General features: G+C 34.4%; 1 pseudogene; it reads right to left on the minus strand.

The window, feature by feature from the left end:
• Positions 1 to 27296: 27296 nt before the first annotated feature.
• LOC116751126 lies at positions 27297 to 52874 on the minus strand (annotated as a pseudogene).
• Positions 52875 to 72089: the final 19215 nt, after the last annotated feature.

Below are 72089 nucleotides of genomic sequence, written 5' to 3' on the forward strand. Positions count from 1 at the left end.
TAAAGAAGGTAGGTATATTCAAGCATATTTAGTGAGGATTAGATAACATTAAGTTAAATAATCAAACAAACAAAAAATCCTGGCAGCTATGGATAGACTGACTTTGTTTTGTAGAAGAAATACTGCAATCTCAAAGCTAAAAAAAGTGTGATTTTTGTTCCTTTCTTTCTTTTGCTTGCCATTGACTTGACTTAATACGCATTTATCTTAGAAATTCGGTTATTTAAATTGTTTTTTCACTTCACTATGGTTCAAAAGGAATTATGGTTTTATTAATATAATAAATAATTTTGAAATCTAAAAATTACATAAGGAGTATACCAAAGAATTTGAAATATAATGCTGTTTGATCTTTTATTTCATAATTTTTCTCTGGTCTTGTTTTTTTTCCCCATAAATTTGGAACCATATAATGTTTATATGCACTTAATACGCTTGTATCTCTGTATTTCCCACTTTACTGTGGTCATGGAACAATAAATTTGGATCCAAGTTGTCAGCTCTTATGACTATTTAATGTTGCATTTTATAGACATATCAATTTAAATAAGTAAAGTTTACTGCTCAATTAACATGAAACTTTATACACCTTGTCAAGAGATGAGATATGCATTTTAGTTTCTTTAATTTTTTGAAGGTTACTGGTATAGTTTATTTTACAAATGATATATTTTGCTAACATACCCTTTTATTACATTGCTTTTTTAACGTTAGAGGCATATCTTTTTTTTTCAATAAAATAAGTTAATAAGAATGATCATTTGGTAATTTGACTCAGTTTAAGAATTCCAGTATCAACTTCTCCATTTTTCTTCATGTATTTTTGCTTATAGTTTGATTTAGAAAATTACTGACAGAAAGTTCTACTTTATGAAGTTCTGTGAGTAAAGAGAAAGATTTGTCTATAAAGACCTACATGGTTTTAAATTTTGGACTTGCTCTATTAAGTACTATTAGAAATTAGACACAATGTATTAATTTTTTAGAACCATCTCATTTACCAATAAAAAAGAACCTACTTTAATTTCATGGAGACTACTAGATAAATAGCAGGTGGAAAATAAAAATTCAGACTAGAATATAGTAAGTAATAATATTTCATTAAAATATGTATTTTCATATACACAGCAGTTAGCAGGTTAATAAAAATAGAGAAGTTGACAAACATTTAGAAACAATCAAGTTATGAGGGTATTTAACTAAATAAATTAGTCAAAGTAGAGCATGTGGTTACTTTTGTTTAGAAACATTATGCAGAGTTAATGCCTTTCCATTTCTAATACATATAATTAAGTTGCAAGTCTATTTATTATCAAAAGAAGTCCTCTTGCCCTAGCTGTGGTGCTGGATGTGTTGTCTCTGCTATCTCTACTGCTGTATTTACAGACAATATATTGACACATACACCAAGGCCAGATCTTAAAGCAGGCAATAGGACTTTAGTAAGTCTAGGTGAGAGCACTTGGATTTTATCATTATAAGAAATGGATTTCTTTTACTGGCTTAGAAAAAAACTGCACTGATTGTAGTCCAGATCTTGGAGACACTAAACAGGCAAAAAACAGCAGAAAGGATAGATGCCAAAAGAAAAAGTAGGTATTTTAACAACATCTGCCTAGATTCTTCTGGCCATTCATTTACATGTTACAGTTAAGGCAGCTGACAACATGTGAGTGTCCATCAGGTTTCAGAGAGCCAAGAAAGATTTGGTTGCTGATTTAAGGCAAAACATCCCCCTGTGGCTTGACATTTATTTCTGGGCTCTAAAGGCCATTTTATAATATTCAAACAGCTAAATTACAGAAATTAGGGCATTATATTTAAACTCTAAAAGACTTTGCTCAAATTTCAGGCTATGAAAGGGCGACACATTAAAGAAATCAAACAAATATGATGGAAATGAGGAGACAGGCTCTGCCACTAACTATTTGAATATAAACTTGAAAAATCCACTAATATTCTCTGTGCCTTAGTTTCTGTAACTAAAAGATGAAACTGTGAAACCAGACAACTTATAATGCCCCTTCCAGTACCAGTATATATTCCTGTATGATTTATTTGTATTTCCACTGGAATTATTATTCCTATTGGTTTAGATGACTTGTTGAAAATAGAAACAATTAATTTTTTGAATTAACATTTCTCAGCTATCCTCCATTTTTTTTTTTTTTTTTTTTTTTTGTGATACGCGGGCCTCTCACTGTTGTGGCCTCTCCCGTTGCGGAGCACAGGCTCCAGACGCACAGGCTCAGCGGCCATGGCTCACGGGCCCAGCCGCTCCGCGGCATCTTCCTGGACCGGGTCACAAACCTGTGTCCCCTGCATCGGCAGCTGTACTCTCAACCACTGCGCCGCCAGGGGAGTCCTATCCTCCATTTTTATGACTGTCAAAATAAAGTTTCTCTAAGCTTTGAACAAGACTATATTTTTAACCAAAATATAGTTTTTCTATTTGTGTAACATATATAAATCTTGGTATATTGTAAATGCATAATGTAATCAAAGAGGTATACAAAATAAAGCAGTCATGAATATAATTATTATTAAAACAATTTAATTTTTACCTGGGAGGGATGAAGCTGTACTTTGTTGAACGTTTTACTGTTCACTATTTGATCTATCCTCTGAACTATCTTTTGAAGACAGAGATGGTGTTGATACCTACATTGTACCTGCAATGCACTTATTAGATTTTATACTCATTTTTTTAGCCAATTATATTGTGTGTTTCTTCTTTCTCCCAAAATGTTTGTAAAGATTTGTAAAATAGCTGAATTTTTATACAGCTTTCTAGCTTAATTTCTTGGCTATTTCATCAGCTAATGAATAGTGATGTTATATTGAGAGATCCAATTTAGTAAATAATAGAGGATTCAAGGTGTAAATCAAAGCAACCAAAGCTCAAGAAAGCATTTGTGTATAGGTAGGAGGTTTAAATTATATTTAGATTATTTTTCCAAATGTTGTTTTTCTACACATCTATTTTAGTTTTTTCTTTTTTCAATATATCACACTAGCATTGAACAGTTTCATAAATTCCTAAATTGCTGCCTTTACCGAGTGGAAACCTCAGGAAATTAAAATGTCAGTTTCACTATAGTTACTAAGCAAAAGTTTTCTGGGGCTTCCCTGGTGGCGCAATGGTTGAGAGTCCGCCTGCTGATGCAGGGAACACGGGTTCGTGCCCCGGTCCGGGAAGATCCCACATGCCGTGGAGCAGTTGGGCCCGTGAGCCATGGCCGCTGAGCCTGCGCATCCGGAGCCTGTGCTCCGCAGCGGGAGAGGCCACAACAGTGAGAGGCCCGCGTACCGAAAAAAAAAAAAAAAAGTTTTCTGAATTATCCAGGAGACACTGGCAATAGCACTAATGGAAGTTAAAGAGGTTAACTAGCATTTTTGCTCACAGGCCCTTTCCATACCACAGTGAAGAGGAAGTTGGAAAAAAAAGCAAATACTTTGTGTAATTAGCATCCAGTTAGTCTGCTTTTCCTAGAGGCTTGACCTCTCTATAGAATTATAGCTTAGGTTTCCTTTTGTTCAGACTCTATGACTGTCATATACATATATATGTATATATATATATTTAAATTAATATATATATTTAATTATATATTTTTTAAAAATTTAAACTAATATAACAAATTGTGTTTGAAAAATCCCTGTTGAGCTTTTTGGGAAAAATATAGTTAAAAAACAGAGGGATGGTTTGTACAGCCAAAGTAGTACTCTGAATTCACCTATTGATAATCATTTTTGTTGCAAATACATTACAATGATGGATAGTGTGTAAAATAAAAGCTTCAAAATCAGGCTCATAAAAAAGATGAATATCTACAACTAAAAAAAAAAAAAGAATAGTAGAAAAAATAGTGAGCACACTTAAGCTATTGTCTAAAGGGGCTCTAGTCCCATATGCAATGGTGGTCAGAAATTTGGCATCTACAGCGTAACAGGTGCTAAAACACACTCCATATGTAGATGAGAAACTGGATCCAGCCTCACAGGTTGAATTTGAGAGAGAACCAGAAAGGTAGAGAGAGACAGAAAGAGAGAGGGAGAGAGAGAAGAGAAAAGAAAAGAGAATGCAAAGGAGATAGAAATCTAAAATAATAAGAAAAGAAAAATCTAAAAATAAGACAGAAACCTAATTATAAAAAGGTAACAAATGTTATAATTAAAATATAAATTCACAACAGGAAATAATAATGCTACTTAAAAAGGATATTAAGAATACTGAAGATGTTCACAGAGACAAAATTAAGATATTTGTCCTAAAAATGTATAAACAAATTATTAAACAAAAATATATACAGATATTATGTCAGCACTAAGTAAACACATTTTGAAAAAGTAGAAATCTTGTATAAAATTTAAGTTATGCATACTCTTAAGGATTTGAGAAACAATAGACTACACACAAAGCACATTAGTGAGTCACAATACAATCTGAAGAATTTCATCACAAATGAAGCAGAGAAAAAGTCCTTGTTCCACTATTATGTAGGTAGTCACAAGAGAACTATGAATTCTCTGTACTAATGAAAACAAGCTAGAAAATTAATGGAACTATTATTTAAGCATATAAGAGAGCTCATGCCACAAAGAAGACCAATGAACTAACAACCAATTTGATGAATATCTCTTGTGAACAAAGAGGCCCATGGCCTCTTTTATCTTTGGTGGAGCAATAGGAGGAAGAAGGAAAGAGAAGAAAGCAGACAAGAGTTTTAATGACTCTTTTAAAGGCAAAGTGCGGAAAAGCCTAAGAGTATAAATTCTCTAGAGTAACAGATGTAAAGACAGACTTTAACAATCAGACAGTTCTTTCCACCAGTCTTTACTAAGTGCTCGTAGAAAGGATGGAGACAAAGAGAGACCTGAGAGTATTAGGACAAGGTAGGAAAACCGATATAACCACTATAGACACTTCAGGCTTTAACTGGATTTAAGGCAGCAGCCCTCTACAATTGGGGAAATAGCAGGAGAGGTGACATAGACTGCTAAATTACAGTCTTGGGACCCACTGAGAAAAAGTCTCTCTGAATCTTATAGGGAGTATTAAACACTGCATATATGTATTTGGAAGGGGGACAGGAGAACTGAGAAAGAGAGAGATCTCTTCTGGTTTGCAACTGCCCAGGACTATGAGGCTTAACACAGAGGAATCTCATTGAGATCTGCCTTCCTGCAAAATAGAAGCTTATGGCTCTGAACTCAAATAATTTGAATATGCAGTGAACTGAATCTAACAAAGGCAAGAAGATTAAAATAATAATACCAGCTATTCCAACACAGACTTGATTGTTTCAAAAATGTTGATTGTTGATTGTTTCAAAAATTCCAACACAGACTTGATTGTTTCTCTTGACAGAAGAGAAAGCCTGCAGTTTTCTGTATATAAATATTACTTACACAAATTTCTAATGATAGTTGACCAAAATGCCTGACATAGTAGTGAAAACAAAATTACAAAGCATAAAAGAAGCAAAACAATATGGTATGTTATCAAGAAAGGAAAAAGTCAATAAACAGGATAGAGAGATAACATAGATTTTGGAATTATCATATATGTACTTAAATTAACTAAGATAAATACATTAAGGAATCTAACAAAAAAGGGGAACAGCATTCCTGACATGACAGAGATGAAAGTGAAATAAAATAAATAAATAAAAGAATAATGGAAATGCTTCAAATCAAAAGTGTTATATAACAAAATTTTTTGGTTTATCCAGAGAAAAAATTCAATGGATTTGAATACAAGTCAAAAATACAAATACAGTTGAAATTACGTTACAGAAAAATAGAACTAAAAAAGAAGAAAGAAATGATAATCTGAAATTTATAGGAAAATATCATATAGTCTATCATACCTATCATTGAAATTCCAGAAAAAAATATGAGAAATAATGAATTAGGCATTAAAAATATATGAGGGATGATCATTTAGAATATTTTAAATTGATTAAAGACATCAACCCAAATATTCATAGGTCTCAGCACATGTCAAGCAGAATATATCCAGAGACATTGTAGTCAAGCTGCACAAAAATATAATATTTTAAAAGTCATCAGATGGGGAAAAGGAAATATAAAAAGAAGGGAAACAGAATGAAATCTCACTGCATCAAATAAACAATGGAATTCAGTAAACAATGATACAACATATTAAAAATAATGAGAGAAAAAGTACTGTTAATCTAGAATTGTAAAATCAGTAAAAATGTTCTTCATAAATAAAGTCAAAATAAATACATTTTTTAGGCAGGCAAGAGCTGGACGAATTTTTCTTGAACATACCTCCAGCATAAGAAATGAAAGAGTACAGGTCTTAAGCCTCCTTAGGTAGATTTATTCCTAGGTATTTTACTTTTATTGTTGCGATAGTAAATGTGATTGTTTCCTTAATTTCTCTTCTGATCTTTTGTTGTTAGTGTATAGAAATGCAACAGGTTTTTGTGTATTAATTTTGTATCCTGAAACTTTACTAAATACATTGATGAGCTCTAGTAGTTTTCTGGTAGCATCTTTCAGATTTTCTATGTATAGTATCATGTCATCTGCAAACAGTGACAGTTTTACTTCTTTTCTAATTTGGGTCACTTTTATTTCTTTTTCTCCTCTGATTGCTGTGGCTAGGACTTCCAAAACTATGTGGAATAAAAGTGGCAAGAGCAGACATTCCTGTCTTCTTCCTGATCTCAGAGGAAATGCTTTCAGCTTTTCACCATCAAGTATGATGTTAACTGTGGGTTTGTCATATATGGCCTTTATTAAATATGTCTCTATGCTCACTTTCTGGAGAGTTTTTATCATAAATGAATGTTGAATTTTATCAAAAGCTTTTTCTGTATCTATTGAGATAATCATATAGTTTTTATTCTTCAATTTGTTAATGTGATGTATCATGTTGATTGAACTACAGGACACTGATAAAAGAAATCAAAGATGACACAAACAGATGGAAAGATATACCATGTTCTTGAGCTGGAACAAGTAATATTCTTAAAATGACTGTACTACCCAAGGCAATCTACAGAGTCAATGCAAGCCCTATCAAACTATCAATGGCATTTTTAACAAAACAAGAGCAAAAAAATTTTTAATTTGTATGGAAACATAAAAGACCTCTAATAGCCAAAGCAATCTTGAAAAGGAAAAACAGACCTGGGGGAATCAGTCTCCCTGGCTTCAAACTATACTACAAAGCTACAGTAATCAAAACAGTATGGTACTGGCACAAAAACAGAAATATTGATCAATGGAACAAGATAGAAAGCCCAGAAATAAACCCATGCACCTATGTTCAATTAATCTATGACAAAGGAGGCAAGAATATACAATGGATAAAAGACTGTCTCTTGAATAAGTGGTGCTGGGATAGCTGGATAAGCTACATGTAAAAGATTGAATTTAGAACTTTCTCTAACACCACACACAAAATTGAACTCAAAATGGATTAAAGTCCTAAATGTGAGACTGGATACCATAAAACTGTTACAGGAAAACAGGCAGAACACTCTTTGATGTAAATCACAGCGATATCTTTTTGGATTTGTCTCCTAAAGTAATGTAAATAAAAACAAAATAGACAAATGGGACCTAATTAAATGTAAAAGCTTTTGCACAGCAAAGGAAACCATAAACAAAATGAAAAGAAAACTTACAGAATGGGAGAAAATCTTTGCAAATGATGCAACCAACAGGGGATTAATCTCCAAGGTATACAAACAACTCATACAGCTCAATATGAAAATAACAAAAAAACAATAAAAAAATGGGCAGAAGATCTAAATAGACATTTCTCCAAAGAAGACATACAGATGGCCAAAAGGCACATGAAATGATGTTCAACATTGCTAATTATTAGAGAAATACAAATCAAAACTACAATGAGACATCACCTAATACTGGTCAGAATGGCCATCATCAAAAAGTCTACAAATAATAAATGCTGGAGAGGGTGTGAAGGAAAAGGAACCTTCCTACACTGTTGGTAGGAATGTAAATTAGCTCAGCCACTATGGAGAGCAGTATGGAGGTTCCTTAAAAAAAATGAAAAATAGAACTACCATATGATCCTGTAATCACACTTCTGAACATATATCTGTAGAAAACCATAATTTGAAAAGATACACGCACACCAATGTTCATTACAGCACTATTTACAATAGCCAAGACATGGAAGCAACCTAAATGTCCATCAACAGATGAATGGATAAAGATGTGGTATATTTATACAAACATTACTGTTAATATAGTATATAATAGTATAATATATTACTCAGCCATAAAAAAAAATGAAATAATGTAATTTGCAGCAACGTGGATGGATCTAGAGATTATCATACTAAGAGAAGTAAGCCAGACAAAGAAAGAAAAATATCCTATGATATCATTTATATGTGGAATCAAAAAAAAAATTTTACAAATGAACTTATATGCAAAACAGAAATAGACCCACAGACGTAGAAAACAAACTTTTGGTTTCCAAAGGGGAAAGGGTCTGGGGGAGAGATAAATTAGGAGTTTGAGATTAACAGATATACACTACTATTTATAAAATAAATAACCAACAAGGACCAACTGTGTAACACAGGGAACTATACTCAATATTTTTAAATAACTTATAAGGGAAAAGGATCTGAAAAAATACATATATATATATATATATATATGGGAAAAGGATCTGAAAAAATACATACATATATATATATATGGGAAAAGGATCTGAAAAAATACACACACACACATATATATATATATATATATATATATATATATATATATATGTATAACTGAATTACTTTGCTGTACACCTGAAACTAACACAACATTGTAAATCAACTGTACTTAAATTTTAAAAAAAAAGGAATGAGAGAAAGAAAAATGTTTTTTTTTCTTTCTTTTTTTAAGTCAAAGAAAAACAGGCTTCTACAAAAAGAATGATATAAAGTAGGTATGATCATGATGCAGATTAACAATAAAACATGTTTTTTCTTATCAAGGAAAGGTTTAGAAAAAGCCTCCAAATGCATGATGTTTAACTGAACATCATTTCATTAGACCTGTATGGCCCTAGGCGAACTTCGCTTGACCAATGAGAAATTCTGTGCCCTGAACATAGAGTCATCACAACAAGCAACCATAACAACATCAATCATTTGGGTTATGATTTTCACTCAGACACATCTGGGTTTAATCCATGCTCCAGCACTTGCTTTGTGAACAAGTAAATTGTAATGACTGTACAAGAAGTTTTATACTCCCCATCTGTATAATAGGAGCCATCATAAATCCTTACAAGAATGTTGCAAGAATGAGAAATGAATAAACAAAATCATCAAGCACAGTGCTTGACATCTTAGACCCTCTCAATGCTTCTTTTCAAAAATTCAAATTTTTGTTCCATGGGCAGGATAAGACAACATGGCATGATTCATTTTAGAGTGGAAAGTGAAGAACGGAGCAAAATGAAGGAAGAGAAGAGAAAGCAAGAACATCATCTGCATGACAGAGAATGGATATGCTGACAATCCCACTGGCAGTCTTGCTTGTGTTCAGAAGTTAAGTGAGAGAACCAGCCAAATGAATATCAATGATATCAATGGTTATTTGGCAAGGACATATGGTAAAATTATAGCAATCAAAATAAATAACCTAGATGTAGCAACACAAATAATGAAAACTCAAAAGAAGATAATTTAGCTAACAAGTTATCTATAGTATGAGAAAGTTGAAATGTTTTATATCAATATTACACAGATAATATAAATTTTTATTTTTTATGATGAAATATTTAAAATATATTAAAAATTACAGTGAAAACAACAAAGACCAGAGTATCCACCACTCAGCACAATCAAAATAAATGATATTGTCATAATTACATTAATTTTTTAAAAGAATTAATACAGTACATTTATATTTGAAGGCCTACCTCTCTCCCCACTTTATTTTCCACATTCTTGATCATTTTCTCTCTCCAGAGGGAACCACTACACTAAACTTGATATACATTATTACACTGTGTTTTCAGCACATTTAGTATAATACTGAAGGGGTTCAGGACACTACCCTAAAATATGGCACCTTGGTATACTGAATATTTTAATCAGGAGTATGAGAAGACAGCAGAAGCAAGAAAGTCACTCTGACCTTCTGCCCTTTTCTTCTGAAACAGGTCATAAAACCATCATGCGAGCCCTCACAATATCCAGAAGAAAGGAGCAACCTTATCTCCAAAGACACAGGGACATGAGTAGAATTCGAACAAACAGACCTTGCTAAGATTCCCCCAGCTTAATACATTTACCTCACATTTCTACACAACTGCCCACTCTTCATCAAACCTAGCATAAAAATACTCAGGTCTCACTGTTTCTTTGGGTCTTCATTTCCCTATGAAGTCTTCCATGTCACATACAATTAAGATTAAATACATTTTCAGACCCAGCCAGGCACCCTAAGAGGATCAGGAAAACTTCTTTTTCCTACTATATTATCTATAAACAATATATAAACAATGTTATTATTCTGTATTTTAATTCTTTATATACTTTAAAGGACATGTTGAAACTGCTGTTTAAGAATAATACATCTCGTGATTTACCACTTTTGGTACATTTCACTCTGGTTCATGAAACTTAACTACATTACATATTCCACAATCTTAAAAAAAAAGGAGTTTTAAAAATACTTTCCAATATCTGGGATTTGTATTACATGTAGATATCAAATGAGTGACTAAAAAAGTATGCAGAGGCAGATAAAAGTTATTGAAAGTATGCCAATTTTAAGGATCTTATCTTATTGGTTAAGAGTTAGAATATTTTTTTGAAGATAGACTGAAACATTAAACATGTGTATTTTGGTATAGACAGTGACCACATAAAAATTCAGTATAGATGATAAAATGGAATACTAAAATGTATCAATTTACCCCTTTTTCAGAAAAACAAGTTGGAAAGAAAGAAAGGGAAAAGAAAGAGCAGACTAAATAAACATATGAAAAATGAAAAGTGGAAATTTAAACTCAAGCATACTAATAATTGCACTAAATATAAATGGAAAAAGCACTCCTAATAAAACACAGATATTTTCAACCATATTTTTTTCCATTCATCCATTTTTATATTTATTTTTTTTAATTTTATTTTATTTTATTTTTATACAGCAAGTTCTTATTAGTTATCCATTTTATACATATTAGTGTATAAATGTCAATCCCAATCTCCCAATTCATCACACCACCCCCCCCCCGCCACTCCCAGTTAGTGTCCATACGTTTGTTCTCTACATCTGTGTTTCTATCTCTGCCCTGCAAACCAGTTCATCTGTACCATTTTTCTAGGTTCCACATACATGCGTTAATATATATTTGTTTTTCTCTTTCTGACTTACATCACTCTGTATGACAGTCTCTAGATCCATCCACATCTCTACAAATGACCTAATTTTGTTCCTAAATGTATATATGTGCCACATCTTCTTTATCCATTCATCTGTCTATGGGTATTTAGGTTGCTTCCATGACCTGGCTATTGTAAATAGTGCTGCAATGAATACTGGGGCGCATGCGTCTTTTTGAATTATGGTTTCTCTGGATATATGCCCAGTAGTGGGATTGCTGGGTCATATGGTAATTCTTTTTTTAGGTTTCTAAGGAACCTCCATACTGTTCTCCAGAGTGGTTGTATCAATTTATATTCCCACCAGAGGTGCACGAGGGATCCCTTTTCTCCACACCCTCTCCGGCATTTGTTTGTACATTTTCTGATGATGCCCATTCTAACTGGTGTGAGGTGATACCTCATTGAAGTTTTGATTTGCATTTCTCTAATATTAAGTGATGTTGAGCAGCTTTTCATGTGCTTCTTGGCCATCAGTATGTCTTCTTCGGAGAAATGTCTATTTAGGTTTTCTCTCCGTTTTTTGATTAGGTTGTTTGTTGTTTTAATATTGAGTTGCATGAGCTGTTTATATATTTTGGAGATTAATCCTTTGTCTGTTGATTCATTTGCAAATATTTTCTCCCATTCGGAGGATTGTTTTTCCTCTTGTTTATGGTTTCCTTTGCTGTGCAAAAGCTTTTAAGTTTAATTAGGTCCTATTTGTTTATTTTAGTTCTTAATTCCATTACTCTACGAGGTGGATCAAAAAAGATCTTGCTGTGATTTATGTCAAAGAGTGTTCTTCCTAAGTTTTCCTCTAAGAGTTTTATAGTGTCCAGTCTTACATTTAGGTCTCTAATCCATTTTGAGTTTAGTTTTGTGTATGGTGTTAGGGAGTATTCTAATTTCATTCTTTTACATGTAGCTGTCCAGTTTTCCCAGCACCACTCATTGAAGAGACTGTCTTTTCTCCATTGTATATCCTTGCCTCCTTTGTCTTATTAGTTGACCATAGGTGCGTGTGTTAATCTCTGGGCTTTCTATTCTGTTCCATTGATCTATATTTCTGTTTTTGTGCCAGTACCATATTGTCTTGATTACTATAGTATATAGTAATATATTTGTAGGATAGTAGTAACTATTTGTAGTAACTATTTGTAGTATAGTCTGAAGACAGGGAGTCTGATTCTTCCAGCTTCATTTTTTATCCCTCAAGACCACTTTGGCTATTCAGGGTCTTTTGTGTCTCCATACAAATTTTAAGATTTTTTGTTCTAGTTCTGTAAAAATTGCCATTGGTAATTTGTTAGGGATTGCATTGAATCTGTACATTGCTTTGGGTAGTACAGTCATTTTCACAATGTTGATTCTTCCAATCCAAGAACATGGTATATCTCTCCAGCTGTTTGTATCATCTTTAATTTCTTTCATCAGTTTCTTATAGTTTTCTGCATACAGGTCTTTTGTCTCCCTAGGTAGGTTTATTCCTAGGTATTTTATTCTTTTTGTAGCAATGGTAAATGGGAGTGTTTCTTTAATTTCTCTTTCAGATTTTTCTTCTTTGTGTATAGGAATGCAAGAGATTTTTGTGCATTAATCTGGTATCCTGCAACTTTACCAAATTCAATGATTAGCTCTAGGAGTTTTCTGGTGGCACCTTTAGGCTTCTCTATGTATAGTATCATGTCATCTGCAAACAGTGACAGTTTTACTTCTTTTCCAATTTGGATTCTTTTTATTTCTTTTTCTTCTCTGATTGCCATGGCTAGGACTTCCAAAACTATGTTGAATAATAGTGGTGAGAGTGGACATCCCTGTTTTTTTCCTGATCTTAGAGGAAATGGTTTCAGTTTTTCACCATTGAGAATGATGTTTGCTGTGGATTTGTCGTATATGGCCTTTATTATGTTGAGGTAGGTTCCCCTCTATGCCCACTTTCTGGAGAGTTTTAACATAAATGGGTGTTGAATTTTGTCAAAAGATTTTTCTGCATTTATTGAGATGATCGTATGGTTTTAACTTTTCAGTTTGTTAATATAGTGTATCACATTGATTGATTTGCATATATTGAAGAATCCTTGCATCCCCAGAATAAATCCCACTTGTTCATGGTGTATGATCCTTCAATGTGTTATTTGATTCAGTTTGCTATTATTTTGTTGAGGATTTTTCCATCTATATTCATCAGTGATATCGGTCTATAATTTTCTTTTTTTGTAGTATCTTTGTCTGGTTTTCGTATCTGGGTGATCTGGGCCTCATAGAATGAGTTTGAGAGTGTTCCTTCCTCTGCAGTTTTTTGGAAGAGTTTGATAAGAATGGGTGTTAGGTCTTCTCTAAATGTTTGATAGAATTCACCTGTGAAGCCATCTGGTCCTGGACGTCTGTTTGTTGGAAGATTTTTAATCACATTTTCAGTTTCATTACTTGTGATTGGTCTGTTCACATTTTCTATTTCTTCCTGGTTCAGCCTTGGAAACTTATACCTTTCTAAGGATTTGTCCATTTCTTCCAGGTTGTCCATTTTATTGGCATAGAGTTGCTTGTAGTACTCTCGTAGGATGCTTTGTATTTCTGTGGTGTCTGTTGTAACTTTTCCTTTTTCATTTCTAATTTCATTGATTTTAGTCCTCTCCCTCTTTTTCATGAGGAGTCTGGCTAATGGCTTACCAGTTTTGTTTATCTTCTCAAAGAACCAGCTTTTAGTTTTATTGATCTTTGCTATTGTTTTCTTTGTTTCTATTTCATTTAGTTCTGCTCTGATCTTTATCATTTCTTTCCTTCTAATATCTTTGGGTTTTGTTTGTTGTTCTTTCTCTAGTTCCTTTAGGTGTAAGGTTAGATTGTTTATTTGAGATGTTTGTTGTTTCTTTTTTTTTTTTTGCAGTACACGGGCCTCTCACTGTTGTGGCCTCTCCTGTTGTGGAGCACAGGCTCCAGATGCGCAGGCTCAGTGGCCATGGCTCATGGGCCCAGCTGCTCCACGGCATGTGGGATCTTCCCAGACCGGGGCACAAACCCATGTGGCCTGCATCAGCAGGCAGACCCTCAACCACTGCACCACCAGGGAAGCCCAGAGATGTTTGTTGTTTCTTGAGATAGGTTGTATTGCCATAAAGTTCCCTCTTAGAACTGCTTTTGCTGCGTCCCATAGATTTTGAATCGTCATGTTTTCATTGTCATTTGTCTCTAGGTATTTTTGATTTCCTCTTTGTTTTCTTTAGTGATCTCTTGGTTATTTAGTAATGTATTGTTTAGCCTACATGTGTTTGTGTTTTTTATGTTTTTTTTCCTGTAATTGATTTCTAATCTCATAGCGTTGTGGTCAGAAAAGATGCTTGATATTATTTCAATATTCTTAAATGTACTGAGGCTTGATTTGTGACCCAAGATGTGATCTATCCTGGAGAATGTTCCATGTGCATTTGAGAAGAAAGTGTAACCTGCTATTTTTGGATGGAATATCTTATAAATATCAACTAAATCTATTGAGTCATTTAAAGCTTGTGCTTCCTTATTAATTTTCTGTTTGGATGATCTGTCCATTGGTGTGAGTGAGTTGTTAAAGTCCCCCACTATTATTGTGTTACTGTCGATTTAGTTTTATAGCTGTTAGCAGTTGCCTTATGTATTGAGGTGCTCCTATGTTGGGTGCATATATATTTATAATTGTTATATCTTCTTCTTGGATTGATCCCTTGATCATTATGTAGTGTCCTTCCTTGTCTCTTTTAACATTCTTTATTTTAAAGTCTATTTTATCTGATATGAGAATTATTACTCCAGCTTTCTTTTGATTTCCATTTGCATGGAATATCTTTTTCCATCCCCTCACTTTCAGTCTGTATGTGTCCCTAGGTCTGAAGTGGTTCTCTTGTAGACAGCATATATATGGGTCTTGTTGTGCATGCATTCAGCGAGACAGTGTCGTTTGGTTGGAACAATTAATCCTTTTACATTTAAGGTAATTATCAATATGTATGTTCCTAATACCATTTTCTTAATTGTTATGGGTTTGTTTTTGTAGGTCCTTTTCTTCTCTTGTGTTTCCCACTTAGAGAAGTTCCTTTAGCATTTGTTGTAGAGCTGGTTTGGTGATGCTGAATTCTCTTAGCTTTTGCTTGTCTGTAAAGCTTTTGATTTCTGCATCGAATCTGAATGAGATCCTTGCCAGGTAGAGTAATCTTGACTGTAGTTTCTTCCCTTTCATCACTTTAAATATATCATGCCACTCCCTTCTGGCTTTTAGAGTTTCTGCTGAGAAATCAGCTGTTAACCTTTTGGGAGTTCCCTTGCATGTAATTTTTCATTTTTCCCTTGTTGCTTTCAATAGTTTTATTTTGTCTTTAAGTTTTGTCACTTTGATTACTGTGTGTCTCAGCATGTTTCTCCTAGGGCTTATTCTGCTTGGGACTCTCTGCACTTCCTGGTCGTGGGTGGCTATTTTGTTTCCCATGTTAAGGAAGTTTTCTACTATAACCTCTTCAAATATATTCTCAGGTCCTTTTTCTCTCTCTTCTCCTTCTGGGACCCCTATAATGTGAATGTTGTTGCATTTAATGTTGTCCCAGAGGTCTCTTAGGCTGTCTTCATTTCTTTTCATTCTTTTTTCTTTATTCTGTTCTGTGGTAGTGAATTCCACCATTCTGTCTTCCAGGTCACTTATCCGGTCTTCTGTCTCAGTTATTCTGCTATTGATTCCTTCTAGTGTAGTTTTCATTTCAGTTATTGTATTGTTTATCTCTGTTTGTTTGTTCTTTAATTCTTCTAGGTGTTTGTTCTTTAATTCTTCTAGGTCTTTGTTAGACATTTCTTGCATTTTCTTGATCTTTGCCTCCTTTCTTTTTCTGAGGTCCTGGATCATCTTCACTATCATTATTCTGAATTCTTTTCCTAGATGGTTGCCTATGTCCACTTCATTTAGTTGTTCTTCTGTGGTTTTATCTTGCTCCTTCTTCTGGTACCTAGTCCTCTGTCTTTTCATCTTGTCTTTCTGTGAATGTGGTTTTTGCTCTACAGACTGTAGGATTGTAGTTCTTCTTGCTTCTGATGTCTGCCCCCTGGTGGATCTCAATCATATTTTTAAATATAGACTTCAGGACAAGGAATTTATCCAGAGACAAATATGGACATTTCTTAATGATAAAAGAGTCAATTCATGAAGAACTTCTAGCAATCTTAAATATGTAGCCATCTAATAACAAAGCAGGTAATTAACTAAAGCAAATAATGTGGGGAAATAGGGAGAGAGAGAGACATATCTAAAATTATAGTTGAAGATATTAACCCTCTTCTCTATAATTGAAAGAACAAGTAGGTAAAAAAAGGAAGGATCTGGAAGATTTAAATACTACTATAAATAATTGACCTAATGGAACTTTATAGACTATTACATCAATCACAACACAATATACATTCTCCTCAACATCAAGATGGACCAGTGTGGGTTAACTCCAAGCCTCAGTAAATTTCAAAGGATCCAAACAGGCAGAGTATATTTTCTGACCATATTCCAATCAGAATTATATTTGAAATCATTAACCATAAAATTTCTAGAGAATTTCACTAATATTTCAAAATTAAACAACAATTCTACATACTGCATGAGTTAAGAAGGCATCAAGGAGATGAAGAAATGTCATCACCAAAGCCTGAGAAAGAGCAAACAGTAGATAAAAAAGGAATCTGGAAATATGTGAAATCTAATAAACTTTTTCAAGAAGATGGGAATGATTAACTGTTAATTGTTCTTCTAGACCAACTAAAATGAGGACTGGGAACAGGTCACTGGATGTAGCAAAAAAAAAAAAAAAAAAAAGTAGAGTAGATTTACAAGATAATAGGATGAGTGAAATTGGAGATTGTAAGACTGGGTACAATTTAGGCTAGTGTTTTATAGAAAAGCAGGGAAATGAGGTCATACCAGAACATTAGTGTGGAATCAAAATATCTGCTTACAGATATAGGCAATAATGTAACATGAATTTGTACTAATGAGAAAGATACCACAAAGGAAAGAAAAATTGATGATTCTGGAGAGGCAAGAATTGCTGGGACCAAACATATTTTCATAGGTAAAAAGAGTAAGATACATGTAAAAGGAAGTGACTTTGGTTTTAGACAGAATAAACAGTTCATGAGTGGTATAACAGAAAGAATGTTGCATCATAGATTTATGTTGTTCTTGGACGTTGTGGGAATTCTATTCTGATTGCTTTAATATTTCCAGTGCACAATATAAGAACATATACATAGACCAATGGAACAGAAAAGCCCAGAAATAACCCCCTGCATATACAGTCAACTAATGTTTGGCAGGGGAGCCAAGAATACCTAATGGAGAAAAGGTAGTCATTTCAATAAATGCATCTTGGAAAACTGGATATTCACATGTAAAAGAATGAAACTGGCTCCCTATAGCACTCACAAAATTATACCACTCACAAAAATTAATACAAAATGGATTAAAGACAAATATAAGACCTGAAAATGTAAAACTCCTAGAGGAAGATGAAGAGAAAAAGATCCCTGATATTAATTTTGGCAATGACTTTTTTGGATATGACACCAAATGAACAAGAAACAAAAGCAAAAGTAAACAAAGGGGACTATAGCAAACTAAAAAGCTTCTGCACAACAAAAGAAACAATCAACAGAATGAAAAGACAACCTATGAAATGGGAGAATATATTTGAAAATCATATATGATAAGGGGTCAATCTCCAAAATATACCAAGAACTCATACAACTGAATAGAAAAAAAAAAATAAGCCAGTTAAAAAATGGACAGAGGACCTGAATAAAGATTTTTCCAAAGAAGACATAAAAATGGCCAACAAGTGTATGAAAGGGTGTTTAATATCACGGAAAGGGAAATCAAAATCACAATGAAGGGTTTCCCTGGTGGCGCAGTGGTTGAGAATCTGCCTGCTAATGCAGGGGAGACGGGTTCAAGCCTTGGTCTGGGAGGATCCCATATGCCACGGAGCAACTAGGCCCGTGAGCCACAACTACTGAGCCTGTGCGTCTGGAGCCTGTGCTCCGCAACAAAAGAGGCCGCGATAGTGAGAGGCCCACACACCGCGATGAAGAGTGGCCCCTGCTCGCCACAACTAGAGAAAGCCCTTGCACAGAAACGAAGACACAACACAGCAAAAATAAATAAATTAATTAATTAATAAACTCCTACCCCCAACATCTTAAAAAGAAAAACAAAAAGAGCTCTATGTAGATGTTTAAAAAAAAAACACACACAATGAAATACCATCTCACAGCTGTTAGTGTGTATATTATGAAAAAGGCAAGAGATAACAAGTGTTGGAGAGGATGTGGAGAAAAGGGAACCCTAGTGCACTATTGGTGGGAACGTACATTGGTGCGGCCACTATAGAAAACAGTATGGAGGCCCCTCAAGAAATTAAAAATAGAACTACCATATGACCCAACAATCCCACTCCTGAGTATGTATCCAAAGGAAATGAAATCACTCTTTCAAAGAGATATCTGGACCACCATGTTCATTGCAGCATTATACACTATAACCAATACATGGAATCAACTTAATTATTCATGAACAGATAAATGGTAAGGAAAATGTGGTAAATATATACAGTGGAACATTATTCAGCCATAAGAAAGAAGGAAATCCTGCCATTTGTGTCAACATGAATGGACTTTGAGGTCATTGTGCTAAGTGAAATAAGTTAAGACAGAGGACAACAAATATCAATACTTTAAATCTCAGTTATATGTGGAATCTAAAAAAAAAATAGTTAAACTCATAGAAACAGAGAGTGGAATAGTATTTGCCAGGGGCCATAAGGTGGGGGAAAGGAGGAAATAAAAGAAATATATCTCCCAATGCAGTAGTAAACAGTGTGATTAGCTGAGACAGGAGGTGAAGGAGAATGTATTAGAGATCTGAGAAGAAAAGGAAGTATATGGAACAGTCAGCTAGGATTGAAGAATGTTCTATGAATTCTGCACAGTAAGATTTCCCTTGAGGTTCATTGTCAAAAATTTTGTGTGGGAACAGTTAGCAAAGTATATTTTTCCTCCAGTTTCCTTCAGTTGCATCAGTGTAATACATGGTATTAAACAGATGGAGGGGAAATGAATTAAGCATGTGTGCAGGGGAGTAATTTTTATGATTACACATAAAATTAGACTAAGGAAGGAAGAAAAAATGGCTTGAGCTGGATGAAGTTCAGCCAAAGGTGGTCAAACCAATGGGTGTTGTTTCTGGTGGCATCAAAGGATCAATGAAGTTGTGAATTTTAGAGACTAATGTGGAAATCTAAGGGGTGTTGGTTGTAGACTGGGGTGCTTCAAATTAAGTAGTCACATAGTAAATGTTTTAAATCAAAAGTTAGGGGCTTCCCTGGTGGCGCAGTGGTTGAAAGTCCGCCTGCCGATGCAGGGGACACGGGTTCGTGCCCCAGTCCGGGAAGATCCCACATGCTGCAGAGCGGCTGGGCCCGTGAGCCATGGCCGCTGAGCCTGCGGTCCGGAGCCTGTGCTCCGCAACGGGAGAGGCCACAACAGTGAGAGGCCCGCGTACCGCAAAAGAAAAAAAAAAAAAAAACAACCCGAACTACAAAAGTTATACTCAGAGATTCTGCAATTAAGATATTATAGCAATACTGGAACATCATTTGAGCAGGTGACATTTATGCTCAGGATAGGCCATGTGATGGTGAAGATAAGTCCCTTTACATTTTCCTCTATGACATAAAGTAGAACAACACTTATTGGAATGAAGTTTAGGCATCTCAACCAGCACCACATGGCAGGAAATGTACATAGTAGTGTTCTGTAGTTCATCTGGAACTTAGCTCTTTGCAGTCTAAATTTCAGTCTTCAGACCTTCCTGATCAACTAGGCTAAATTTGCAATATTTATTTCTAATCTTCAATATATAAAATGCTCTTATTATGAGAACCCATTTTCCTCTATATAAGCCCTTGCTCCTACTGTGCCAACTTAGTAAAAATAAATTTGCTAAAGTGGTCATGGTCAGCTGTGAAGACCATCATAGTTTTAGTTACTAGGGATTTTAGGTGGCCTGTTAAATATCAGTCTCCTCACTCTATAAAATGAAGCCTATTATTGAGATAAAACACTGGTGACCTTCAGTGACCTGCTACTGTAAAAGTCCTGCCCAGCCTATATTTATCAAAATTAAAATCTAAAGCCACCCGCTTGGGCTGCTTCACATCACTCCATGTATAAATTTTTTTTTAAGGTTTCAGGCCAATTCACTAAAAAGTTAAAGTTTTAAGGCATCCATCTGTTAGGTACCTAAAATTTTTCCCCTGTTGAGGTTGAAGCAAATTGAGAAATAAAACAGAAGAAAGACATCTGAATTAAAATTATGATGGAAGTTTTACTATTAATAAACTCAGCTATATAATATGAATTTAGATTTGTGACCAAAAGACTAAGAGTTTATGAAGTGCCATTTTTACTGCCTAGACTATTGGATTCCCAACTTAGGAAATATTGGGGAAAACAGAGCAGCCTTAACTACCTAGGATTAATGCTCCATATCAGTTTGGGGTAGAGTGGAGAAAAAAAAAAAAAGAGAATCTCTAGTTCTTTGAGCCCTTTTATAGGTTAATACCTCACAATCAAGAAACATGGGCCAATGGATGTCACACGCTTATCAATTAACATCAGCCCCCTAAGGAAGGATGAGTAAAGGTGAGGGGAAAATTTTCATGATAATTTACTATCATGGAAGATGCTCCCTGTGGAACCTTAAACACAGGAGAAATATTAAATTTCTAGTAAATTAAAATGATAAGATATTTAGATTTGAAACACATTGATGCACATCAGAACCCATGACAGGCACAGGCAGTAAACCAATAAGTATTTAGTGTAATTTTATAAACTTTAAAGCACTTATTTAGAATAGACAAAAACAGTTGTTCAAAACAGCATCAACCAAAAGAAAGTGTAAAGAAAAAAATAATAAACATATGAATAGGAATATCAAGCAGAGAACAGAAAAAGAAGAGAGAGAGAAAGAGATATTAACGAACAAGTTAGAAGCTGAAGTTTTTTGGGGAAAAGGTCAGCAAAGTATAAACATTTCTTAAAAGCTCTACCTTAACAAAAGCATTAAATTAGGGCATAAATGACAAATCAACAGACTTAGAACTCAGAAAATTATATAAGCAAATACGGATTCAAAGGGCATTAAATTGTGAGAGTAAAGATTGAAATAATCCTTAGAGAACAGAGTAGGAACAAAGTTATACTAAAATTTTGAAAACTTAAGAGTAATGAATGTGCCTCTGAAAAATAAAAAGTGGATTTTACACTTCAGGAAGATCTAGAAAACAACAAAAATCAATTACCATAAAAATAAATTGGTAACTTAAAGTATCAGGCATAAAAAGAAACTAGGACCAGAGAGTCCTTCAGATTTGTCAAGACTCATGTTTAAGAAACACATAATTACCACTTTATATCACTTTTTCAAGACATTAAAATTAAAGAAATCTATCCAATGTATTCTAGAAGAATATAATTGCATACACACACACACACACACACAAATCTAAGAATAAAAGGATAAACTTGTGTTTAGCAGGACTGCTACCTAGATACCAACTTCCACCTCCAGGACAGGGTTGTCAAATGTCTAATGCAGCATTTATAAAGTGCAGAAACTGATTCTCAGTTACACTTCCCAAAACAGGGCCTTGTGTGTCTGGTAACAGAAAAGAAAAAAAAACTTTACTCTCTGACCTCACAGAACTTTTTATCTAGTAGAAGAGATAATATTTGTAATAATGTAGATGTAATAAAAGACAGAATGTGAAAAATGATGTATTAAAATTTCTCAAATCTGTAAAAATAAATAAATAATTTAGTGGAAAGAGAGGGTAAGGAGAAGGGTGAGTATGTATATAGAAATAGTCAAGAATACTGTTCGTGCTATACAGTAAATCCTTGTTATTTATCTATTTTACATATAGTAGTTTGTGTCTATTAATCCCATACTTCTATTTCGTCCCTCCCTCCCTCCCTCTCCCTTTGGTAACCATAAGTCTGCATTCTATGTCTGTGAATCTGTTTTGTATATAGATTCACTTGTATTATTTTTAAATTCCACATATAAATGATATCACAGGGAATTATATTCAATATCTTATAGTAATTTATAATGGAAAAAAAATCTCAAAAAAATAACTGGAACACTTTGCTGTGCACCTGAAACTAACACAATATTATAAATCAATTATACTTCAATAAAATTTTTTTAAAAGATAAATAAAAATCAATTACTGCCTAAGTTAAGGCAACCACGTGACTGGACTCTAAGGCTCATTTAAAGACTTACCATAAAATTCCAATAACACAGCCTTTCATTTTCTAGACTGTTCTGTCTCCAGTTAATTGAAAGTAATCTGGAAATTCAAAACAGCCTTCCTCTGGATATTTACTCACTTACAATGCAAGCACATTTTTATGATGTGTTTAGTTAGAGGATTAGTGAAGTGGGTATGTCAGAAAGATTCAGCTTGCTAATTAGCGTTTTTAATGAGTTTTTGCTATGTCACTACTTAGTAGTCTGTTTACCATTTTCCGTACTGTAGCTTGGAAGCCAAAATCCTAGTGGGTTTTAATTAACTCAAAGTATTTCTACTAAAATCACACCAGTCATAATATTTAATGACTTCAATCAATAGAAGAGATAGTAATAATAATGCAAGGTATAAGATCAAATATATAAATATTCATATAAATAGATAACAGATACAAACATTAAAATAAAATAAAAAAGAAATGCGTTCAGGTAGAATTCAATGAAGAAGTACCTATATTATACAGCTTATATATGTGTATATATATGTATATATATATATGCAATGATATTTATTTAAATGAAGTTTTAATGAACTTGCAGTCAAATTCAAACTATCTTAGTTTTACTGGCTGAATACTCTGTGATAGATTATTTCATTTGCAAATTCTGTGGCATTGGTGAATACACCATAACTTATAAGCTGTACCTGTATATCAACTACATTGATATATTAGTATACTGCTATTACTATACTTTTATAGTAAATCCTATACTGGTTTGGCACATGTAAGAGCAAAATGAAGAAATACATGTCTATCCATTGAGTGACAGTCTATAGTCCAGAACAATTCCCAATTAAGGAAATCTTAACTGTGCTATATATTATCTGGTTTCCATTGTTTTGTAACTTCACACTGGATAGGGAATTTAAAGTCAGAATTCAGATTTGGTGAATGCTAAGCTTTGTATAAAGCTGAGATTGTTTAACTCTGTCCAAGGTGCGAAACTTCTTTTAACTTTCCTGAATATTTTTATGGAAGATGCAACATATATAAATGATTTACAACAAAATCTATTTCCTTTTCCATGTTATACAGCTCTCATTGGGAAGTGGCTTCTCAGCTAGAGACGACATTCCATAGACTCCTTACATGGTGGTCATATGAGTTGTCTCCAGTGAAATGTGAGCAGAATGATATGTGTCATTCTAGATAAAGTCAATTAAGGGTCAGGGGAATCTTCCCTTTACTCTTACTTTTCCCTTTTGAGGACTGAGAGCAGAGGATTCTTTAAGTTTCTGGGGGACAGCAGAACCATAGTCCAGAGCAACTTGGTCCCTGAATCAGCAGATAGAGAAAACATTCCCACATCAGACAGGAATACCCACATTAGCTAGCTAAATGAGTGAGAAGTAAACTTCTTTTATGTTAAGTCACTGAAATTCAAGGTTTTATTTTTTACTTTATGGAGAGCTACCCTAATTACAGAAGAAATTCAGCATTCTTCTATACACATGAATACCCTTTTTTAAAAATTGCAGTATCTCAGTGATTATGTGGATGTTTATTAGATACCGTTATAAATTGGTCTCCTAATAATGACCTATTAAATGAAATCCAGCATATATATATATATATATATATACACACACACACACACACACACACACACACACACACACACATCAGTCATCCATACTTCAGCAGTGGGATAAAGTCAAAGTCCAAAGGTTAATATTTAGAAAACTGCCTGAAAAACAAAGCACACGTGCATACATTTTTATTCATCCAACTTATCAACACACTGTGGAATAAAAAGGCAAGTAGGAAATATGTTTCCTTTCTCTAGGGATTACTTCACCTCCTCTTTTCTTTTTATTTTATCATGTTGTGACATTGTTATGGGGATATGGGAGGCCTATTATTAAAACAATCCTTAATCCTAAGGGAAAGAAACAAGCTGGTTATGCATATGGGATCTAAGTGAAAAGAATAAGTTATAAAAAAGTTCAGTGAAATCATATTACAGGAAGAATATACAGAACACTGTTTTCCCCATAGAAATCTATGATTATATGAAATTAACTTTAAATTCCCGTTGTTTGTTATTACTAATTGATAGTCAGAAGCAACATAGCTAAAATATGAAAAGAAGAAAAATCCAATTAACTACTTGACTCTACTTTTAATAAAAAATATTTTATTTACTTATTATATAATTATATTAATAAAATTTCTATACATAACTGCCAGAAATTCACTGAAGGGTGAATATGAGTCTGGCTTTAAACACTCCATGGTAGGATCAGAATCCTTTGTTTGCAGAGCCTCTCCACTTTATTTGTTCAGTCACACCTAACTGGACAAGGAACAGGTACCTCACTTAGCAAGAATAATTAGAATTTCATCCCAAGGAATTTTTAATTGGTGATGTTAGAAATCATTTTCTCATGGCACTTGGATGTTTAACTTGTAATCTCATGAGCTCTAAATAGGCTCTTTTGCCATATGGACTCAATTTCTTCTGGAAAAGGAATAACGTTGCATGTGACCAGCAAGATAAAGAAGGAGAAACATTGTGGATCAGCTTCTGAGGGATGCTTATAAGCCTTTCCAATCATTAGCTCTCCTGTGTCCAGCTTAGGAAGGGACCCTGTATCATATCGTTTAATCTAACTTCATTCATTAATGGGCTATCACTTGAAAACCCCCCCCAATTTTTTAAAAAATAAAAGCTATAACTAATATAAATATATAAAATAATGTTGGAAGAGGAAATGAATTTCTTATTCTGGTAGTTCCTTGAATCATTTATGCTTTTTGACCTGCCGGAGAACTGCTTCAGCAAATTTCACAGCGTCAATGGCCTATATTAGGACTAGAGGAGAGACACTATGCCTCATTTTTCTGAACTCTAGAACGTATTCTGTCTTTGAAATCTGTGAACTTTTTTCTCTTCTGTGTCTTATAGTTTAAACTCTCACAGTTCACCCTGCAGCAGTTAAGAACAAAACCTCTTTCTATTTAAAGTGGTCCCATTCTCCATCTCTTTTGGTGAAGCATAACCCAATTAGCATAGTTGTTTTACTTTCTTTTCTGATAAATTATGAAATTTTATTGAAAGTAAAATTGATCATTTGATGATTTTAAAGCTCCTGTAATTTACTTCATTAATAGTAAAATGTTGGGTGAAATATAAGACTATAGACAGTAAGGTTAGATCCTCAGGTGATATGCAGTTGAGGCTAAGAAAAATTGGCTAGTATCCGGTGCATTTTGTTTGAAGCTGTTACTATAATTCATTCAATAACAGAAGTAAGCAACATTTAATACATTTTTGATAAGTATTGCTGTTTCTAGAGAAAAATTGATAAGAACACTTTATTTCTTTTCCCTTGTAAGCCTTTTTATTTTGAATGGAACATACAAGGTTCAGTTTATTCTATTTATTGTACAGTAGGCATCACAGTGCGCTGAAGGATACAGGATGGGTCAAGAATGAGTATCAGGGATATTGGTGTGATGACGAGTGAATGGACTATGGCTCAAAAAACCAGGTAGAGTAAAGAGATGGTGATTCAGAGACTCTGATTCTGACCCTTCAGTTGGGGTCTGCATATGAAAACCACACACGGGCTTCCCAGCATCTTTTGCCCTTGCTTGGCTGCAAATGTTTCACGTGGTACTGATGCACTTGGACATAGAATCGGTGCCCAGGCCAGCGAGTGCTCAGAACATAATTTTCACACAAACTATTCAGCACCCACACTGCAGAGGCATCACTCAAAGACCTGGAAACCGGAGCACTACAACTATAAATATTTTTACAATTAACTCTTAGAATCACGTTCACATTTAAGTATGTTTTTATGAAGAGACAGGGCACACAGGGGCATGCATATATATTTTATTACCACAATAAGTTTAGTGAACATCCATCATCTCCTATAGATACAAAATAAAAGAAAAAGAAACAAAAATATTTTTTCCTTGGGATGAAAACTCAGGATTTACTCTCTTAGACACTTTCATATACATACAGCAATGTTAATTATATTTATCATGTTGTACACTACATCTCTAGTACTTATTTATCTTATAACTGGAAGTTTGCACCTTTTGACTGCCTTCATCCAATCCTCCCCCCCCTCGTAATCACAAATCTGATCTCTTTTTCTTTGTGATTGTTTCTTTGTCTTTGAAGTATAATTGAACTACAATACCACGTTAGGTCCTGTTACACAACATACTGACTTGATATTTCTATACATTTCAAAATGATCACCACGATAAGTCTAATCACCATGAAAGTCTATATTTTGCCACTCCCAACCCCTCCTTCCTTGGGGTACACATAACTCTATTCATAGAGACAGTTCTGTCAGTTAACTGCAAACCAAACCAACCAAGGATTTGAATAAAACAGACATCTGGAATATTTCACATGTCCACACCCAAGGAAGAGATAAACATGTTAAATTCCAAAGTTCACAGGAGGCTACCCCAGGATCCGTCTGTCCTGGTGTGCCAAATGTTTTATGTTTTTGTTTTTGGTTTGTTTTCTTGCGTTTGCTTTTAACTGGCTCACACTGAGAGCAGCCAGGCTGGTCTATAGAACCTCCCACCCAATTCTTCCCCAGAGAAGGTGGAGAACTGCCCCACCTAGAGGAAACCAGGACATTAGCAGGGAGAGCAATAAAGGACTCCTGCACCATGGGGATGCCCCATCACGGCAGGGAGAACATTGGAGACAGAGAGGGCAGTGTGGAAGTTGTCCACCCAGTGAGACATGGTGGGAACTGAGCTTCACTGGTCTAAACATGACCTTTGCCCCAGTCTGGTCCACTGCTCACTTAATGTCAACAGGTATACAGAGGTAAGAAAGCCTGGGCCTGTATTTTGTTCCTACCTCCAGAACTTCTCCCAACCCTCTGGTCTCCAGGTCACATGCGATAAAGCCTCGCTCCACAGTGAGGCTGTAGTGCTGCACAGATGAAGCTAATGCTCAACCCAAGAGCCATCACACAGAGAACTCTACAAATCCCTTGGGTAGGTCTCCCCTCTCCCCACACTGAGGTTAGAAGGGACAAGGGTGGCAGGCCACCCCGTGAGCCCTCTTAACACCTCAACAGTAAAATCAAGCATAAAATCACATTAGTGGCTGTCTAGCCAGCTGACAGACTAGGATAGGGTGGGAGTTTCACAAAAGTGTACTGTTCTTTTCTGTTTATTTTGAAGAGTTAAAGTGAAGGGAAATGGTCAAAACCATTTCCCTGTGCTTCGAAATCCATCTTAAGGATTATAATAGGCAGATAGAGCCAAACTGTGCTGTAAACCTTCAAGGATGGGTGTATCAAGGAACATTCCTCTAGTCCTCTCTTATGCACAGTATGTTTCTTTTTTTGACTGTTTTTTCAGCTTTACTGAGGTATGACTGACAAATAAAATAATAATACATTTAAAGTACACAAGGTGCTTTGATATATGTATACATTGTGAAAGGATTCCCACAATCGAGTTAATTAACAGATTCATTACTTAACATATTAGCCTTTCTTTTTTTTTTTGGTGAGAATACTTAAGTTCTACTTTCAACAAACTTCAATTATACAATATAGTTTTATCAACTATAGTTACCGTGCTATACATTAGATCCTCAGAATTTATCTTAAAAATGCTGCTCATATGGAGACTAACACCACTTTTGTGAGGAGGTCCCAACGTAAACCTGAGTGCTGACTGGGAGGTAGGGGAGAAGAAGGCAGGTGGGGGACTTCCCTGGTGGACCAGTGATTAAGACTCCGTGCTTCCATTGCAGGGAGCATGGATTCAATCGCTGGTCAGGGAACTAAGATCCCACATGCTGCAAGGTGCAGCCAAAAAAGCAAATACATAAATAAATAAATAGCCTCTTGAGGCTGCTGCTTTAAAAAAAAAAGGTGGCAGGTTGGCAGTAGGAAGTGCTGAGGAGCGCAGCTGCCAAGAGGCTTGACTCTTCTGTCAGGTCAGTGAGTCCACGTAATGAAAAATGGCTCTCAGAGCACAGCTAGTCTCAACATTGTCAGTTTTCTGAGTCAGCTTCAGCACTTTGTTCCCCAGAAACCTGAATTCTTGCAGCAGCAAACTGACAAAGTTGAGACAAGTGCATACATATGAAAGGGTTGTTCTGTGGGTGGTTTTCCATTGTCCAACACACATGCTTGGCTGCAATCTCAGAAGTCTCCACCCATAAGACTGCCTCCTTTCTCTGCATCCATGAGGACAAAATTTGCTGCAAAGTCATGATGCTAAAAAAATGCATAAAAATTCAAATTCTTCACTTCTTCCATTTTGTGCACTTTATTCAAAAGGATTTCTGCCACTCTGCTGGCACAGAGTTCACGGAGGCCAAATGCCTTCTGTCCCAATATGCTATATATTATTTCAACATGATCCCACTCTTCTTGGAACCTGGGACACAGACAAGGGCTGACCAACTCCTTTGCATATTTAGCAGCTTTTCTCTCCTATTCAAAGGTACTTTATCACTTCATTTTGCTGTTGTTTGCAAAGCCTTTTCACAGGATTTAGTGGTAGCATAGGCACTTCCAGATTTCTTTACATAAATGGTTGTTCAAGTCTCTGGTTCTCCCCATGAATCCTGTATGCCCTCCTTTGTCCCATCCATGGATGCAGGTGTCATTCCACCAGAGCAGGTAGGTGAAAGCTGCTTCTAGTTCTTCTGCCATCTCCCCTAGAAACACTTAAATTTATTATTACTACTATTATTTTTTAACATCTTTATTGGAGTATAATTGCTTTACAATGGTGTGTTAGCTCCGGCTTTATAACAAAGTGAATCAGCTATACATACACATATATCCCCATATCTCCTCCCTCTTGTGTCTCCTTCTCTCCCACCCTCCCCATACCACCCCTTGAGGTGGTCACAAAGTACTGAGCTGAGCTGATCTCCCTGTGCTATGCGGCTGCTTCCCACTAGCTACCTATTTTACATTTGGTAGTGTATATATGTCAGTGCCACTCTCTGACTTCATCCCAGCTTACCCTTCTTCCCTCCCCATGTCCTCAAGTCCATTCTCTACGTCTGCGTCTTTATTCCTGTCCTGACCCTAGCTTTTTAAGAATCTTTTTTTTTTTAAGATTCCATATATATGTGTTAGCATACTGTATTTGTTTTTCTCTTTCTGACTTACTTCTTCACTCTGTATGACAGTCTTACTTCACTGTGTATGACAGACTCTAGGTCCATTCACCTCACTACAAATAACTCAATTTCATTTCTTTTTATGGCTGAGTAATATTCCATAGTATATATGTGCCACATCTTCTTTATCCATTCATCTGTCAATGGACACTTAGGTTGCTTCCATGTCCTGTCTATTGTTAATAGAGCTGCAATGAATATTGTGGTACATGACTCTTTTTGAATTATGGTTTTCTCAGGGTATATGCCCAGTAGCAGGATTGCTGGGTCATATGGCAGTTCTAATTTTAGTTTTTTAAGTTACCTCTATACTGTTCTCCATAGTGGCTGTATCAATATACATTCCCACCAACAGTGCAAGAGTGTTCCCTTTTCTCCACACCCTCTCCGGCATTTATTGTTTGTAGATTTTTTGATGATGGCCATTCTGACTCGTGTGAGGTGATACCTCATTGAAGTTTTGATTTCCATTTCTCTAATGATTAGTGATGTTGAGCATCCTTTCATGCGTTTGTTGGCAATCTGTATATCTTCTTTGGAGAAATGTCTATTTAGGTCTTCTGCCCATTTTTGGATTGGGTTTTTGTTTTTTTGATATTGAGCTGCATGAGCTGCTTGTAAATTTTGGAGGATAGTCCTTTGTCAGTTGCTTCATTTGCAAATATTTTCTCCCATTCTGAGGGTTGTCTTTTGGTCTTGTTTATGGTTTCCTTTGCTGTGCAAAAGCTTTTAAGTTTCATTAGGTCCCATTTGTTTATTTTTGTTTTTATTTCCATTTCTCTAGGAAGTGGGTCAAAAAGGACCTTGCTGTGATTTATGTCATAGAATGTTCTGCCTATGTTTTCCTCTAAGGGTTTTATGGTGTCTGGCCTTACATTTAGGTCTTTAATCCACTTTGAGTTTATTTTTGTGTATGGTGTAAGGGAGTATTCTAATACAATTCTTTTACATGTAGCTGTCCAGTTTTCCCAGCAACATTTATTGAAGAGACTGTCTTTTCTCCATTGTATATTCTTGCATCCATTATCAAAAATAAGATGACCATAGGTGCGTGGGTTTCTCTCTGGGCTTTCTATCCTGTTCCATTGATCTGTATTTCTGTTTTTGTGCCAGTACCATACTGTCTTGATTACTATAGCTTTGTAGTATAGTCTGAAGTCAGGAAGCCTGATTCCTCTAGTCCGTTTATCTTTCTCAAGATTGCTTTGGCTATTCAGTGTCTTTTGTGTTTCCATACAAATTGTGAAATGTTTTGTTCTAGTTCTGCAATTTTATTATTATTATTTTTAAATAACTTCTGTCAGTTATTTCAAGATTTTAAACGGAAGAAATAAGGGGAGCACCCAACAACCTGAAGCTAGAGTATTCTTTACTTCTGTTCTTAAACGGTTTTCAAAGGTCTCTTTTTTTAAATTGAGGTATAATTGACATATAACATTATTTTAGTTTCAGTCATAAAACTGATTAAATATTTGTATATATTGTGAAGTGATTACCACAGTAAGTCTAATTAACATCATCACCATACATTACAGATTCTTTTCTTGTGGTGAAAACTTTTAAGATCTACTCTTAGCAACTTTCAAATATGCAATACAGTATTATTAACTATAGTCACCAGGCAGTACATTACAATCCCATGACATATTTATTTTATAACTGGAAGATTGTGCCTTTTGAGCTGCTTCACCCATTTACCCACCCCTTACCCCTGAATCTGGAGACCATCCATCTGTTCTCTATACCTATGGGCTCGTGGGGTTTTTTTTTTTTTTTAATTCCATGCATAAATGAGATTACATTTGTCCTTCTCTGTCTGACTTATTTCACTTAGCATAATGCCCTCAAAGTCCATCCATGTCATTGCAGATGTCAAGATTTCCTTCCTTTCTATGGGTGAATACTGTTCATATATAAATATCTCACAATTTCCTTACCTATTTATCCATCAATGGATGCTTAAGTTATTTCCATATCCAATAATACTGCAATGAACATTGGGGTGCATATATCTTTTTGAGTTAGTGTTTCCATTTTATTTGGATAAATAATCAAAAATGAAATTTCTGGCTTATATAGTACTTCTACTTCTTGTTTTTTGAGGAACCTTCACACTAATTAATTGGATTGTTTGTATTTTTGCTATTGAATTGTGTGAGTTCTTTACATGTTTTAAATATTAACCCTTTATCAGATACATGATTTGCAAATATTTTCTCCCATTCAGTAGATTGCCTTTTCATTTTGTTGATGGTTTCCTTTGCTGTACAGAAGCTTTTTAGTTTGATGTAGTCCCATTTGTTTATTTTTGCTTTTGTTGCCTTTGCTTTTGGTGTTAAATCCAAGAAATCATCATCAATATTGATATCAAGAAGGTTACCACTTATATTTACTTCTAGGAGATTTACGCTTCCAGGTATTATGAAGATCACAATTTTAAATGAAGCAAATTAAATTAATTTTAAATTAAAGATAAATTGCTGCAAAAACACTTAGGCTTCAACACTTGGAAATATTAGAACCTAATATACACATTTTTGTCTATGATGTTAATATAATTGTAATATTTAAACACTACACATAAACTCGTATTATACTATATTTGAATATCCTTAAATATCTCACAATATTTTATTGGTATAGTTTTAAATTGAAAGTAAAATCATATATTTAAATACTTTGCTCTGATTACTCCAACTAATCAGAGTTAGGCCAGAATTTCTAGGTTAAGGGAGTGGTCCTCCAGAAGACTGCCCTCATTGCAGTCTAGCCACAAGTTTTGGGGTCCCCAGGCCACCCTCACTTCTGACCAGCTTGTTATAAATTTGAGGGTTCTCAACACTGCTTCATATTTGATAATTTACCAGAATAACCCAAAGAACTCAGAAAGAGCTATGCTTATGATTACAGTTTGATTATAGCAAATAGGTACAAATCAGAACCAGCCAAAGAGAGAGACACATAGAGCAAACTCTAGGAGGATTCCAAGCACAAATCCTCTGTTGTCCTCTGCCTGTGGAATCAGGAAGCATCAACCTCCCAGTATATGTATGATACTGCACAGAGAGAGTTGCTAACCAAGAAAGGTCACCCGAGTTTTAGTATCTAAAAGTTTTGGTTGAGGTTTCATTCTTTCTTTCTTCTGGCCATGCCACGCAGCTTGGGATCTTAGTTCCCAGACCAGGGACTGAATATGGGCCCTCAACAATGAATGCATGGAGTCCTAACCACTGGACCACCAGGGAATTCCTGGGGTTTCATTCTATAAGGATGCTTGGTTGGATCATTGGTCATGTTATTGAACTCAATTTCCAGCTTCACTCATCTCTCCAGAGGGCTGGTTTATATCATGTTATTTTTATTTTTTTTAATGTATTTTAATTTTGAAATAGCTTTTAAAATATATTTAACTATTTTATTTTATTTATTTTATTTTATGGCTGTACCACGTGGCTTGTGGGATCTTACTTCCTTGACCAGGGATCAAACCTGCACACTCTACATTGGAAGCATGGAGTCTTAACCACTAGACCTCCAGGGTAATCTGGATATCATGTTGCTTTAAATGCTAATCCTCGCATAGTTGGTCCATGGCCAGCCTCTATCCTGAGTCATCTCTTTCACACAAATTATCTAGGGGCCCACCCTAAGCCACCTCAGTATAAACCATCAAGTGTAGTCAGAACCCACCATGAATAACAATGACACTTCTGTCGCTAAGGAAGATCCAAGAGTTTAGAGGTGACTTCCCAGGAACTGGGGAAAAAGTCCAACAAAATTCATTATTAGACAAATGCTTAATCATAATCAAAAATGAGTTAAAGACTATTTCTGTAGTGCAGGCAAGTTTCTTCTATAAAACCTGAGAAACAAAATCAGTGTTCTCAGATAGTAAGCTATCTAAACATTACAGAAGAGTTGGCCCTAATGTTCTCTTTTGGCAAAGCAAGAATTGACCTCTTGAAATATTTTCAGATATATTTTAGCATATGGGAAAAGAAAAAAAAATAAGATAGTTTCCCCCAGAGTTCCATATCATAGCAGGTATCTGAAACAGTGATGGTTTGAAATGTATTCTTAACCATTAATTAAGACTATGTTTCTTGTTGGTAGAAGAGATGTACTCAGGAATGACCACACAGGCCAGCAAATTCCAGAGAATGATTTCTACCTATGTCTACAGAACAAAATAGGAATAAAATCACTCCTTAGATACTTGAGGAGCTTACATGAATGTATAAGGTTGTATTATCTGTAACCCAGACACAAACAAATTATGTTCAGATACTGTGCAAACCAATGTAACAAAGTGTTTTAAAATGCATTCCCTGAGTCCCTCCCATCAGGAAACGTGCACAAGACTCTTAGAATCATCCACCAGAGGGCAGACAGCAGAAGAAAGAAGAAATACAATTCTGCAGCCTGTGGAACAAAAACCACATTCACAGAAAGAGACAAGATGAAAAGGCAGAGTGCTATGTACCAGATGAAGGAACAAGATAAAACCAAAGAAAAACAACCAAATGAAGTGGAGATAGGCAACCTTCCAGAAAAAGAATTCAGAATAATGATAGTGAAGATGATCCAGGACCTCGGACAAAGAATAGAGGCAAAGATCGAGAAGATGCAAGAAATGTTTAACAAAGACCTAGAAGAATTAAAAAAAAACCAAAGGAGATGAACAATACAATAACTGAAATGAAAATACACTAGAAGGAATCAATAGCAGAAGAGCTGATGCAGAAGAATGGATAAGTGACCTTGAAGACAGAATGGTGGAATTCACTGCCACAGAACAGAATAAAGAAAAAGAAGGAAAAGAAATGAAGACAGCCTAAGAGACCACTGGGACAACATTAAATGCAACAACATTTGCATTATAGGGGTCCCAGAGGAGAAGAGAGAGAGAAAGGACCTGAGAAAATATTTGAAGAGATTATAGTAGAAAACTTCCCTAACATGGGAAAGGAAATAGCCACCCAAGTCCAGGAAGCACAGAGAGTCCCATACAGGAAAAACTCAAGGAGAAACACGCCATAACACATAGTAATCAAATTGGAAAAAAATTAAAGACAAAGAAAAATTATTGAAAGCAGCAAGGGAAAAACAACAAATAACATACAAGGGAACTCCCATAAGGTTAACAGCTGATTTCTGAGCAGAAACTCTACAAGCCAGAAGGGAGTGGTATGATATATTTAAAGTGATGAAAGGGAAGAACCTACAGCCAAGATTACTCTACCTGGCAAGGATCTCATTCAGATTCGATGGAGAAATCAAAAGCTTCACAGACAAGCAAAAGCTAAGAGAATTCAGCACCAGCAAACCAGCTCTACAACAAATGTAAAGGAACTTCTCTAAGTGGGAAACACAACAGAAGAAAAGGAACTACAAAAGCAAACCCAAAACAATTAAGAAAATGTGATAGGAACATACATATAGATAATTACCTTAAACGTGAATGGATTAAATGCTCCAACCAAAAGACACAGGTTCACTGAATGGATACAAAAACAAGAACCATATATATGCTGTCTACAAGATACCCACTTCAGACTTAGGGACACGTACAGACTGAAAGTAAGGGGATGGAAAAAGATATTCCATGCAAATGGAAATCAAAAGAAAGCTGGAGTAGCAATATTCATATCAGATAAAATAGACTTTAAAATAAAGAATATTACAAGACACAAAGAAGAACACTACATAATGATCAAGGGATGAATCCAGGAAGAAGATATAACAATTATAAATATATATGCACCCAACATAGGAGCACCTCAATACATAAGGCTTATGTTAACAGCTATAAAAGAGGAAATCAACAGTAACACAATAATAGTGGGGGAGTTTAACACCTCACTTACACCAATGGACAGATCATCCAAACATAAAATTAATAAGGAAACACAAGTCTTAAATGACACAATAGACCAGATATATTTAACTGATATTTATAGGACACTCTATCTGAAAACAGCAGATTACACTTTCCTCTCAAGTGCACATGGAACATTCTCCAGGATAGATCACTTCTTGGATCACAAATCAAACCTCAGTAAATTTAAGAAAATTGAAATCATATCCAGCATCTCTTCTGATAACAACACTATGAGATTAGAAAGCAATTACAGGGAAAAAATATAAAAAAACACAAACACATGGAGGCTAAACAATACATTACTAAATAACCAAGAGATCACTGAAGAAAACAAAGAGGAAATCAAAAAATACCTACAGACAAATGACAATGAAAACAAGATGATTCAAAATCTATGGGATGCAGCAAAAGCAGTTCCAAGAGGGAACTTTATAGCAATACAACCCTACCTCAAGAAACAACAAAAATCTCAAATAAACAATCTAACCTTACACCTAACGGAACTAGAGAAAGAAGAAAAAACAAAATCCAAAGTTAATAGAAGGAAAGAAATCATGAAAATCAGAGCAGAAATAAATTAAATAGAAACAAAGAAAACAAAAGCAAAGATCAATAAAACTAAAAGCTGGTTCTTTGAGAAGATAAACAAAATTGGTAAACCGTTAGCCAAACTCCTCAAGAAAAAGAGGGAGAGGACTCAAATCAATAAAATTAGAAATGAAAAAGGAGAAGTTACAACAGACACCACAGAAATGCAAAGCAACCTAAGAGAGTACTACAAGCAACTCTAAGCCAATAAAATGGACAAGCTGGAAGAAAAGGACAAATTCTTAGCAAGATATAACCTCCCAAGACTGAACAAGGAAGAAATGGAAAATATGAACAGACCAATCACAAGTAATGAAATTGAAACTGTGATTAAAAATCTTCCCACAAACAAAAGACCAGAACCAGATGGCTTCACAGGTGAATTCTATCAAACATTCAGAGAAGAGCTAACACCCATCCTTGTCAAACTCTTCCATAAACTGCAGATGAAGGAACACTCCCAAACTCATTCTATGAGTCCACCATCACCCTGAAACCAAAACCATACAAAGATACTATAAAAAAAAAAACAAAAAAAGAAAATTACAAACCAATATCACTGATGAATATACATGCAAAAATCCTCAACAAAATACTAGCAAACAGAATCAAACAACACATTAAAAGGATCATACACCATGATCAAGTGGGATTTATTTCAGGGATGCAAGGATCTTCAATATATGCAAATCAATCAATGGGATACACCATATTAACAAATTAAAGAAGAAAAAATCATATGATCATCTCAATACATGCAGAAAAAGCTTTTGACAAAATTCAACACCCATTTATGGTAAAAACCCTGCAGAAAGTAGGCATTGAGGGAAATTTCCTCAACATAATAAAGGCCATATATGACAAACCCACAGCAAACATCGTTCTCAATGGTGAAAAACTGAAACCATTTCCTCTAAGATCAGGAACAAGACAAGGATGTCCACTCCTGCCACTATTATTCAACATAGTTTTGGAAGTCCTAGCAACAGCAATCAGAGAAGGAAAAGAAATAAAAGGAATACAAATTGGAAAAGAAGTAAAACTGTCACTGTTTGCAGATGATGTGATACTATACATAGAGAATCTTAAAGATGCCACCAGAAAACTACTAGAGGTAATCAATGAATTTGGTAAAGTTGCAGGATACAAAATTAATGCACAGAAATCTCTTGCATTCCTATGCACTAATGATGAAAAATCTGGAGAAGAAATTAAAGAAACATTCCCATTTACCATTGCAACAAAGAGAATAAAATACTTAGGAATAAACCTACCTAGGGAGACAAAACACCTGTATACAGAAAACTATAAGACACTGATGAAAGAAATTAAAGATGATACAAACAGATGGAGAGATACCCCATGCTCTTGGGTTGGAAGAATCAACATTGTGAAAATGACTATACTACCCAAAGCAATGTACAGATTCAATGCAATCCCTAACAAATTACCAATGGCATTTTTTACAGAGCTAGAACAAAAAATCTTAAAATTTGTATGGAGACACAAAAGACCCCAAACAGCCAAAGCAGTCTTGAGGGAAAAAACTGGAGCTGGAGGAATCAGACTCTCTGTCTTCAGACTATACTACAAAGCTACAGTAATCAAGACAATATTGTACTGGCACAAAAACAGAAATATAGATCAATGGAAAAGGATAGAAAGCCCAGAGATTAACCCACACACCTATAGTCAACTAATCTATGACAAAGGAGGCAAGGATATACAATGGGGAAAAGACAGTCTCTTCAATAAGTGTTGCTGGAAAAACTGGACAGCTACATGTAAAAGAATGAAATTAGAACACTCCCTAACACCATACACAAAAATAAACTCAAGATGGATTAGAGACCTAAATGTAAGACTGGACACTATAAAACTCTTAGAGGAAAACTTAGGAAGAACACTTTTTGACATAAATCACAGCAAGATCTTTTTTGATCCACTCCTAGAGAAATGGAAATAAAAACAAAAATAAACAAATGGGACCTAATGAAACTTAAAAGCTCTTGCACAGCAAAGGAAACTATAAACAAGATGAAAAGACAACCCTCAGAAAGAGAGAAAATATTTTCAAACGCATCAACGGACAAAGGATTAATCTCCGAAATATATAAATAGATCATGCAGCTCAATATTAAAAAAACAAACAACCCTATCCAAAAATGGGCAGAAGACCTAAATAGACATTTTTCCAAAGAAGACATACAGATGACCAAGAAGCACATGAAAAGCTGCTCAACATCACTAATTATTAGAGAAATGCAAATCAAAACTACAATGAGTTATCACCTCACACCAGTTAGAATGGGCATCATTAGAAAATCTACAAATAACAAATGCTGGAGAGGGTGTGGAGAAAAGGGGTCCCTCGTGCACCTCTGGTGGGAATGTAAATTGATACAGCCACCCTGGAGAACAGTATGGAGGTTCCTTAGAAAACTAAAAATAGAATTACCATATGACCCAGCAATCCCACTACTGGGCACATACCCAGAGAAAATCATAATTCAAAAAGACACATGCACCCAATGTTCTTTGCAGCACTATTTACAATAGCCAGGACATGGAAGCAACCTAAATGCCTATTGACAGACGAAAGGATAAAGAAGATGTGGCACATATATACAATGGAATATTACTCAGCCATAAAAGGAACGAAATTAAGTCATTTGTAGAGACATGGATGGATCTAGAGACTGTCATACAGAGTGAAGTAAGTCAGAAAGTGAAAAACAAATATCGTATATTAACACATATATGTTCAACCTAGAAAAATGGTACAGATGAACCGGTTTGCAGGGCAGAAATTGAGACACAGATGTAGAGAACAAATGTATGGACACCAACGGGGAAAGTGGCGGGGGGTGGGCTGGTGTGAAGAATTGGGAGATTTGGATTGACAAGTATACCCTAATATATATAAAGTGGATAACTAATAAGAACCTGCTGTATAAAAAAATAAATAAAAATAAACAATAAAAAAATAAAATGCATTCCCTGAAGGTGGCCTGCCTGGGTGCAAATACTTATTCAGCTGTGTGCCTCGGGGAAAGTCAATTAAATTACCGTGTTGATATTAATAATACTCTCTCAGAAAACTCTAAAATTTATCTGAAGAGAATTCAGCTGAAGTTAAGCAATATCTGACTCACTTCAAATATTTAATAAATGGGAACTAAACAGGAATAGTAGTGATAGTACTGATGTCACTGGCAAAGCTCATTAACAATTACTGGGAAATAAAAATTAAAGTGGGTAATAAAATAATGTCTAACCTTTTCCTTTTCCTTTGTGCTTAGTCTAGTCTCATGTGCTCATAGGCTGTCGTGTGCAGAGGCCTTGGCCCCGGCACCTCAGACCAGAGTTCCCAGTGTGAAAAGGCTGCGTCGACACCTCAACTCCCTACGGTGGGCAGAAGCGCTGTCCACGACACTCAGCTCAAGATGGTGGAGGCGGGCTGTGTGCAGAGTCGCTGCACCAGGCACTGCTCTCTGGAGCCTGAGCAGCACACCTGCGCCCACCAGGCAGGAACACTGTCCACTTCCCTTCCCTATGACAGAGCCCTAGAACGCAGCCCCGCCCGTCACCTGAGGGGACAGTGTCAACTCTAGAGTGAGAGCTCGCATGTCTCCATGCTCTGATGGAAGAATAAAGCTTTCCTAAAACTTTCCTTTGCTTCTGAATCCAACTCAGTCTCGTTCTATTGACACAAGCAACACTGGGCAGAAGGACCCTTGTCAGGGACCAACTCGGGAGGGTTGATAACAGTAGTAGTAGTAACACTGGTCTCAGAACATTTAGCATATTTCCTTCCAATTGAAATGTAAATTATTTTTACTCAAAATTAGAAAATCTAAAAATATGCCTTTTAAAACAAACACAGTCTTAATTAGAAGACTTTAAAAATTATGTTTGTGAAGAATATAGCTTCAGCTTATGCCCTTGGTGAGTAATTTTTGATAGTTCAGAAATTGTCCTATAGAGAGCAATGAGAAAGGAGACAGAGCTTATGCCTGATGGTGAGGTTGAGAAAGGGATATTCCTTTTTCCTCTCTCTGCATTGCTTGGGTGTCTCTATGACTGCTCATCTAATGTAGTTAAGAGACTACTTCTAGGTACTGAATAAAGGCAATCACTGGTTTGTTCCTGGCTGCTACTGAATTTGTAAGGGTTTTGTTTTGATAAATATCCATTTGTCCCACTTCCAAATGCCATCTCTGTATCAGTGCCCAGAGTAGAGTTCCTTCCATTCCCTAGTTGTCTAAGGCCAGTCTTTCTGACTATATATCCAGTTTGTTAACTACTGTCTAAGAAGCTGTATAAATCTATACCTTACCATTGTTGTTGTTATATAGTTTTTCTGATGAAAAAAAAGTACGACTTTTTTTTTTGTGTGGTATGCGGGCCTCTCACTGTTGTGGCGTCTCCCGTTGTGGAGCACAGGCTCCGGACACGCAGGCTCAGCGGCCATGGCTCATGGGTCCAGCCGCTCCGCGGCATGTGGGATCTTCCCGGACCAGGGCACGAACCCGTGTCCCCTGCATCGGCAGGCGGACTCTCAACCCCTGCGCCACCAGGGAAGCCCCAAAAGTATGACTTTTAATTCTGCTAATTTAGAGGATATATATTTTCCTTCTTCAGTGAAATGCAGCTGTCAGGTCACAATGCAGCTGTCTTCCAGATTAAATGTTGGTTCTCCACCCTGAGCCATGATGCTTGTTGGGAGTCTCTAGTAACTGACTGTAGGGAGAGCTATTTAACCCCTTTTAAGTATGAGGGTAGGTAACTTCTAAGAGCGATTTAATGTAGAGCCCAAAGATATTTCATCTACCTGTTCACATACATGATCAGTACCACAAGTGGTCACTGCTGATGTATATTCATGAAGCATTACAGGGGAATAAATAATTCTAAAGTTTCCTTATAGCATACCTAACTAAAACAGCATAAAGGAGCCAATTTGGATAACATCCTTTCCCTCAGTACTTGAGGAGGGAAAGTGTAGTACATTTAGATATCACATATTTCAAACAACATATTCTGGTAGAGCTTTGGCAGCATCACTGCTCATCTTAGTACACTCCTATCCTTAGAAAACTAATCTATTAGGTTGGTACAATATGTGGAGTTAAAAAGGTTGCCATATTCAAATAAACATATATTTAAAAGGTAAAAAAAGTCTTTATAGTTTATCTGGTCTAATCTGATTTTCAATAAAAAACCATTATAATTTTCATAATAAATATTAACACATATTACATTTAATAAAAATAGACATAAAGACTAACAAATTCGTCTGAATTAACATATTTACAACTGTATTAAATAAATGATAAGATTTATAAATCTGACTTTCTCGACATTCAAGCTCAAGAACATCCTTATGCTCATACTGTTAGTAGTCAATGATTTTTTTCTCTATTTACAGAATGCCCTCCACTCATCAATTTTATGTGCTAATGAAAAAAAAATAGATCACTTAACATGAGTAATACTTTAAACATTCTGTTGTATTTGGTTTGGGAAAGCAATATTATATTTTTCATATCATTTTAGTTTAGGCCTCATTATCTTGTTTACTCTCAATCAGATACAGTTTCTAACCATTTCTGACCAGTTTTTCTAACCACACTATATCCACTAGTTTTAATAAACTAGTTTTGCACCATTTTAAGTGAACAGGTAAAACAGTTTTTCATTTGTATTAACAAACATTATTGACAAAGCTTAACAAATTTCTATATGGGCTACCATTAATACAACTTTTCTACTAAATTCAATGTAAATATCTTTTATTTTCTTTATGTTTTCAAAGCTAAAGCTAATAACTGTACATGCCAATGTTTATGAAAAAATATTACAATCTATTACAATGTTACTGGAGACCATTTCATGTCTCAGGAAGATATTTCTGCCTACTGATTACTGAGACAAGTTGGTACTGTATTTGTGAAGACAACTTTTATAACATTAAAATGAGAATAAATTTGAGTTTCTGGATGTATCAATATTATCAATGGCCAATTTTCTACTTTCGTGTAATAAAAAACTTATCTGGTGTCTCCAACGTTTGAGATATTAACATAAACACATTTAACAATACACTGAAATTACCCAAATGAATAAAATTCTTTGTGTATGCTCATCCATATCAATCCTTTAACTATTTTCAAATGGTGACTCTGTCATGAACATGAATAAAAATTAGTCCATGAAACCATTCATGCATTCTAGAATTATTGTTGTTATACAATATCACATTATATTAAAATTGTTTTTTATAAATAAGTGACATACATTAAGCCTGGCTTGCATCAAAAGTCAACATTTTTCAGTATTTCATTATATGATAAATGTGGTAACTAATATGGGAAACATGCCCAAATATGGGCACTTGAGTAGTTCATTGTGGCAGCTGCTGGCTTGACAAAATCATTATGTCTTATACTAATATTTTTTTTCCTGTATCTAACTTGCTATAACTAAACTTCATTAACACTTTAGGAAATATGAGCCTTTCTCCATCTGGCACATGGTTTTTTACAACGCGTTTGCTGTAATTTAGAAAATCTGTAAACAGCTGGCAAAAAATATATTTTTATTAAGATCTTCAGCACCATATTTGAAAGATCTGTAGCTTTGCATACATTTCTGCAACTCAGAATATTTTCTGTCAACTCTATAATCTCCACAATCTCTCTAAATTTTAAGAGACTAAGTGGCTTGGTCTCTAATTATGAACCTGTATGTAAATCTATCATATTTAAAGTTTATATGTGGATAATTCAGCTGATATTTGGCCTTAAAATTATTAAAAGCATGAGACTCCCCTTTGACTGTTTGTTTATTTTAACAACAAAGATTTCAGACAGTGCTTCTCAATTCATACAAGATCATTGAATGAATATTTTGTATGTTTCTGTTTTTAGGCTTCCTTTTTATGTATAGTACATACCATATGTGTTTTTTCTATTGTTAAAAATTAGCTCATATCCATAGTCATCTTATATCATTCTGATTTCCTCACACCTTTCATATTAAACAGTAATATCAGTAATTTATAAAGATTTAAGGATGTCACTAGAAAGTACAAGTAGTAGAATATGTATATTTTATATAAACATAAATGATCTCATAAGCACATGACTGACAAAAGTTAGGAAAAATTATAATAAGATATTCAAGAAGAGCTGGTAGTAATAACTTTAAATAAATAAAATTGAGTCTTGTTTATATTAAAATAAGTGGCTAAGTATCCAGAAAACAACTAAAAAAGCAGCAGTTAGGAGTATTTAAACAATTTATCAAAATATTACTAAAATCATTAAAGAGACAAAATATATAAATGAAGGTGGGAACCCAGTATCAGAGACAATTTTGTTCTGGCTACATTTCTACAAAAATGATGAACCTGACAAGCTTTGGTTCTCCAGGACTCAATGTACACCAAGGGATGAGGACACAGTCTCAACACCTGCTAAAGTTGAATTCAAGACCACATTTTTTTATAAAACTACAATTCCACAGGGTTATAATTTCTGTGAAAGTAAGAATCAAGTCTAATTTTCATCTTAAGATTGAAATAAAAGTTGCTCATTGTAGAGCAGGAGGTCTGTGGAGTGAAGATTTCCCTGAAAAGTTGTAATCAGAAGCAAATCCTAACATGGATCTGAAAACAAAGATCACATCACATTTTTAGTCCAAAAGACAGTTCTCCTAAATGTTTACTATAAATAAAGACACATCATCTTTGGAGTAGTTCTCCTTAATAATTTCATAAATTATTTTAAAAGACAGTGAGCAAATCATGATCTAACAAGACCAAATGGATGAACAGATATCCTATGTTTATAGATTAGAAGACCTAAAAGTGAAAAGATGTCAATTATCTCCAAATTGGGCTATAGATTCAAGAATATATAAATTAAAATGCCATTAAATTTTTTTTCCTTTGTTGATGTTACCTAACAAAGTTTTTCTAAAACGTATTTGGGAAAACAAACAGTCAAGGTACTATTAAAGAAAATCCACAGAGTTGGTGGATTTTTCTTCACCACAGGGTTTATTGCAAAGCTTCGGTAATTAAGACAGAATTACATCAGTGAAACAACAGGAAAATATATAAATGGAACAGAAAAGAGAGCTCAGAAATAGATCCATATTATATAAACACAATATTTAATTGAGATTGAACTGCAGATCAGTGAACAAAGGATAGATGTTTAAAATAAATGGTGCTAGGTGATTGGTTATCTAACTAAAAGAGGTTGGATTATAGTCATTAAGGACGCAAACCTGGAGCCAGATGTATACAACCAAATCTCAGAAGTGCACCTACCAGGTTTGTAATCTTGAGCAGTTAATGTCTAGGTGTCTCAGTTCCCTCCTCTGTAAAGCAGGGACACTAATTATATGCTTCCTTCAGAGGGTTCTTGTGGAGATTAATTAAATTAATATATGTAATGTATTAAGATAACTGACAACTAGCAAACGTAACATGTTGGGTTATTGTCCATGATTATTATAATTACCTTCAGCATTACTAAATAATCACCATCATGATGTGGGAAAACAAATTTGTAATCCTACCTTGTGACATACGTAAAATAATTTCCAGGTAGACTAAAGACTAGAATGAGAAAGGCAAATTAAAGATATTTTATTTCTATGTTTAAGGGAGTTAGGTGGTTTTGTTGGACATAGAGATGGAAGCTATTTTTACTGTGTTGTCTGAGAGTTGAAAAAAGGTTTAATATTTCCCAACCAGTTTTCATGTTCAACAATGTTATCACTGAATTGGCAGATAATTATTTTAATGTATATTTATGTTTCAGTAAATGTTACAAATTCCTAAAAATCTACCCTATTCCTTCTTCTAGGCTTACCTAAATAACTATCATTTTTCATAGAGAAAATGCTGCTTTCTATTCTACATGAAAACTTTCTAGCTCATCCAAAATCAGAGTTATGTCTTTTATATATTCAGTACTGTTCACAGCATTCATTTAGCACTCATCACTTTCTCCACTTTGAATCTGTCCAACGGCTAAATATTCTGAGTTTAGAGTAAGACATATCTAAGTTTGAGAACAAATTCTAGCATTTATTAATTGAAGGTCTGGATAAATGACAACATTTCTAAACCTCAGTTTTCATATTTATAATATAGGAACAATAATATTTGACCTATGAGATTTGATAGGCTTTAATATAAACAATATGCCTATCATAGCAGGTCTGATTACTTTGTCATTTTCAATTTTACTGTAAACATATCAGCAGGAAATGTTGTGCTATATTATTTATATTCCCCTGAGTGCTACTCAAAATATCTTGTACAAAGAATTATTTAATAAGTGTTTACTGTTTGTTATGGGAGCTGGCTGCATAAGTTAAAGTTCAATCTCTCCATACGACTGTACGTTGTCTTTTGAAAGCCCTGAGCACCAAATATATTCTTCTCCTATTTTCAAGCATTTTGTTCTACACAAAGACGTCCACTTCTACAGTTATTGAGGAAGGAGTCTTTTTCATTCTATTGTTCCCATATAATTATAAAACAAATTTGAAGGAGAAAGAATCAAGGGAGTAATAGAAGTTTGCTCTTATGTGTGAAAATTTTACTACAAATGGTCCTGGGTACTCTAGACTGTTTTCATTAAATGGCATTACCTTACCTTAACTAAATAACACCTCTTTTTCTAATTGTTATTATATTATTTGACTTTCCAAACTCGTAATGTGCTTGAAACAATTTAGTCTTTCAAAAAACAAAACAAAACAAAAAACACTCCAGAAGAGCTGCTTTTCAAAATTAGTTTCCAGCTGATCACTGAGACTCCAGAGCATGTTTAATTATACAAGAGACACTAAAAAAGTCACCAATCACCACCTTGTTAATGCAGAATGCTTTCTCTCTCCCTCTCTCTGTTACTCTGTCTCTTTCTCTGTTTGTCTTTCTCTCTGGGGAGGTGGAGCATAATTTTATTTGTATTCTGCCATAAGTGGGGGAGAGATACAATCTTTATTTGCCATTATCTGATAAGCAATATATTCAGGTTATCTGGACAAGCTGTTATGCACAGATCTTTCTGGCAATTTATATAATTGCTTTTTTTTCTCCTGAACTTACCCAGTATCTTTTAAGAGGCAATGTGGCTTTGCTTTGAGTGAATATTTATTTTCATGGAATCCATTTTAAATGTTAAGGTAGAGCCAGTCAATTCCACATAGACTTACTGAACAGCAGAATTAGAAGAGCTCTTTGTATGTACTCCTTGAGACTTTAAACTTCACCACTGAGGAGTTGCTATCCAGTCTCTGTTTCAAAACTTCTAAACATAGAAATAGCTACTTCTCAATGAGGTTCATGCATCTTTGGTCTGTATATAACTTCAGGAAATGTTCTTTTACACCTAAACCCAAAGTTTTCTTCTTAAAATTTCCACCCAAAGAAGTTTATCCTTAATTTTGAAGTCACATAAAATAAGCCTTATACTTTTTTCTTCATTAGAGACCATTAAAGAACATAAATTGGGGGGCAACAATTTTCTCACAACAAAAATCATTTGTACTCTCCTAGGCACTTTGTACAAATTTGAGCATTCAGTTTTCACAAAAGTTATTTTGGGTTGTTTTTTGTGTGTGTGTGTGTTACGCGGGCCTCTCACTGTTGTGGCCTCTCCCGTTGCAGAGCACAGGCTCCGGACACGCAGGCTCAGTGGCCATGGCTCACGGGCCTAGCCGCTCCGCAGCATGTGGGATCTTCCCGGACCGGGGCACGAACCCGTGTCCCCTGCATTGGCAGGCGGACTCTCAACCACTGCGCCACCAGGGAAACCCCACCTCTTTCTTAGTATCCCAGTTTGTATCCATTAGGCATCCTCTGATTTTATTTTTCATAAATTCTTTTTGTTTGTTTGTTTTTATTTTTAAATACATTTGCTGAGAAGGAAAAAAAGAAGGAAGGGAGGAAGGAAGAAAAGAAAAAGAGAAAAGAAGGAAAAAGAGTAGAAAGAAAATGTATTCAGATGCAACCTCTAACCTTGTGTTCTACACTGAAGAAAAAGGTCTCCCTTGTCACTATCTGTAATTTTTTTTGTAATTATAATTTGGAACTTTAATTCTCCAAGTTTGTAATAAAATATTTTTGATACACTCATGGCTCCTGGCTTCTAAGTGTGTAATTATCTATACTATGCTTCGAAGTATGGTGTGAGAAAAGAAAATAGCTATATTCCTAAAATTGTCATCCATGAAGCTAAGTATCAGAACATGGCAGAAAATACATTTTTAAATTCTGTAGTCATTAAAAACTAATATAAGATAGTTTTAAGTCATTTTATTCTATAAGTTGAAATAAAATTATAATCCTATTTAATACTATTATACTTTATACTGTCTTTCCAATGCTATTTGATATTATATTAACACATTTGGATCACAGATACAGACATATTGCTTGTACTGCTAAACACTGATTCTCACATTTCAACAGCTCTTACTCTTATCACTTTGTTCAGATAATTTTACATACTTAGGTAACATATCAATGTTTATTGCCCAATAATAACTGAGAAATATTGACTAGAATAAACCTTAACATTTTACCTGTATTAACTCATTTAATCCTCATAAGAAAGCTTATGTGACTGTATACTGCTATTCTTCCCCTTTTAAAGGAAGATGCTGGAGCCACAGAGAACTTTCATGAAATGACCAAAGTTACAAAGCTTGGTAATGGCAGAACCTGGGTTGGAATCCAAGCAATTTGGCTCTAAAATCCATGTTCTTAACTGCCATCTCTAATGTAAGTCTTCATTACTTTAAATATCCCTAATTCTTATAAATCCAGGTTATATTAATTTGTCTTAGAACTCATGGCTTACAACACAGTGTATCATGATTGTTGAATTATATAAAATAGCACCCAATCAGCAAATGGCTACACCATTGTCACACACATGTACAAACACAAGCAGACTCACACACACACAGAATTATTCCTAGAAAATATCTTTGAGGTCCAGTCCACTCTCAGATTTCTTAACTTTAGGAAGCAAATGCTGGGATGAAAGATGGCTCAGCAGTGAGTGTTACACACAGACTTGAGTGTAAGTGTATGATTATGTCACTTACCATCATTTTCTGATTCCTTCACAGGAATCCCTGGTAACAGTATTTTCAAAATCACTTATTCTACAATTTGTTACTTACTAGACTCAAGGTATTCTGCTTTCCCCGACAGATTATGATGTGAACACCAGCATCAGCAACATACCCTGGAAAATTCTTTGTAATGCAGAATTTTAGGACTCAACTCAGATCTGCCAAATCAAAATCTTTTACCAAGATTCCAGGTGATTCATATGCACGTTGAAGTTTAATAAGCATTGAATTAAAGTATCCAATAGGTTTTGCCTTCTAGTAGCTTACGATCTTTGCTGCAAAATATGGTACTGACATTTGGCATTTGCGTTTAAGTGTAAATTATTTAAAACGAAATAACATTACAAATTCAGTTCTTCAGTAACACTAACCACAAATTCAGTTCTTCAGTAACACGAACCACATTTCAAGTGTTCAGTAGTTACTCATGTGGCTAGTGAATACCATATTGGAATTATTGGATATATATTGGGTAATACTATATTGAAAAGTGTCCATTTAGAGAATTTCCATCATTGCTGAAAGTTCTATTGAAGGCATTTCTCTGTATCCAGAATAGACTATATTTGTTGTTGTTATTAGTCAAGAAGTACATATTTTAGGCTTTGTGGTCTATGTACAGTCTCTGTTGCATGAACTTTTCTTTTTAAAAAACAACTCTTAAAAAAAAAGTAAAAGCAATAAAAAAAAAGTAAAAGCAATTCTTAGCCCATGGTAATATGAAAATAGACCAAGTGCTAGGTTTGACCTGTAGACCATAGTTTGTAGATCCATGCTCAATATGACAACTTAGGAGATAAATGTGTAAATAAGAATATTTAGAGGAAGATGTGCAAAGTACTGTGTGTTGACTCAAAAAGACCAGAAGTCAAAAGTAAAACACACAAAGCTTCTAGATTTCATTCTCATTTAAGGCATCCCTTGATTTTAATCTGATTTCTTTTCCTATTAAAAGATTTTAAGGAAGGACAAAGGTGGTCCAACAAATATCCTGAATTCTACCCAGTGCTAGAGCAGCTCTGCAATCAAGCATAGCTACACTAAGAAGGGACTGACTGAACAGCACTCTAAATTGACAAAAAGTTGATACCTGTAACTATAACAGAATAGCATTGCGAGAAACAATAATGACGAAATCAAATTAGTCAAAACAACATTAGTCCACTTTATCTATGACATCTCTTTCTCACAAGAACCTCAGGATCCTATAAAGCTTTACAGTTGCTTCTGTGAGAGTCTTGAAATATTTCAGTTGCACTTTGAACAAAAAGCAAGCTAATCAACAGCCCTTATTTACTACCTTTGTGGATGGAAATTCTGTTTTCTTCTGTAATCATAGCCGTGAGCCCTCAAAAACCACTTCACAGTGAACCCTTCTTGAGAGTCCACTATTATAATGTTTCCCAGGGAATGAGATAGGAAGTCTCAACATAACTTATGTTTTCTTACACTTTATATAAGCCCTTATCTGACCTCAAACTATCAGAAAATTAAAGGAAAAAATTATCCAGTGGCAGACACTGGACTGTAATCAGAATTCCTCTTTTTGAAACAGAAGAGTTACTGAATCTAGTTCTTAAGGTCTAGTCTAATTTTCCCTTTGAATGAGTTTTCTTCTAGGAGGGGCCACTCCTCCTCTACAAAAAGACTTCTATTGAGCCTATATGTTCTATTTTCAAAGTTCCCAGACATGTCTGGACTCTAGCACTGATAACAGCACATAACACATAAGTAGAGAAGGTATCAAAATAATTTAAAATTTTTTGATTTTTTTGGTAATTCCCCAAAGGAAAAGTATAGTAACTTTTTAAAGGTATTTCTAATTACTAAGTTAAATACAGTTGACCCTTGAACAACATGGGTTTGAACTACTTGAGTCCACTTATAAGCACATTTGTTTTTCACTAAATACTTACTACAGTACGACACTCCCCAGTTGGTTGAATCTGAAGATAAGGGTATGGAGGGCCCACTGTAATGTTATAAGCAGATTTTCAAATTCAAGGAGGGCTGGCACCCCCAACCCCAGCGTTGTTCAAGGGTCAACTGTATTATATTATTTTATGATAAATATCAAATACATTAAAGGTCAAATTGTAAAGCCATAAAAACATTTCATTTTACCTTTGTTGACAATCATTTATAATAGTAAAAAAAAAAAAGTATACCTTAATGATAAAATTTATTTTTCTACTTTATTTGGGTTAAACATCTCTTCTGGTTTGTGACACTTAAACTATTCCCTGTAGTTAAACTTAGACATTACTTCTACTTGTGAATAGTCCTTTATTTACATAGGAAAAAACTCTTCTATCTGAACCTCATTAAATTATTTGTCTGATTATGTAAATTATAAACATTTTAATAATGGAGTTACTTGAAATATGTAATGCTACTGATAGCTAATTATATTGTAAATTGCATTATAGCATGTTTGCTATTTCAATTTTATTCCTCAGCCAGGAGGTATAAAATTTGTAGTTAAGTATTCAAAATATAATTACTTTAATAAATGTGCCACACCTTGCATATATTTTCAATCTCCTATTTATTAAAAGAATTGTAACTATGCTCCAACAACAACGAAAAACTTGATTCTCCCATATCAAAAGATAATTGAATTTTAAAACTATAGCATTTAAATAGTAGAGTGTTAAGAGCCTTGAAAGCATACTGATATACTTACTGACAACACAGGTGTAAGTTAACTAAACTCTATTTTCACATTGTATGTAGTTTACTCTAAAACTTCATTAAGTAATTTCTTATCAAAAAGATAAGCTAAAGAATATGGGAATCAATATTATATAAATATATATAGTAGCTCTTCAGGCAGAGAACTTGAAAAAGAATTAGATTATTCATGAAGATGACTACAGATACCAACCACTCAGGGCAAAGAAGGAAGCAGGGTGAAATTCTCTAATTTACACATTCATTGTTACTATCAAGGACATCATGCCTTGGCAATAAAGGAGATCTGTTGTTCCTAGGAGACCCTCATCAACTGACGCAGCACTCACACTGTACAACTCAGGTCAGTAGAAAATGTTCAACAAGTTGATAACGCAGCTAAAAATGCCCAGAACTTAGATAGACAAAATATTGTATACTACACTCTATTTGAGGATTGATTTTGTTTTTCCTGTGTTGCAACAACTCTTCTAGAGGGCAGCCTATTAGCTGTATCTTATGCAAGTGCAAAATTGGGAAACAAATTTTGCTAAAACCTTGCTACAAAATCTTGTGATCTCAAAGTGGTGAAGTAGTCTATGTGAACTTCAGTGTATAGTGTGCAGAAAAGATACATGCACCCAGTGTTCATAGCAGCACTATTTACAGTAGTCAAAACATGAAAGCAACCTATGTGTCCATCAAGAGATGAATGGATAAAGAAGATGCGGTACATGTATACAATGAAATATTACTCAGCCATAAAAAAAGAATAAAATAATGCCACTTGCAGCAATGTGGATGGACCTAGAGATTAGCATACTGAGTAAAGTAAATCAGACAGTAGAAGACAAATATCATATGATATAACTCATATGTGGAATCAAAAAACACGATGCAAATAAACTTATTTACAAAACAGAAACAGACTCACAGACTTAGAAAACTAACTTATGGTTACCAAAGGGGAAAGGTGGAGGGGAGGGATTAATTAGGAGGTTGGAATTAACATATACACACTACCATATATAAAATAGATAATAAACAAGGACCTACTGTATAGTGCAGGGAACTCTACTCAATACTTTGTAATAACCTATACGGGAAAAGGATATGCGAAAGAAGAGATATATGCATATGCATAGCTAAATCACTTTGCTGTACACCTGAAACTAACACAACATTATAAATCAACTATGCTCCATATAAAAAAGATAAATAAAAATAAGTAAGTTAATTAACTTTAAAAAAGAAGAGTTAACATTGCAGGCCCAAGACTCGATCCTAAGAAGGGGCTTACTTGTCAAGCTGGCTCTTGGCTAGTGGTTGGGAACCTGGTGGAATTACTTTCTTACATTAGTATAAAACTTTCCTCAATGATAAAACTAGCTTACTGTGCTAAAACTGTAGTTAATCCTGCACATCTGCTTTCATTCTAGGAGTCTAGAATTTTCGTATGTGCCTAGTAGGGTGTCATAAATTGTCTAACTCCAAATTTTGATGTTTGACTGCAGATATTAAATTTTAAGCCTTGTCCTTCCTTCTTACGCTTCTAGCTCACATCTGGGCAAGCTAATAAGAAAGCAGGGGACTTGCTCCCTTCTTTGGTGCTGACAAGAGATTCAAACTGTGTGACCTTCATCGCAGCGCAATCATCTAAACACCATAAAAACGCCCAGCCAGTCTTCTTTCCAAGACCTACTTCGGTGCCACATGCTCCCACTCTTTTACCAGCAAGTCTCAATATGTGAGTATGAACCTCTGCATACATAGATCTCCTCATTTATGTCACATCCCTATTCTGGTAGTACTTGGCTAGATTCACTAATGCAATTGATCTAGATACCATGTCTGCTCTATCTATAGAATCTCACGATCAGTTGTTTTAGTAATGTAAGCAGGAACAAAGATTAGTTTTTCTACAGTCTTTTCCAACACTAACCAAATGATCTCTGATAATAAATTATCATTGTGAGAAATAACAACATGATTTGTCATATCACTATAAATAAATGGTGTTATATATATTTTCTAATAAATGTAAATATTAGAGAAAAGCTAAATATAGATTTAGAGAAATAATGTTGTAATCTTCCAAAAGCAAATCTTGAAGTAAAAGTATATATGGTATATTTGGTAGGCTTTTGAATACATAAAATAATTGCATTTATACAGACAATTATAAATATGCTTTAGAAAATTAAATTAGTTTTGAGATTGATCCTAACAAAATTATGGGTTCCTGTTTCAATTTGAAAGATTGTTCACATTATGAAGGCAATTCATGTTCATCTTAACTATGTAAATTGCAGGAACAATCTTTAAGGACAAAATGATAGGCACTTGTATTCTCATTATCCTGTGATAACTTTGTTATGATTTAAGTGTGTGTACTTTACATGTGTAAGCCTAAAACTATTTTCCTCTTTCTCTCTATGTACAAATTATCTAATTAGTAAAAATTTTGAAACATTTTAAAATTGTTCTCACTTTAAAATGTTATGAACATTTTATTTTTTACTTCTTTTTCCAAAATATGATTTTTATGATCTCACATCATAGTTTTAATATTAATATTTTTATTAGTCTGGAAAAAGTCTGTACAGATAGTCAAGAGAGAAAGGATATTAAGAATAACCTTATACCAATAAAATTTGACAATTTGCATGAAAGTAGTAACATTTTAAAAACACCATGTGTCAAAAAAATAAAGGAAGCAATAGGTAATCTGAAAGTCTGGTGCCTATTAAAGAAAAAAATATAAAAATTCCTACAAGTCACAATCCACAAGCTCAGAGCCATGTGTCTTCCTTAGAATTCTTCCAAATATATAAGAAAGAAATGATAGCAACCTTACACAAAATACTCCATGTAATGGAAAAAGAGGAACACAAAGCAATTAATTTTATGAGGCCTCAGTAACTTTGATACTGTTACTGACCAGGGTTCTTGGCCTCCTTAATCAATGGAATTTGAGGCCTCTGCTGCAGCAAGGGGGAGCGAGAACAACATCAGTTTTCCTTGTTTGCTTCTTCTCTGAGGGAGGGTGAGCTTGTTCCTTATATAGGGTGAGGGTAAGGTTGTGTCCAGGTGTCGGGTTGGAGGCGTGGCTTAGGTGGTGGTGTGTGCAGGGGGCATGCGCAGTACCCTGCTTTTGCTCCCGACCCCCTGGTTTTGCTCCAGGCTCTTCAAAAGTGGCTGTTGGGTTTTTTTGGTCTCTTTGTATCTTTTGCCCAGAATTTGCCCCAACTGTGCATGCATGCAGTTATTTTTAGTCCTATAAAATTTCTTTGTATTTTGCTGCTTGAGGAGAGGTATGTCCAGGTGCAAGCATTGCAGCACTGCAGCAAAGGGTCCCAATACCAACTTCAGAAAAGTGTATTAGAAGGGAAAAAAATGCAGACACCTCACTTTCATGAGCACAGATTTAATAATTATAAACAAAATATTAGCGAAAGAAATCAGGCAAGCAAAGGGAAAAATACATCCAATAAAGTACGTTAATTCTTTGAATACATAAGTAATTTAACATCCACAATACATTCAATGTAATTCATAGCAGTAACAGAAATAAAAGACCCTAGTATTTCTATAGATACAGAAAATTAGGTTGATGAAATAATCAATCCATTCATGATATAAACTTGTAGTAAGCTAGAAATAGAGGGTAAACTTTTCATTTAAATAAAGATTACTATCCCCCCAAATCTACAACTATGATCAATAATTCTGAAATATAAACCCTAAGTTCTGTATGAGGCAAGGATGCCTGACATTGCTAGTACTAATAAAACATGGTATAAGAGTGGGTCACACAGGAACAATAAGGCCAAAAACCAAAAATAAAAAAACAATGCAATGTAAGATAATATATAATATCATAAAAATATTTTAAAAATAAAAAACATATGGTTTGGAAATGATGAGATAATTGCTATTATTTGCAGATGACACAATGCCCCCACCAGAATGACTAACATGTCAAAAAGAGACAAAGCAAAATGTTAGGAAGGTCTTGAACTACTTGAAATATCATCTGATGTTGGGAGTGAAAATAAGTAGACAAATTTTAGAGAAGTGAACACATACATGCCCTATGACTAGGCAATTTCACTTCCAGATAAATAATCTAACAGCAATATTTTAATACTTTTATAAAAGACATGTACGAGAATGTTCATGAAGACACTACTTGTTACAACCTAAAACTGGAAAGTAGCCAAATGTCTATCAACATCAGAATGAAGTTTAGTTATATTATATGATAAAATATTACTCAATAATTAGAATGAACAAACCTCAACTACATACAAAAATATGGAAGAGTCTCACAATATAATGTTGACACAAGAGCCAAACCTAAGGGTATTTTCTGTATTGATCAAGTTCAAGACAAGAAATATTCATCTTTGGTGTTGGAAATCAAGATAGGGCTTTTCTTGGGGTAGGTGGGGTTAATGATAGGAAAGAGGCACAAAGAAGCCTTTTAATAATTTTATGATTATTGAGTGACTTGCACATTTTCTATTCCTATGTAGTATTCAATGAAGAGTTTAAATACTTTCTTTGTACTCTATTTTACTGTAATTTTCCCTAAAAGTACATCTTAATTTATTCTTGAAAATTTTTATACTTATTACCTTAGAGTGTCATACAACAAAATATATACATAACTTGAAGTTTATTTCTTAAAATATCCTGTTGCTCTAGGTCTCTAATTTTTATAGTTGAGTTTTTAGCAACATTTTATAAAGTTATTATCAGAGTTTTTAATATAAAATTAATATATATCAGTATGTGATTATCAAAACAACACATATATAAATATACCTTACATTTGATAAATATTTATTAAAAATAAAATCTTCTGGTTTATGCATGTCTTAATTTGGTAGAAGAGACCTATTTAAAATCATTAAATTCACAGACAGATACTAACATTTCCTGAAATGAAACCGTGTCCAACAGTCTTCTTTTTTATAGCTATAGGCTCTGAGAAAATTTGTTCACATAAAAAGTAAATAGAAGTGGCAATGTATTTTATAGTGATGTCACTCAACTTCTTGTACACCTCCTTACATGACAAAAATTTCATAGTGATTTTCATTAAAAATTATTTTTAATGATCTTCAATAATACGAGAACTGAATTTTTTTTTCATCCAATATGTTTAGAACAAAAACAAAAATGAGTGGTTTAAAAGAATTTGTTACTCAGGAATTGGCATTTCTGATTTTTTCAATAACTTTACCAGTTAAGCACTATATTTTTAAACATCCCTTTGTTTGTTATATGGAAATTTTTTTTACTCCCAGGATATTCTTCTCTGGTAAGATTCCAAATATATGAGAAATACGTGAGAAGGGACAATTTTGAAAGTGTAAATAAGAAAGATTGGCAGATGAATTCTTATTAAGATCAGTTTTCAGGAAGATTGTAAAAGAGTATGAGGATCTGATAATTATCTTGAGATTCTCTGAAGTATCATGAACTTTGGAAAGTGTCATGTTTCCTGAGATAGCCATACATCATTATAAAGACTGCTACACTGTTCTGCCTTTCAACTTGATCACTGTCCACATATCCAACTGTAAGAACATTCTATAGCAGGCCCACATGGCCGAATAAAGAGGCTGACTTGAATTGCAGAGGGTTGAGGGAATGGTGAAGTAGAAAGCATAAGTAGTGTGACTTTTAGAGGAATAGCAATTCAAGTGCAAGAGTAAGTGGCTTCTCTAGGACCACCCATAAACTGCTTAACTCTTCTGTGGTCCTAAATAAGAGAGAAGACAGAGACAGACAGAGACAGAGAGAGACACAGAGAGAGAGAGAGAAAGAGATTTAACAAATTACTTATAAAATATATAAAGTGACTGTTCATATATTTTATTTGAAAGAAAATTATGATTTAATTTGAACATAGCAGGACACTTGATACAGAAGTGGGAGAAAATAATTAAATGGCAAACATTTCAAGATTGTTTTTCATTAACACAAACTACATTCTTAATGTAGAGACAGTCTTTAATTGTAGATAATCACTTCAATTATTGTTTTCTTCATATTACATTATAAAATGTTACTGATGTTGAGAGAAGAATCATGAAATACACATACATAACAAAGCTGTTATTTCTATATATGGTTTGATGAGAACAAATTAATTAACCTCTTATTCCATAGTGAAAGAAAATTCAATTTATATAAACTGATATATTAAGATTCTTTAGAAATACTTTATAAAAATGTAAGAAAATGTGCTTATTTTGGCCATAATGAATTATCTTTTCATGTTTCTATTGAACTTGACACTTTGGTTCCTTTGAATAACATTTTAATTGAAGGCCATGAACCTGAAAGTTTATACTTATTTACTGACAGCAGGGAAATTCTCTGAACTTCTTTTTTCATGTCATCATTCTGTAATAGCAAAGAACAAATCTGACTCCATATTGGATCTGTTTCTTTACTTTAAACTTTGTACTCTATTGCTTTTGCTACAAGTTAATAATGTTGCCTGTAGCCTGAAATATACAGGATACTTCATTCTCAAGGCTCTGACCTTCAAAGATATAACACTTTTCTCTTCATATAGAGATAAAAAGTTGCAGAACAGAGACTAACATTTGCCTTGTTGAAGGTTTACAGGAACATCATGATCTGACTTATGGGGACAACTGCAAGAACAAAGGATTCTGACACCTGAGAATTTGTAACAACCAACCACACCGCCTCCTCTTTTAGTATGAAAGAAGCCTGAATTCTAACTCAGGTATGATCGTTCTTTGGGAAACTAGTCCACCATCTTCTCAGTCTGCTGGCTTTCTGAATAAAGTTGCTATTCTTTGCCTCAATAACTTGTCTCTCAATTTATTGGCCTGTCATGTGGCAAGCAGTATGAACTTGGAGTCAGTCTGTTGTTTCAGCAGGAGTAGTTTTCCTTGACTGGGAAACATTTGTCTTCTCTCAAATAGTAAAATTTACTCGTATGTTTCCTTCTCCTGAACAGCTCTTCCAATTTATTTTCCTTTTCTTTCTTGTTTTTCGTCACGTCCTAGACTTGAGCAAGAAAAGATTGATGACTAAAGTTGTCTAGTGATTTACTAGACCATCCACTCCATTCACTGTGGAAAATTTCGTTCCTTTATTAATGTTATTATTTACTAAGCTGCAGATGCCAAGTGCTGTAGCTGAAACTACTTTCCCAAATTAATCCTTTAAAAACCTTTATTTTCCCAAATTAATCCTTTAAAAGCCTTTATTTTTAGTGTTAAATAACTTATAAAATTGGTTTCAAGTGAAGCTATGCTAAATGTCTAAAACTGGTTTGTAAAATAATTGACCACTGTAGCTGCAAGTTCAAACCTAGATTAATATTCATTTGGCATTTTCCCAAACCAATTACTTCAGATTTAAAATTTTATCTTGGGGGCTACTCTTTGTTGTAGTGCATGGACTTCTCATTGCAGTGGCTTCTCTTGTTGCGGAGCATGGGCTCTAGGCACGTGAGCTTCAGTAGTTGTGGTGTGTGGACTCAGTAGTTGTGGCACTCGGGCTCTAGATCGCAGGCTCAGTAGTTGTGGTGCACAGGATTTGTTGCTCCGCAGCATGTGGGATCTTCCCGGACCAGGGCTCGAACCTGTATCCCCTGCATTGGCAGGCCGATTCTTAACCACCGCACCACCAGGGAAGCCCCTCTCTGTCCCTTTTTAACTTACTTTTAGTCATCACTATTCTTCTCCTTGAAAATGTGAATGTTGGGTTAAAAAAAAAAACTAAACTGACAAATGCAAAACTGAATACTTAATTGTGAGAATTAAGATAATAAAAAGCAATGATTAATGCTGTGAACATTTACAAAGTTTATATGCATTTACTTTGTAATATTAACACAGATGTTGCTGTAAATAAAGAATATAAGTGATGGAATGGTCATCCCTATAAGTCAAGATCAGAGATGCATAATCTTTTTTATTTCTGTAAGGAGAAAAATTTAGTTATTTAATATTTTATCATCTGATTTTGTGTATATATTATTATTATTGGTTTTAAATGACTTTGGCTTTAATCATAAACTAAAATAATTTTATTATATTTATTACAAGGATTAAAATGGCCTGCCCCATGTCTTCTGTTGTCAATTAACCGTACAGAAGAACTATCCAAAATTTGAAAATAAGTCAAAAGAATATACAGTAGGATTTCAATGTCATACTGGGTATTGTTTGACAAGAATCCTGTGAACTTAGGATTATTTAATTATCTAGGGGAATGCTCTTGTGTGCTGACTTTGCTATTTACTATTTGATTAAAGCCTAGACAATCTAAAATGCATGCTAACATGCAGGTTTCTGTCCGATAGAGAAGATAACCCCCAAATTTATGGTTTTATTACCCTATAGGACATTTCCTAGTTTTATATCTAATTTAACTACCTTATTCTAATATCTTTTTTAATGACTATCAATGCCCAATTTTCAAAAAATTTTTTGAATCAGCTTTATCATTTTACTGATTTCCTCATTAATGAGTGAATAAATCTTTGACACGTTCATATCATACTTGTAGAAGAGGTATGCTTTTAACTTTTTAAAAATTATATTTTGTCAGTATAAAATACAGTTTATTCCCCTATGTGTTTCCTATGTTTCATTATTGAGTTAAATTTTATATATTCAGCTACCATAACTGAAGTTAAGTCAAAGAGCCAGTTCAAGTTTAAAATCTTTACTTGATTAAAAATGTTTACCTTTCTGTGATTGACCAAAAAAAAAGAAGTTTTTTAGATAAATGTTGATTCCCATATGATTTTACAGCTGACAAAAGTCGTGCAAATTAATGTCAAATTTTCTGTAACTATTCACTTTGATCTCAATGCCATTTAGCTCTAGACTGTGCACAGCTCAACAACCATTTTAAGGGGCAGATTTGTTCACTGGTTCATGTGTCTTTCTTTCCTTTTTAAAGTGCATAAACCCTGAACTCATTTTATCCTCTCCCTCTGGCTTAGCTTTTTATACTATTTAAGTGGAATTAATTTCTTCTGCTCTCTTCTGTCTTATGCTAGTTTGCCCACAGAAATCTATAGGAAAGTGCATTTTCCTTCTATTTTTACAATTCAACTTAGTTTATAAGAAGGATTTAGATATGAGCTTCTCTTCTCTGTCAGGAGCCAAAATATTCCTCATCACATTTCTTACTGAAACTATGCACACATGTTTAACTCAAAGGCAACAATAAATGAAAATTTAAATATTTTATATCATTTACAAAGTATAGTAAGCAGAGTATGTTTCTTATAAAGCCTCTTCTATTGAAACATGTGCAAAAGTTTCAGGGAGTAGATGGGTAAATTTTACTTGGATTGAGGAATCAGTGTCAGGAAATGTCGTCATCTGCATGATGTAAGTATTCATAGCTTTTAAAGTCAAAGTTGATAAAATAGCAAAACACCTCCTTTTACTCTACTGAGCATATTGCATTTCTACTGGGGGGAAGGTAGTTTACAAAACTGCAGAGAAAATTATGTTGGAATTTTCAAAGTGTCCAACTTGATGTGTTTCTTCACACATGTCTTGGCAGCTCTGAGGTTTGCCAATCAGAAGTGCATGAGTTATTGCTAGTGAAAGGCATTGCCATATCACAACAAATTTGTCTTGCTAAAGCACCATCGATGTAAACCAGAGGATCTTATTTTCCACTATTAAAGAATATAAAATAACATGTAAACCAACATAAATCATATTTTTCTTCATGCAAATCATCTTATTGGAATATTTTCTCTGTTCACTTAAGCGCTAGTGCAAACACTAGAAAGACATCTCCATATTCTCTTTGCAAAGTAAATTGTACTTCCTCACAAACTACATGTAATTGTTAGTTGACAACATTATTTTTAACATTCTCATTTACATATTATCCTTTTCCCCTATGTAAATTGAGGAAATCAACCTACTTTAGATCTTTCTACTGAACTCTTTCTCATGTATGCTTTCTCTTTGTTTCTTCTGGGAATTACAATAGAGGTTATTATTTTCAAATAAACAATTATTATATTCTTTATATTTAGGACCAATAACATTGCCACTCTGTTTTAGGAAAGCATATTTTTCAGGGTTTGGTCAAAGAAGCAGAGCCACTATGAGTAATAAAAGGAATTTATTATGCTAAATGATCTTATATAATTGTGAAACTGAGTTAGGCCCACTACGTAAGTCTGTTACCCTGGCATCTGGTATTGGTCCTGAAGTCAGCAGGTCTGGCTATCAGGAAGGAAAGATGAATGTGAAAAAGGGGTATCCAGGCAAACTTGTCCTATCAGGGATGAACTGAAATCCATTGAAATTAATCCATGTTTTTCTCTGATCACTTCTATCCTCCAACCTCAAAGTAACTTGCAGAAAAACTGGTACACTACATCATAGAACTCCATATGAACCACGCCTAGGAATTGAGGAAACTAAACAAAGGGATCAGGTGGAAGCTGAAGGAATTAAAGCCCAGCTGCTGCACTAAAGCGATGGAGACTCTGGAGGAGCTGAGGACCCTGAAACCACCAGTCACCAACAGAGTGACCCAGCTGAGACTGACAATGTGCTTGAGTTGAAGCAGCTCCTAAACTTCTATGCTATTTCTATGCTTCACTTCTCCCTGCTAAATCCTGTGCAAATTTATCTTGTAGCCTAAGAAGCATGCCATCTCACTGTCTTTTTAAGTTTAAATTTCCCAATTTGCCATTATTTTTATTCATCTCTAACTTGTCCATATAGGGACTAATACATTTTTCAGGAAATTAATATGCATAGAGAATTTTCTATTTGTTGAGCATCTAGGAAGCTTTGATTTCTTTTCAAAATTCTGAGCTATTGAACAACTTTTTGTTATTGTTTGTAGTGGTAGTGCTATTTTTGCTGCTGTCGCTGTGTTATGTTGCTACTCTTATTATTGGTTTGAGACCTCTAAGAGCACAGCTTCATTTATGCTTTCCTTTGTATCTTCTGTTTTTTTCCTCATAAAGATAATCATAGAGGATTATACTGATCTTTGAAATTCAGCATTTTCAGTGGTATAGATCTCCCTTCCCATTAATTTTCACAGTAGTAAATGAGCTATTTTCATTCGCAGATTCATGTCTATTTCACCTCAGGATTTTCTTTTCCACAGTAAATAATTAAAGTGTCTTTTTGTTAGTGTCTACATGCTGTTCTTGTTTTGATTTTTAGGAGTCAATTTTTTGTATGTTGCGTGCTAGCCATTTTCAGTCCCACTCTCAGCTGCTAATTAAAAAAATATTTTTTTGCAATTTTCATCACTGTTATTATCTATTAAGTTAAGGAGAATATCTTAGGTTTCAAAGGCTTTTTCACCATATTAATAGCTTGATATTTTTCCTGGTTGAGTTTGTACTTTTCTGCTTCGATGATAGTTTAAATTTATCTCTGCAATTATTTGCATTATTATTTTTTTTCATAAATCTGATGACACCTTTATATTCATATACATATTTTCCACACTTTTTACACCTTTCCTGATCATATAATCCCTTGCCACACTTGGCTCCAACTTCTATGAATTTTTATTTTTATGATTTCCAAGTTGTCCAACTTTTCTTTATAGCCAGGACTTCTGTTCTTTATTCATCAATGGAAACTAAAATTTAAAACCTATAAACAGTATTTATTCTGTCTTGACTTTCTATATATTTATCTATGCTGAGAAATATAATGTGATAGAATTGCATTTCTTTTTATATGAATCCTATGTGAGGATCCCTGGTTGAATAGAAGTTGAATGTTGTTTTTAAGCATTAGCCATATTCTCTGATAACTGCTTAAAAACATACCAGTTAGGAAACTTATTTTGACCCTTTTATTATGGATATCATTTTTTCTTTTCTTTAATTCTCTCTTTTGAGTTTCAAATTGTCTTTCTTGTTTTTACTATATTTGTGTTAGAGATATATACTCAATATAATTCAAATATTGAGTATGTTCACTTTCTGGTTTTCAGAAATTATTCTCCCAGATTTCTCCAAATTTCTACTTTGAGAATGGGAAAGAGAACCCCTAACACTCAGGGAATGTACAGAAATCACCCATTTTGTTTGTTGTTGGTTGGTTTTTCATTTTCTCCATTATCTGGGACTTCAGCCTCTGAGCAAACTTGTAGCTGTGGCAGTGTTTGCAATTAGAGGTGCAGGGACCCAAATTAAGAGGGTCTGGAAACTTTTCCAAAATTTGGAATTGTGGTTGCAAGAGGATGGGACCATCACTGCTGCTTTTCTTTTCTCACTGATTTCCCATCACTTAATCCTGGATGTAGTTTTAGTTGCTGAGGTTCAGGGCACAGCAAACTTACTAAAGCAACTCCATGGTTGGGAGAATAAAAAATGGAACCATAGGGAACCAAAAATTACTGGAGAGATCAAAGAAAGGGGAGAGCTCAAGAAAGCAACATCACAAAATTTTTATGAATTCCTGAGCTCACCACCGATTTGAAGAAGAGTTTCAAATCAAAAGTGAAACCTTCCTTTCACTTTCAAAAAAGCCTCCCCAAAATGAGCAAAAGAAAGCAAAGAAAGCAAAAGAAAGGACATAATAGTTATGTGCTAAATCAACATAATTGAAAGCAGAATTATGATAAAGGAAACAAAATAACCAATGTTTATTTGAAGTGATCAATAAAACTGATAACTGTTTAGCAAGACTGACCACAAAAACAGCAACAAAAAATAGAATACACATATTACCAATATCAGGAATGAAAGATGGAATATAACTAAAGACACCATAGAAATCAAGACAATGAGGGAATATTATGAAGAAACCTACACACATAAATTTGATAGCATAGATGAAATAGACCAATACCTTGAAATCTACAAATTACTAAAACCTACTTAAAATGAAATGGTTAATCCCTATAACTAGTCCTATAACTATTAAGAAATTGAAATTGTAATTAAAAACACTTCACATTGGAAAACTTTAGGCCCTAATGGTTTTACTGGCAAAGTCTACCAAACATTTAAAGAAGAAATAACACTGTACAAAATCCCTCTTGGAAGATAGAACACAAGAGAACATTTCGCAACTCACTTAATGAATCAGGCATTATCCTCATTCAAAAATCAGAGAAAGACAGTACAAGAGGAAAATAGAAGTTTAATATTCCTCATGTACTACATGCAAAATTCCTCAACAAAATATAAGCAAGTTTAATTTAACAATATAAAAATGAATACATCAAAACCAAGTGTGGTTTATTCCAGGAATGTAAGTCTGGTTCAATAACAGAAAATTAATCAGCTTAGTTCACTATATTGTGAGTCTCAAGAAGAGAAAAAAAAATATATATATATATATGTATATCAATTAACACAGAAAAGGCATTTTGCAAAAATACAACATCCATTCACAATGAAAACTGTCACTAAACAAGGAATAGAAGGGAATATATTTGACTATAAAGAGAATCTATAAAAAGCTTACATCTAACATCATGCCAAACGATGAATGACTGAAGATTTTCACTGTAAGACTGAAAAGAAAGGCAAACATAGCTACACTTACACTCCTACACTTGTACACGCCTACACTCCTATTCAGTATTGTACTCAAAGGAAGAAAGGAAGGGGCAGGAAGGGTTATATACATACAATAATTTTTTTAAGTTGGTTAGCCATCTAGTTTTGTAAATTTACTTTGGAAATAATAGAAAGATTAGATATAGTACTATAAAATCAATTCTTAAACTCTTAAATAAAGTAACTCAATAACAAATAATATTGTGCTTATTTCTCAGAAACTAAGGTATCTTCACATCAATGTTTTGTACATTCACTGGGGATCATTCGTATCCTTCATCCTAGGATACACTTCTGTAGAATTACACTTATTTCTTCACAAAGTACTAAAGAGGAAAGTTGAGAGTCAACACAAGAAGATAAGAACCATTTTCTAGGTGAGTCATTTTCTAACACGCCATCTGGTGCACAATTGACAGATTACTAGCAATTTTGGATGCAGCGATTAAAAAAAAGTGAAATCTAGTTTTACTGGGAGTTTGAAAATCAACAAATGCCCTTCACTGAAGTAAAATGTTTCAACACATTTTTAAATCTTATGAAAGCTTCACAACTACTTATAGAATGATGGCATTAAGATCTTTGTAGACACACTTTCAAGTTAAACAACTATAATTGGTGAAAATTATGAATTACCACAATTTTTAAGTTTCTCAAAATTGTCCTAAGGAAATACAATAAATGAGGAAACATTTATTCAAATAAATCTACCAAATCTTAGTAAGAACAGTAAAAATCTGTGGCATTTGAGCCGTGACGCTCTCCCTTTGCCTACAAGTTCAGCATGACAGAAACTTCTACTCCTGCATGTGCAGGTAAGATCACAGGGCTTCCTATTCATCAAGCAACCAATCAAAAAATAGAGTATTGCCCCAGGAGGGACAGGCTACCAGCATGTTTCATGCATCCCTGCTTCAAACTGCAGAAGCTCTGTGCCAGGCAAGAACAGCTAAGAAGTTTGGGGGTCTATTCCACCTAGTCCCACTCCTTGGATTGAGGTTCCACCTCAGCTACAACTAGCTGAGAGTATGGCAGCCCCAACTGCACTCACTGCAGCTCAATAATAGGGTTGAGGTTTCATGGGTGGAGAGGCAAACCCAAAAGACCATAAGCTATTGTCCTTGCTGAGTACTCCCACTCTTACAGAAGAAGTGTCATTCCCAGAGCAGTGGGCACTGTATCCATGCCCAGGTATAGAGCAGTGGCACAGGGGTTTTGCCTAGGGGGAATCGCTGAAGCAATCCCCAAAGAACTGACTTTATTTGCAACAGAGTTTGGGGAAGATCAAGCTTAAGAGCACTTTAGAACACAACAGAGATTTTGGTGTTAAGGAATTAGGAGTAGGCTGGTATTTCCATGAGTCAAAAAGCTAAACTCTACATAAACTACAAGTTTACCAGAGAGAACCAGGGAAAGACATTGCCAATAATAGCTCTCCTTGGGTTAGAACAAACCTCAAAGACTGGTCTGAAAGAATACCCTTGAAGAAGGAGCTTAAATTTAATTTGATCAGACTATGGAACAATATATACCTAAGGTCATTGTCAAAAACAATAGAGAGATCAGCTGTCAATTAGTGGAAACTAAAAGCTGGATGTGATCTCAACAGAAGTACACAGAATAACAAACATATCAGAGATGAAGACATTCAAATGCTACATTGTGAAAACAAATATTGTCCCAGGGTGACTGTGTGCAAACCCAAGGCTGTTCCCTCTGGAGAATGAAACCAGAGTAAGCATCCTGCTGGGAAAATAACAGGAAGTATAATAGTACACCCAAGGTACTAAACAGATCAATGGACTATGTCAGCAAGCTCTCAGAGGGGCATGAGGGGTAATGGTGGGTCATAGTGGTGGTGGTGGTATCAGAATCCAAAATTATTGCAATATATTATCTAAAATATTCCATCTCTAATGAGAAGTTATAAGATAATAAACAAGCAAATAAACAAAAAGGAGTGATGCATAGAAAGGAAATAAAGCAGAAATTGCTCATGACAGGGCCCACAGCTTGGACATAGCAGACAAAGACTTCAAAATAGCTATTGCAAATTTTCAAAGAACTAAGCAAAAACCATGCTTAAAGAAGTTAAGGGAGAGGGCTTCCCTGGTGACGCAGTGGTTGAGAGTCCGCCTGCCGATGCAGGGGACACGGGTTCGTGTCCCGGTCCGGGAAGATCCCACATGCCGCGGAGCGGCTGGGCCCATGAGCCGTGGTCGCTGAGCCTGCGTGTCCGGAGCCTGTGCTCCACAACGGGAGAGGCCACAACAGTGAGAGGCCTGCATACCAAAAAAAAAAAAAAAAAAAAAAAAAGAGAAGTTAACGGAGGCATGATGGCAATACCTAATCAAAAAAACTATATCAATAAAAATTATTGATATAGTAATTATAAAATTATAGAAATTATAATTGAATGAACATTCTGGAGTTGAAAAGCATACTAATTGACATGAAAAATCAGCTACAGGGACTCAACTGGCAGATGTGAACTGGCAGAAAAAGAAAAAGCAAAAGAATAAGAAAACATGTAGATAGATCAATAGAAATTATGCAATCTGAAGAAGAAAGAAAAAAGAATAAAGATAAATAAACGAAGGGAAAAATATGGGACACTTATTTGTACCAACATACAAATACTAAAAGCACAAAGGAGAGGAGAGGGATAGAGTAGAAGAAGTAGTTGAGGAAATGATAGGTGAAAATTTTCCAAATTATGATAAAAATATTAATTTGTACACTCAAGAAACTCAGTAAGTGCTAATTAGGATTAATTTAGAATTTTCTTAGTCACATCACGGTAAACATACTGAAAGATTAAGACAGTGAGAATGTTGTGAAGGCAGCAAGGAAAAATAACTTCATATATATGGAAAACCCCAATAATATTAACAGCTAACTTCTCATCAGAAAAAATGAGGTCCAGAACAGAAGTCAGTAGGATTATATATGCATAGTGCTGAAAGAAAGAAAATATATCCAATCAAGAATGTTATCTCCTGGGACTTCCCTGGTGGCACAGTGGTTAAGAATATGCCTGCCAATGCAGGGGACACGGGTTCGAGCCCTGGTCCAGAAAGATCCCACGTGCCACGGAGCAACTAAGTCAGTGTGCCACAAGTACTGAACCTGCACTCTAGAGCCCAAGAGCCACAACTACTGAGTCTGCATGCCTAGAGCTGGTGCTTCGCAACAAGAGAAGCCACCACAATGAGAAGCCTGTGCACAGCAACAAAGAGTAGTCCCCTCTTGCCACAATTAGAGGAAGTCCGTGCGCAGCAATGAAAACCCAACGCAGACAAAAATAAATAAATAAAAGTAAATAAATCTATTAAAAAAATTTTTTAAAAAGAGTGATATCTCCAGAATGTTTTGAATGTAAACTCTCTTTCAAAAATAAAAGTTAAAAAAATACTGCCCCAGAGAAACAAAAGAGAGTTTTATTGCTATAAGATTGGCTTTACAAGAATTAGTAAAATAATCATTTAATCTGAAATTAAGTGGCTCAAGACAGTAATTCATATACACGCACAAAACAAAGAGCAGGTTAATTACATAATTATGAAAGACAATGTAAATGCATATGCATTCTCTTTCCTTACTTTAGCTGATACAAAAATCAATTCCATAAAACAATAGGTATATAGTTGTGCTGTTTGGCCTGTCACATATAGAAATGTAATATATTTGACATAGGACAATGCAGAGGTTGGACCCCAAACTGTACTGGAAAAAGGAAATGACACATGATAGTAACTCAAACTTACGGGAAGAAATGAGGTGAACCAGAAATGATTAATAAGTTAATGTAACAAACTCTATAAATATATACTTGCTCCCCTTTATTTTTTCAGTTTCTTTAGAAGACATAAAAATGCATAAAATAATAATTAAAGCAATTTTGGAATTTATAACATAAATTTGATGCAACATGTATACCAATAGTAGTGCAAAAAAGAGGAATAAGGAGTTGAGCTATATAGGAGGAAGATTTCTATATCTTACAGGAATTAAGTTAGTATAAATTTGAAGGTGATTATGATGTTAAGATGTTTATGGTAAGCTCCAGATCAGCTACTAAGAAAATAACTCAGAAAAACATAGCGAAAAAAGTAATTAAATGAATTTAAAATGTTTCACTATAAAAATATTCATTTAATGAAAAAGAAAGGAATGGAGGAAAAAAGGAGCGAATATGACATGAAACATTTTGAAAATGAAATAAAATTGCATATAATATAAATCAAAATACATCAATAACGGTACTTATGAATGAATTAAACAAACCAGTCAAAGAGAGGCTGACACACTGAATAATAAAAACAGTATTGAAGTCTGTTTTCTACTGGAAACACACAATTCTATGATACAAATAAGTTAAAGGTATTGATAGAAGGATGAAAAATCTCCATCATGCAAACAGCAAAAATAAGGAAGCTGGAGTGACTATAACAACATCTTACAAAAGACACTTTAAAATAAATAATGTTACTAGAGATATTACTGAACCATAAAAATGAATGAAGTACTGATATGAATGACGCTACAAGCTTGATATGATCAAGCTACAGCATGAATGACGCTTAAAAATGATATGTTAAGTGAAAGAAATCAGTCCCTCCCCACAAAAAACCCTACATATTGTACAATTCCACTTATGGGACTTAATGAAAGAATTGTCTTTAGGCCATTATGTATGCATTTCAGAACAGGAGCTACAAATATAGCTTCATCATAGAACACCCACTCATCAATTTAATTAGTACCATGTTAGCTATATAAAATGCTACTCATGAAGAAGAATAGCCATGCACCAAACTACAAATACTTATCTAAAGTATTGTAAGAAATCGTAATATCAAATTAAAACAAAAAAATCAAAAAGGCATTCTTTTGTATCTTTGCCTAGTACTTTGAAATCTCTTCTAATTAAAAAATAATAAACTTCTAATAACTTAAAGTTTAAAGATACTTACATAGATTCTGCTCTACATTAGTTGAACACCAGAGCTTGCTCTAAAAGCACCACATGTTGATGAGTTGCCAAAGCCTTTCAATTAATTAAGTCACTATATTTGGCTCTGTCTCTGGTGGGTTTACTGCTTATCTCAAGCAGGTGTTGATGGATTAGGACATTTCTTTCTGGCTGATTCCTGATTAAATTTGGACAAAGAATCCGATAGCTGTCATATCTGTTTCCCAGAACTCTTTCCTCAAATCAGAAAGCACTCAGCCTACCACATGAGAATAGTGTGTAGAGCTATCTTGTGCAGATAGCTCTAAAGTTAGCAAAAGGTATGAAAAAACACATTATTTTAATCTTAATCATCTCTTACTCAGCCATAAGGTCCATTTAAATTGAACAAGCAGGAACTTTGAAAAGTCTAATTTATTGTGTGCAGTTAAAAATAAGAAAGTGGTGTTCATTTTCCATTATCCCTATTTTATCCTATTAACAGTGCAAAATATTCTCACAGTCTCAGATTCTCACTCTCAAGATAAATATGAGTAAGGGTCAGAAATTGTGACTTGGCTGCACTGGATTCCTTCTAAGGCCTTTTTGTCCAGTGAACCATGAAGAAGATAAGTTGGATTTTAGATCATCATCAACACAGAAAGTTGATTGGCCTTATATCTCTTTATAGTATTCAAATTATTTAAACTCATTTTGTTTTTGTAAAGGAAATTTATTTCAGAATAAAATTTTTATATAATCTTTACATCCTTACAGATCTGTTTCTTCTTTTTTAATGGACATGCATGAAACAAATTATTGCTAAATTTATGAATAATACCTTATATAGTAATTGCATCTGCTTGTTGCTTTTGTTTTCTGGAAATTGATAGTATACCTTCTTTGCAGCAAGAATAATACAAGTCTATTCATCCATCCCTCTCTCCCTTATATTTCCTCTGGGCAGAAAAATACAGAGTAGAACTGTTTTTGAAACACATGAGACAAATTGTATTGTACATATAATCTTCCTTTCCTTAGTTTCACTCAACTCAGGTGTCTCCTGCTTCGTTGTGGCTTTCTCTTTATCTATTCCAAATCACTGGATTATTTTCCCTTAGCCTAAGATGTACTAAATTACCACCCATAGAACATATGTATATGTATAGCTGATTCACTTTGTTATAAAGCAGAAACTAACACACCATTGTAAAGCAATTATACCCCAATAAAGATGTTTATAAAAAAAAAAAAAAATTACCACCCATAAACAAAACAAAAATACTCCATGTCTCTCTTCACTAACAATTTAATATAGTTTATTTTAAAGTCAAGCTTCTACAGTCTGAAAATATTATTGTCATTTTTCTGACCTCACATTAACTCCTCAATGTACCATAAAAGAGCTTCTACACTCTATATTTCTAATAAAACTGTTTTCCTCAGTTCACAAATTACCTCTTAGTTTCAAACTATGATGAATCCTTTTCAGTTCTTGTCTCACTTGACCTTGCTGCACCACTTAATTTGTGCTCCATTAATTTATTCTTGAAAGTGGCCTTCTTAGTTTCCATGACACTATTCTAAACTAGTTTTCTCTCACATCCTCTGGGAATTCAAGCCTAATAGCAAATTTCAATTTCTTTGACTTTGTCTATTTTGTTTAAGCGTGTTCCTGCCCTAGGCCTTCTTCTTTTTTAATATACTAGCCCTATTCCTGGAATTATTTCCTGTTCCTGCATATGGGCATCCCTCCACCATGCCCATACTACCCATGTATTTCCTCATTGCTTCAGATCCTCAGTTTTGGACATTTTCCTCTCCATATTTAGTGCCTCTGTAGTATGAGGTCCTGTTGGCAAGAGCAGAGTTTTCATCCAGTTGGTATTAATAATTTCTAACTTAGTTTTGAACATATTCTAAGCACTTAATAAATGAATTTAAAGGTAATCTGAATTAAATTATGTAATTAATGGGTGATATTACCCACTCCCATTGGCATACACCCCCTACCATGTCTGATGACTTCCATATGTGTATTTCAGGCTCTTTCCTAAAGAAGTCTCATGTCATTACTCACAATGGAGCCAGAGTTATCACTGTAAAATGAGCTCAAATCTTGACAATTTTCTTGCTTAAAATTTTTCTGTATCTCCTCATTTTGTACAGGATGCAACTTACACTCCTTAGCAGGGAATATAAATTTCTTCACTTTCTGACCTCTGCCGACAAACTAACTGTAATTTTTCTTTGTCATCATGACAATTATTTTGGTGCATCAGCTTGTCTAGACTACAATTCCCAGTTGTTCAGATACT

Source organism: Phocoena sinus, chromosome 3 (genome assembly GCF_008692025.1).
Source record: "Phocoena sinus isolate mPhoSin1 chromosome 3, mPhoSin1.pri, whole genome shotgun sequence".
Classification (NCBI taxonomy): domain Eukaryota; kingdom Metazoa; phylum Chordata; class Mammalia; order Artiodactyla; family Phocoenidae; genus Phocoena; species Phocoena sinus.